Source organism: Topomyia yanbarensis, chromosome 3 (assembly GCF_030247195.1).
Source record: "Topomyia yanbarensis strain Yona2022 chromosome 3, ASM3024719v1, whole genome shotgun sequence".
Taxonomy (NCBI): domain Eukaryota; kingdom Metazoa; phylum Arthropoda; class Insecta; order Diptera; family Culicidae; genus Topomyia; species Topomyia yanbarensis.
Genome location: NC_080672.1, coordinates 311,746,520 through 311,802,642, shown reverse-complemented (window position 1 = coordinate 311,802,642; position 56,123 = coordinate 311,746,520). Strand labels below are relative to the sequence as shown.

Here is a 56,123-nt window from a genome sequence, read left to right as displayed (position 1 = left end):
AAATTACAAGGAAACGAGAAGAGGTAGGAATATTATGCTGAAGAACAAATTATGAATCGTCCTCAAACCCAACTTTTGGACAATAAATATTGCTATAATCATAATTCCTTATTTTGAGAAAATTAACAAAAACCTCATCAAAAACACTAACTTTTAACCAGTGCAGTAAAATTTCATTTCATTCAATCGAATCTGAATGAACGCAGTCAATCAGTCGTCTACGGTAGCATTCATATTCATTTAACGCATCAGTTGCTGTTGATCTGAAGCTCGGTTCATGGCTCTTCACTCACCGTCGCTTTCAAATGAGTCGCAATTCATAGTCAACTTCCTTCGTTTGATTCTCTCAAATGAATAGATCCGCTTTCAATTTACCCAGTGAGCACCAGTCCGGGTAAACCTAAGACAAAAAGAGACAACTGACTTCGTATTTTTGGTTATCTTGCCTTTCTTGTGCCTGATGACAGATGAGTGTATGCAGCTAGCGAGGTTGGCAGTGCAGCCAATTTCTTTGCCATATTTAGATGTTACTATAATACACATAATAATGGTCGTTAACACATTTCGCCAAAATTTAGATGGTACTAATCAATCCAACATTTTTATCACAGCCTATTCATCAGAATCAAATTTGCAACCAAATTATAATAGAGATGAACGTGCTACCAAATACGTTTTTCATTGCAACCAGTTCCAACAAGCTGTTATTACTAGATTCATTATTTTTCATCTGAAATCTGCGAATTTAAGAAATGTTGAAAAATAAATATGATAGCCGCAGTATGATATCATAGTTGTACGAATCTGCAAATTCATTGCTAAAATCAAATATGTAATTCAGCTATTTTCTTTGCCCCTCTACCAATATTTTCCTGTACACAATTCCAATGACATGGTAAAGGAGTAAACACTTCTACACTGGCTCTATAGCAACCCATTACGAGCACAATCTACAGACACGAGCATAGTCGATGTTTTCTTTCAGGAAGAATTCGAAAAGATTTTGCTCGATATGAATGCTATAAACAGGTCATATCGATGGTGTGGTGGGTTTGTTGATTTGAAGTAACCAAAAGTCGCCATATTGGATGGATTGCAAAATGTCCTCAATCATCAGTTTCCGTCATCTATTGACCAGCTTTGCAAAAGCGATATAGATATATTTTGATTATGGTTTTCGCTTTGGTGGTTAACGGAAAACGCCATCTTTGTTTTCAAAATTGCCTAAATTAATAAATTCCGGTATTTTATGACTACTTTAAATGATACCCAAATTGATAGTTGTCTTTACTGTTCACTGCTTGGTAACCAAAAACCGCCATCTTGGATTTCACAATAGCTCAATTCCTTTTAAATAGAATCCATGTTGCTCTCATATCTGATTTTAAAATGACTGTAACCATCGAGATTGAGCTTGCGCTTGACCTTGTGCGACCCCCCCAGGCTGCCACTCAGTCATCGATCTGGACTAGCTGAAGTTGCACAGGGAATCAGTAGATAATTATGCTTGGGGTTAGGGTAACATCTTTCAATGTGCAACTCCTGATAATCCTAAAGTGTTTATTGATCAAAACCGGCGCCGGCCAGGCCCGAACGTAGATCGCGGAAGGAACGTTAGTCCGATACTTGGTATTACTAGAGGCCGTATATACTGATACTGCGCACTCCACAAGTATCACGGGAGGAGGATATTTGTTAGTAACTAGATATCGACCCATCAACTCATGGACCGGGAAACAACGGCTTTACTTCCCTTCTGAAGGAAGAATTTCCACCTCAGAAAAATCTCGGGTGGCTGTCACGCGTACCACTCAAACAACTGCGCCTTCATTTAAAATGACTTTAACCATCGGTTTTTGTTATCTATCATGTTGAACCTTTAACGAGTTCAACCGTTTACTCCTAAGACAAGACAAAGCAACTACCCGACCAGAATGAAATAACAAGATTATAACAGAAAGCAATTTTCGTAGTAAGCTATGCTATAAATCTGTAATATAATGTAATATGTATTATGTGATAAAAAGTTGGATTGATTAGTTCCAGATACATTTTGAAGAAATGTAAGTTAATAAAACGGTCATTAGTATGTGTATTATAGAAACATATCTAAATATGACAAAGAAATTGGCTGCACTGCCAACCTCGCTAGCTGCATACAGTCATCTGTCAACTATTATTCAGCAGGGTACAAGAACGGTAAGAAAACTAAAAATACAGAGACAACTGTTCCAAAATGAAGAGAAAGAAAGGTTCGGAACATTTGTCATTTGTGAGTGTATTTATTTTATACTTGTAAAATTAAGCATGGCCGCCGGGCCACTTGTAGTAAACATAATCATCCGGACGAGCATCCCGATTTTTTGGCCCACGATGAAAAGAGAGAAAAGGCCGGGTTTCACCTCGAATCTTCCGTTTCGATTATTTAGGGACTCTTTTTATCTCGAAACTATTTGTAAAAATAGTTATTACCAAACCAAAACAAAACTTATATTAACAGAAAAGCCCTCTACGTCATTTGTTTATTCTTTTCTTTCCATATCCTCCTGATTTATCAGCTTCATCGAAAAAAATGACAATCTCACTCATACAGAGAAAAAAAAATCCTATCTGTATCTGTCTTGAGTTGTCTCGTCTTATCATAGCCTTTACCCTCTATGTATTTATTATCTTGGTCGGAGTTATTTTCATGTTAGTGAGTGTTCATTCATATTCATTTGTGAGTGGTTCATTGGAATGGTTCACTTCTATTAGCTGAGACCGTGCTAATGTGAGGTAGGTTTTCAATAGAAACTAAACAGGCAAAAACGTCAAATGACCAGAACCTGTTATTCAATTGACAGTGAACTCTGAGTGACTCAAACGAAGACGGCAGCAGAACTCAACTGATATAGTGGTGGTATGCTTACAGTGAAAGACTGGCAGTTTTATTTGAAACGAATATTTTCGTTAGATATTGATATTTTACCGCACTGCTTTTAACTACTTTACTACTAAAAGGTAACTTAAACTAATTATCTGAGAGATATGAGAACATTATTCAATGGAAAATTTTCTCACCTTTCCAAAGGCACTAAAAGATTTAAAATACGAGGTATACTTTTTGAGTTAGAGGTGTTTTAAGATAAACCAATTTGTTACACAAAAAGTTCAATAACTCTGTAACGGTTGAGATTTGATGGTATGTGTAGAACGATTTTTTGCTCCAATTATGACAGTAAATCACCCCTCGAGAGATTCTTACTCATGAACCAAACACCCTGTATGTTCAATCTTTGAAATTCCAGAATGATTTTTGTTGATTTTCTAAAAAATGTGAACACGTCCTCGTTTGACACCATCGGTCTTCCTTGACAGTGAATTTAGCCACATGGGTTAGCATTTTTGACAGTTATCACAGCAAAAGGATAGGGATCTAGGTATGTACACAGATAGCAGACGTTTAGGCTCGATTTGAATCGTGTGTAAATACTCGGTACTGAAATTCAGAATAAATCAGACGTCTGAAACACATTTGGCAAACGTTTGTAGATGGCGCAGTGATCGATACGATGCAGTTAGAGTACAGCTGTCAAACACGTGTAGCAAACAGTTGCGCAGATGACAATAGTGAAATACGGATTTCCAACGTTTATCAATTTGAAAGTTTACACAGGTTTTTGAAGAAATTTTGTTCTAGCCTAAACGTCTGTTATCTGTGGTATGTAGTTCAATGGAAGGTGTTGTCGTGATAATCCAATATTGTAAAGCAAATTATTTGTATCTTTACGTATCTTCAATGTTAGCCTAAGGGCAGATCACTTGTGAGGTATTTTTAAAAATCAGCGAAATTAAATGCATTTCCTTCCATCAAAATAGGCATTCATAATGCATTTTTCGTTGCTGGCAATTAGGTGGTTATTTTAAATGCAACATTTGGGCGATTTGCCGCCGTCATTTTTTGCCGCCCTACCCGCCTTTAAATCCCAGGGAACGCGCCATTCAATCTTCCTTAATTGCCTGGAAATTACGAATAATACTTATTTTCGGATTCATTATCTACTCACATAAACTTATCAGCATACTAGGTAATCAACACCAAACTATAAGAAGAATCAATGGTGAAATTGGTATTGCACACCAATACTTACCATAATCTGACGTTCATTAAGACTTTAGGCACAGAGAACAGACGTCCATCTTCAGCATTCAACTTGTGTAAAATCTCTAACGGTTTCGAAGGTAGTTTGGATATCTAAACCAGGTGCGCTACTGTCGTCATGTTTCTTGTGGCTGAGTGCGACAGAATTGACAGCGGTTATTCCTCTACCCAGTCAAACTAGTCCGGAACCGATTCGGACTTCCAGCATGAATTCCAGCTCAAATGCGTCAACCGATAGAGTCGGAATCGGTTGTTTTCTTTGAGCTAAATTTCATGCGGAATCCATCCAGGATTTCGAACTGGTCCCGGAATCGATTTGACGGATACTTGGGATAGGTTGGTGCGGCGGCGCTAGTGTTTTTCGTATATTAATTCAAATGTTTACACACGTTTTTTAAATATTTTTGTTCGATCATGGATGTCTGTTCTCTGTGCTTTAGGTCAGAGGTCATGTTCTACTATACTTACACACGATTCCATAATTTCCCACACTCGTTGGCTAAATGAAGGGCACTACCCGAATATAAAGTAATATAGAAATTGATCGTAGAAACGTTGAATTTACAACAGTTTTATGTGTTAACAACAACTTTTCTTGTAACATCAATGTACTTATGATGCAGTCCTTCATGCCTCCAAAATCTACAACGGAAAAACAATGTAAATCGATGTTTTTGATTTCAAAATGTATGGGAAAAGATCAATTTTTTTCATTGTTACATCCCTTAACGACCTCCCTTTTTCCATGTAAAAATCGGGTTTACAATGAAATTGGATGTAAAAAAACAAATGTGATAATATTTCCTATGTAAATTTTCCAGAATAACATTGTTTTTTGTTGTAATGTAACAATAAAAAATGCTGTAATACTGTTGTGCATTTCTATTTGGGTATAGATAAACAAAGTACAAGCGGGAATGCGGCATCTGTTTAAAAAAAAGTTAAGCTTAAGCCAAACATGAACCACCATGTTAGAAAAACGCGAAAAACAACAAGTCCATTTCAGCCACCAGAAAATTTGTCTGTGTATTGAAATTGCCTTTAAATCGAATTCGCAAATTTCATTTGTTCCTAGGGGCAATTAACACAGGCGAGTTGAGCCAAACGTCCAAGTGTTTAAATCGCCTGACCATGTTCGTCCGCATTTTGTTGACTGGGTTATATGAATATATCTATATAAATGTGAAAAAGAAATTGGCTGCACTGCCACGATCGCTAGCCACATATTAAGATTTCTGACAGCTGATATACAACCACAGATGCAATGTATCGCCAAAGGATTTTGGTTTGTTTGCCTCAGGAAATACCTAACCTCAACCGGTTTTTGCAGTGCAAAATATTTTATTTTCCTCACGAAATGATTCGGCACCGTTTCTTTTTTAACGGGAATAGAAAGGCTTATACAGTCAACTGTCATCAATTATTCAGCAGGGTACAAAAAAGCAAGAAAACCAAAAATAGGAAGCCAGTTGTCTCGTCTTGTCTTAGCAATTAAGTGCTTTTGTGTCATTTTATGCATTCAGCAAATTTAAAACTTCGAAATGGGATATTTTTAATTTTTAAACTGATTTCTCGACAAACATATGATTACGGCCTAAAATCCAACTGTCAAAATCCACTTGGAAATTCCGGACAAACCGTTACACGCCAATCACAGATGTTGGTAGTAAATGAAAGAGAAAAGTTTTCTCTTTCATAAACTGTTGTGAACTGAGTTCGACTAGTAACGGTTTGTCTGGAATTTCCATTCAAAGTGGATTTTGACAGTTGGCTTTTAGGCCGTAATCATATGTTTGTCGAGATTTCGTTTAATTTCTCCGTTGAAAGCATTTCATTTTGAAACTCAATGACGTCATCAGGGTTTGCTTTAGAGTTCATCTTTTTTGCTTTACTAACACAGTCAAATTCCCTTAACTGCCAGATCGTTCAATGTGTACGTCATTGGGCTAGTCTGTCAGTGATTGTCGTGATTGTATTCAGTGGAGTCGAGGTTATGTTGGTGTTTTGGTGAAATTTTCACATGTTCTCAAGAAACAAAAACATTGCTAATCACTGAGTGGCGGAACAAACGTGAGCATTTTGATTTTCTGTGGTTTTCTTCTCAAAGAGGCAACATGGATATCGTTAAACAAGTGCTAGAGAAACAGAAGAAGGATTTGGAAACATTCAAACCAACAACAGTGGAAAAGCATCTGGAAGTAGGAATTGATGTGGGTCATTTTATGCTAACCGATCCAAATTATTTCGATGATGACAAGTTCAGGTAGTTGTTTAAATCTTTTCTCGATCAATATGAAAGATTTCTTTTTTCAGAACCAACAAAGACCAGTATTTGCTGGATCTGACCCGCGATAACACACAGCTGCTCTTCAATAGCATTTGGGAGTTACCTACCGAGCGCGTGGAAGAATTCGTCGTGGCTAAAATCCCTCCACCACGATTTGTCTTGCCGCGCGCTCGGAAGCTTCCGGTTCCGAAACCCCTCACAAAATGGGAAGAGATAGCGAAGGCCAAGGGCATTAAGAAACAAACGCGCGACAAAAAGGTGTACGATGAAGTACTGGACAAATGGGTGCCAACGTATGGCTACCAGCGACACAAAGCCGAGAAGGAAAAAGATTGGGTTCTGGAGGTACCGCACAATGCCGATCCGAACAAGGATATGTTCCAAGAGAAGCGTGATTTAAGAATTGATAGGATAGCGAGAAATGAAATTTCACGAATGAGAAACATTGCTCGGGCAAAGAAGATTCAAACGCCGCGAACTGGTTTCCTTGGCCCGGAGTCTGCATCTGCCAAAGAGGTATGGAACTTATTCAAGTTTCGTTCGTAACACATAATTTTGTATCAATATGTTTTTCAGTTGGTGACTGCAGCCAATATCGCAAAGGTGTCCACTGCGTCGGTTGGTATTTTCCAGGAAAAATTGACAAACGACAAACAAGCACGTGGAATAGGTGTGAAGGAACTGATACCAGGTAGTAAACGAAAACGAGCTCCAATTACGATTCCTGGCGAGAAGAGGAGAAACATGAACATCGTTAACAATGTGCTTAATAAAAAACCCAAGATCGATGTGGAAAAGGCTATTTCTCTACAGAAATCAGAAGCACGTAAAGAGTATGACGTTCATTTGAATTATGTTAAATGCTGTTCTAATGTGTGATTTTTCTTGTAGACGTGAAGCATCGATGGCAGAGGATAGCGGATCCAAAAAGAAAACCAAAAAGGGGTCCAAAGGCAGTTTTGGCCGTAAGAAGCCAAAGGGTGGACAAGGAAAACGTAATCACAGCAAACGAGCGGTTGGTCGCAAGAGGCGTTAAGTTTGGTCTAGTTTCAAATATAAAAATTATAAATATTCTGAATATACCTACCTATATGGTGACGTTGATGTAATAATCTGCGATCGTATTTTTACTACATTGCTACAACAAAGCTTTTACTACATTGCACAGTGGAAGAAAAACCAAAAAGGACTTCAAAAATTTTTACTCTTCAAGCAAATTAACAAGATTTATGCTTGTAATAAGAATGTAAATAGTTCTGTTGCATTAATTGTAACAAGTAGAATTCAATGCCAGTTTTTCCACACCTGTAAATCGGCTGCCAGATAGGAATTTTTTTTGGGAAATTTTAAAATTTTATTCTTTTGAAATTACTCTGAAATACATGCTAAAATATTCTTGGGCACGAATAAAACTGATGTTCCCTGCCCTTTTGCTCAGTAAGGGGAATGGGCACGTTGTGTCAGGTTGGTCGAGGCACAATTCGATTGTGAGTCAGTAAATGCATGACGCACAAAAGAGCCTGAGCCGATTGCAATTACTGTCAGGGATCAATCGAAGACTCAGAAATGGAAACGTACGTCATTAAAATCGGTTCAGTTTACATAGTTACAATTCGCCAACAATTTGGGTCACTAAACTATAATATAGGGCCCTATTCTCACCGTCACCTCACCTAGTTGGGTGAGGTGAGAGCGAAAAAAGCGATCACCGCAGTCACCTAGGTGACTATAGTCACCCAAGGTGACAGAAGTCACCTGGCAGAGCGATTCCCAGAGTCATTTTGAGTGACGACGGTCACCGTGAAATGGAAAAAAGTGACTAAATTCTCACCTAAAAAATCTAGGTGACTAGAACCAAAAAGTGTTGCGTTTATTTTTAGATTCTTTTTAGAATTTTCGGGTAACGTTTTTCTTTGGCCAATGGCAGCTGGGAAGTTTTTGAATGGCGGAAATTGATTAGCGCCATTTTGAAATTCAAGATGGCGGCTTCTGGGTACCATAAACCACTCAAAACCACCATCAATATGGGTGTCATTTGAAAGGTATTGAATAGTGGAATGCAAAAATTTACGATTGGAGCCATTTTGAAATCCAAGATGGCGGCTTCCGGTTACCATAAAACCACCATCATTTGGGTGTCATTTGAAAGGTATTGAATAGTGAAATGCAAAAATTTACGATTGGAGCAATTTTGAAATCCAAGATGGCGGCTTCCGGGAACCATAAAACACTTAAAACCACCATCAATATGGGTGTCATTTGAAAGGTATTGATTAGTAGAATGCGAAAATTGACGATTGGCGCCATTTTGAAATCCAAGATGGCGGCTTCCGGGAACCATACAACGACTTAAAACCACCATCAATATGGGTGTCATTTGAAAGGTATTGAATAGTGGAATGCAAAAATTTACGATTGGAGCCATTTTGAAATCCAAGATGGCGGCTTCCGGTTACCATAAAACCACCATCATTTGGGTGTCATTTGAAAGGTATTGAATAGTGAAATGCAAAAATTTACGATTGGAGCAATTTTGAAATCCAAGATGGCGGCTTCCGGGAACCATAAAACACTTAAAACCACCATCAATATGGGTGTCATTTGAAAGGTATTGATTAGTAGAATGCGAAAATTGACGATAGGCGCCATTTTGAAATCCAAGATGGCGGCTTCCGGTTACCATGATTACCACTTAAAACCACCATCGATATGGGTGTCATTTGAAAGGTATTGAATAGTGGAATGCAAAAATTTACGATTGGAGCCATTTTGAAATCCAAGATGGCGGCTTCCGGGAACCATAAAACACTTAAAACCACCATCAATATGGGTGTCATTTGAAAGGTATTGATTAGTAGAATGCGAAAATTGACGATTGGCGCCATTTTGAAATCCAAGATGGCGGCTTCCGGGATGCAAACACACTTAAAACCACCATCAATATGGGTGTCATTTGAAAGGTATTGATTAGTAGTATGTGAAAATTGACGATTGGCGCCATTTTGAAATCCAAGATGGCGGCTTCCGGTTACCATAAAACCACCATCATTTGGGTGTCATTTGAAAGGTATTGAATAGTGGAATGCAAAAATTTACGATTGGAGCAATTTTGAAATCCAAGATGGCGGCTTCCGGGAACCATAAAATACTTAAAACCACCATCAATATGGGTGTCATTTGAAAGGTATTGATTAGTAGAATGCGAAAATTGACGATTGGCGCCATTTTGAAATCCAAGATGGCGGTTTCCGGTTACCATAAAACACTCAAAACCACCATCAATATGGGTGTCATTTGAAAGGTATTGATTAGTAGAATGCGAAAATTGACGATTGGCGCCATTTTGAAATCCAAGGTGGCGGCTTCCGGTTACCATAAAACACTCAAAACTACAAAGTTAACTTCTAATTGAAGCGTTCGGGTGAAGTCATTTGAAATTTAACTAAAAATAAAAGGTTGCCAAAATTTAAATAAGACCAATGATTGGTCCAATGTTGCCAATCCTCTTTACGCAACTCTACTATTAAAAACTCTGGTATAAAGGTACGCAAAGAGTGTGCAGAAAGTGAAGCCGAAAAAAGTCTACCTATCGAGCAAAATTAGAATCCAACTTTGCTGCAGAGGTATCAGAGATGGATTGCAATTGTGCTCGATAGGTAGACTTTTTTTGACTTCACTCTTTGCGCAACTGTTCTCTATAGACTGTGATCAATAGCTGTAATATGAATGGACATACATACATGCTAACCAAGACGGTTCGGGTGGGCTCATTTTTTCTATTGGGTTTTTCGATTGATGTGAACCGATGTAGTGGAGTGCACTGGTTTTGAACTTTCTAGCAGAAGTGAAGAAAACTGGGTATGTTCCATTGACACTTCTGATTGAAAGTACAAAACACTACACCGGTTCACAGCCATCGAAAACGGCATATATAAGAGGGCGGTTCATTTTTCGTTAAGAAGAAAACCATTACAAATTGTAGTGGGTTTTCCTGTTGCCATAAGTTTTGTTTCGGTTCGGTCACAAATATTTGTTTATAGTTTCGAGATAAAAAGTGTCCCTAAGTGTTCCAATTAGAGGAGAAGCTCAGCCTTTCTCTCTTCATCGTGCGCCAAAGAATCAGGATGCTCGTACGGATGTTTATGTTTACAAAAATAGGTCTTTGGACACACGGAAGTACTGTACAAAGCTGTGAATGAGAAGTTATATATTTTATATGTTAGGCATATACAATGATTGTGTGAAGTTGGAGTACTTACGTTTCATCTGGCAAATCCAATGGATTGGATGCATCGCGAATCCTTCTTCTTCGAACAGCTAAATCACTAGCCTTCTCGTCTTCGCAATCGCTAAACCAAGCTTCGATGGAACTCTTTTTTCAATCGTTTTGTTGATTCTGGAGCACTTTCCTTTTGTAAATACTGCTACGCAGATGATTAATACAAAACTGTCTGTCTTCAATAAGACGTAAAATTTGTACGGGCAGATTGAGCTGGAACGTTTGAAAGATCTTGACCTTCTTGAAACTAGCAAAATGGAAATTATTCAGCAATGATTAGGCGGACCATGAGACGTTTCTGATTATTTAATTTTTTGTGTACTCATGATGTTTCTCGGGTGCGTTTGACATCCGACAAAATCGTTGATTCGGTTCAACATCAAACGAGGTTGATCAGCAAAAGACGCTATTCGGAGGAGTTCTTCTGCTTGCGCGTAGAAGGATTCACCAGTACATTGTCAAATAACTTCTCATCGAATGCCTAATAGGGTGATGAGCCCATTATGGCTGTTTCTATTATCACGCTACCCATTTGAAGCCGTTGGTTAGAGCAGTGTCTGCCATCTTTGTTTAAAGCATTGGGTCAAATGGTAATGTATGTTATTATCTTGGTACTTAACAACGAAGCAAAGCTGTTGATGCCAATTTGTACGCATTCCATTGTTTGTAGGCCGTGTAATTAATGAATCAGTGAGGCTCCCTCCTTAGTATGGTGAAAATAGGCGCTTCACTCTACCTGGTATTGACTAGATAACAAATTTTCTGCTTTTTTAAATTAAAAAAAGTTAATTTTTTATTGATCTCTTCTGGCGTTTCACGGTCAAATCACAAGATCAACTCACGTGGAACACCATTTGTTTGCAATTGCAGTATAGAAGTTTGGGAATACCGTCGATTATGATGATTGGAGACATTTTGGATTCCTAGATGGTTACTCTGATTTTAAACGAAATAATCGTAATCTCCATTAAATGTCTGCAATAATGAAGAGAGATTACGATTCAAATCATTTTGAATCAAATATTGCGACATCCGATTAATACAATACGATTATAATGGGTATTTGTTTACTTTATGTACTTCTTTCTTTGTACACGGAAAACATGTTTTTCTTCTATGCTAGTTTAGTGTTGTAGTTTCATCAAATTTATCAAAGGGCTTAAAAATTAGTTGTACCTACTAACCTTACTCGTAGGGTTATTGTGCTACCTAAAACAAGCTTTTGGGCGAAGCTAGCTTAAACTAAGGATAGCCCCTATATTTGAGTATACCGGGCAAACGAGTGGATCACAGGTTTGCTTGCGTTTACGATGACAAGTACGCGGCCACCTCGTCGTGCGGATCCTCAGCAGCTTTGTGCCTCTTCGGATGCTTGGACTCGGCTATGCGGCGTTACATCAACTTCCTCCAAAACCTCACTTTCTGCAGCACAATATCACTGCAAGTTGGGTTAGTCGGTACAACTTATTTATGAAGTTCATGAATAAACTTTAGAAGTATTGTCCTTCCACCCTCTTTTTATGACTTTTGAATACAAATGTAGCATATTCACGAAAGAAAAATATGTTTTCCACTTACAGGGGAAAAAGTACCTAAAGTAAATAATTACCGGATAATGTACAATTAAATGTGTGTCACATAGACGGTTAAAAATGTCGTTCGAAGCCCTTTTGAAAATTTGTGCATTTTGATGGATAATACTTCGACAGGTAAAGCAGCCACGGGAGCATAACCTAGACAAACAAATTTTGGAAACTCACACTTGAGATCGATGTGACTTGATGAGCAGCAAATCGTGTAAGGGCGGGTCCCTTCAAGTCCTGCAACCGTCGATCAGCCAGTTAGCTTGTCCACCGAACCAAAACTGTTTGGTATAACGTTCCTGTTCTGACAAGTGTTAAATGAAAAATGAATAGATCATGAAAATCAAGGCCTACCTTGATCGTTAGGGATCAGGCAGATCACTTGTGATGCATTTTGAAAATCAGCGAAATTAAATGCATTTCTTTCCATCAAAACAGAAATTCAAAATGTATTTTGCGTTGCATGCAATGTATTTTGCATTGCGTATAAGCCGTCAAAACCCTACAAAAACTAGCCCACAAACTTTTGTGCGAGCGAGTGCAAAGTTGATGAAAAAATGGAAATTAAATGCATTTTTTTCTAATTTGATGCAAATTTATTATACATTCCTAGAGTGATCTGCCCCAAGGATTGAAACCATTTAACTAAAGCATGAAATTTAACGTATTTCTATTGTGAATGACATGTTTTCTTCTTCCTCCTCCACACTATTTACCTGAAATACGTATTTGACTTAGTCACTTGCCATAAAACACCATGTTTTATGGTAACCGGAAGCCGCCATTTTGGATTTCAAAATGGTGCCAAGCGTCAATTTTTCATTCCACTATTCAATACCTTTCAAATGACACCCATATTGATGGTGGTTTTAAGTGTTTTATGGTTCCCGGAAGCCGCCATCTTGGATTTCAAAATGGCGCCAATCGTCAATTTTCGCATTCTACTAATGACACCCATATTGATGGTGGTTTTAAGTGTTTTATGGTTCCCGGAAGCCGCCATCTTGGATTTCAAAATGACGCCAATCGTCAATTTTCGCATTCCACTATTCAATACCTTTCAAATGGCACCCATATTGATGGCGGTTTTAAGTGTTTTATGGTTCCCGGAAGCCGCCATATTGCATTTCAAAATGGCGCCAATCGTCAATTTTCGCATTCTACTAATCAATACCTTTCAAATGACACCCATATTGATGGTGGTTTTAAGTGTTTTATGGTTCCCGGAAGCCGCCATCTTGGATTTCAAAATGACGCCAATCGTCAATTTTCGCATTCCACTATTCAATACCTTTCAAATGGCACCCATATTGATGGCGGTTTTAAGTGTTTTATGGTTCCCGGAAGCCGCCATCTTGGATTTCAAAATGGCGCCAATCGTCAATTTTCGCATTCTACTAACCAATACCTTTCAAATGACACCCATATTGATGGTGGTTTTAAGTGTTTTATGGTTCTCGGAAGCCGCCATCTTGGATTTCAAAATGGCGCCAATCGTCAATTTTCGCATTCCACTATTCAATACCTTTCAAATGACACCCATATTGATGGCGGTTTTAGGTGTTGTATGGTTCCCGGAAGCCGCCATCTTGCATTTCAAAATGGCGCCAATCGTCAATTTTCGCATTCTACTAATCAATACCTTTCAAATGACACCCATATTGATGGTGGTTTTAAGTGTTATGGTTCCCGGAAGCCGCCATCTTGGATTTCAAAATGGCGCCAATCGTCGATTTTCGCATTCCACTAATCAATACCTTTCAAATGACACCCATATTGATGGTGGTTTTACGTGTTTTATGGTTCCCGGAAGCCGCCATCTTGGATTTCAAAATGCCTACCAATCAATCAATCGACACAATGAACTTTCGAAATATGCGGGGCAGTGATTGAGTGATGCTAGCAGTCACTTAACAATTTCCGTGAGGTGACTTAAAAAATTGCGATTCTGAGAGTCACCTGGGTGACGACGGTCACCCAACAGTCACCTCACCTAAAGTGAGTCTCGGAATACTTCCTCGTGGGTGAGGTGACTGGTAAGTGAGGTGACGGTGACTCAAGTGAGGGGAGGTGAGGTGACGGTGAGAATAGGGCCCATAATATATTTAAACGCAGTGTATTTATCACAAAATATGACTAACCATGTTCCTGTTTCATGTCCGTTGAACCATTCTGAGTGGCCAACATAAATTTATTTATTCGTAACACTCACCTTTTTCCTTTCTGTAGCGGACAAGATTTACTAAAACTTAATGATGTGCAAAAACTCATGCATAGGATTATCAAGAGTGAACAATAAGATGATAGCTCTCAGTATATCGCTGATCGAGAATCTACAACCATATGTACACATAATACTGGCACCTCAAGCAACATTCGATTACTCGATTCCACAATGCTGAGAAATAAGCTCTAAAAATATCTATTATTTACTGCTTGTTAATGTCGCACAATTCAACGCACCCACCGGAAGGCTAAGTAAGAAAGATCTGCTGATATCTCTTATCCTGGGAGATTCGGAAACATTTAATGAAGCTAAGAAACACATACATATGTGCACACATGAATATAAGCAAAAACAAAGGAAAAGAAATATACAAGTGCACTAACGCCGGAGACTCCTGAATGCACTGAAACAAACAAAAAAGGGTAGAGTACAAAGGATAAGAAAAAATAACCCATGAAATCTTGGACACAATGAGCTTACTAACAAAAAAGGACTAAGAAGAAAGAACGAAGGGAAAGTACCAACTGACCCATGACAGGCAGAGAACGCCGACATAACCGGTGATTAAGGTAATGGGCCCTATTCTCGCAGTCACGTCACCTAGTGACTAGAGTAAATTTTGTTCTAGTCACTAGGTGACGTGACTGTGAGAATAGGGCCCAATATCAAATGTGCTAATCCATTCGTACCTTACAGAGAAAGAAGGTGAAATCTAAAATCTAAAATAGCATCCACACTCTCAAAAGAACAAGGAATGATGATAAAAAATAGGCGGTAAATATTAGCGTAAAGGTAAATTAAGGAAACGGAAAGGTAAGAATGAAAGAACCAATGATAATAATGATACCAAATAATACCAAATGACATTCTTTATATTGAAAAAGGTGTTTAAATGGCGCCCATGCGCTAATTCGTCCTAGTTTAAAATTTGGGTTGAGGGGGCACGCATTTTTGGCTTAGGGCAGAAATGCCGATCAGACCGGATCTACACCAAAAATGTACTATAAGGAACTATAAGGAAAATATACTTGTTCACGAATAAAACTGAAGTTAATTTTTGCACAAATCGATCGCGATGTACATCGAATTGGAGAGAACACGAACTTTTGTAATGACAATTCGATTTGTTGTCTCCTGTGCCTCATTTTAGTTTGCAGCTTGTTCGGTCATCTCTAATCGTAATCATTTTAAAAATTGCGTACTTTTAGCCCCTCTTGAAACAAAATCCTGGCTACGGGCCTGTATGTGACTTGCATTGTTTGTTTGTAGGCAAAGACTTTATTAAAACCGTGCTTATCATTTGTCAAATAGTACACATAAACAATCACAATAAACTTTTATTATAAGAGTATAAATATAAAGCTTCTGTTTGTATACATATTTGCTCTGCCGAATTTAAATGCATTAATCGTATGGTGTCGAGCATCTAATGAAGATTTCAAATAAACCATTTGACTGCTTGGGACAATTTCAATCGAAAATCTTTAGGTTTCGCTTCAATGGTTTCAAGCGGCGTGCAATTTTCACAGTAGCACCTTTCATGTTATCGAGCATCACCGAGGATGATTTTTCTATAGGTGGTGTAGTGTGCTTAGTTTAAACACGTGCTGGGAGATCGGCCATATTTACTATTACAGTATGTTAAGTGCTCTAGCATGAACACTCGTAGAATCATGTTGATGTTACCGATAGTCTTCAAACTCAAGTTTTCCTCATTATCCTCTGGTTTGTGCCAATGCTTTGGGAATGGAACTGGAATTAGGTGTAGAATTGGAATGCCTAGAAAAGAAACAAATGTGTTGGAGATATGAGTTATAATTATAGGTTCAACTTAGCAATATAAAGCATTCAAATTTCTCATAAATCTTATTGTTATTTATCAGTGTGCAATCGGGCTGTCTCAACAACCTATTTCTGCAACCTATGTGCATTAACTGTACACCTACCGTCTCACCGTTGCACTTGACAGTGTGTGCAGTGCTTTATGGTCACACCTACGACCGCCAGGCACGTAGCCAGAGGGGGGGCTAGGGGGCTAAAGCCCCCCCCGAAATTTTTCAAAAATAAATTTAAGAAGCAACATGTTTTTCGGTAACTCGTAAAAAAATTGTATCTTGTTTGGTTTCAACAAATTAATGGGAGAATGGTGAGGAAGATTACTATTTCGAGCCACCGAAGACATCGGTCACGATATCTACTCAGTATGCCGAGTCTGATAACACACTTCCTTTCATATTGTGTGACTCGTCGGAAGAACAAAAGAAACTGTTACTTTAATTCTTGCTGGGGTGATCCGTCGGATGATTGAATCGCAGAAGCAAGAAGTGGTGCTCCAGCCAAACGTGGAGGCTATTGACTTCCGGAATTTTTGTATAACCGAATTTCATGATGGGAAATATTTGCTGAAGGTGAAAATAGAGGTTATGCTTACGAACTTCGCCTTTAACGAGTTCTACCTTGTCAGGCATTCAGTACTTATGTTATTGAACAAATAAACCCAGGCGAAACCAGTCATTTTGCAACTTGTAACACGTGGTTGATTCTCATATATATGGATGATGAGAAAATCAATGTTCGGCTACAAGATCTGATACCACTTACTTGAACCGCGGGCGAACGACCAGGAGGTTAAAGCCCCAATAAACAAACTTAACTTATTTGAACCGTGGCCATTAAAAGATTCCTGTCACATTTGGAAAAAATGGAATTTATTATAAAGGACACATCTAGGAATTAGACGGGCAGGGTCAGCTAGGATTTCGTCCTAGCTGACCCTGCATGTACAAAACGCAATGCGATAGTATCATTATACACGTTACATCTTTGCACATCCATAGTCTCCAATACGATTACCTGAAAAACAAACAATTGCCAAATTTGTGGCTGCTGTTCATATAATATTGACGGCAAAAACTGCGTCTAGTATCTCAAAATTAACAGTGGACATGGCAGTTACCACGATAATAATACGGAAGTGTACATGATAGATATGAACGACCACCAAGACGCGGTTGGTTATGAAAAATATTTCTCAGTCAGTAAACAGGTCAATCGCACGAGATCTGTTGGACAACCATTAGCGTTTTATCATTTTCATTGTTTACATCGTGGAAATATGTTAAAGGCTCAAGGCTTCATTTAGCTAACGCATTGCACCGACTCAAATAAACGAATTATATAATAAAAAATTGGGAGTTTCATAGAAAACTGAGTATAAAAACTGTCCCAAAATTTACATTTATCGCTAGTAATGGCATCTAACAAAACTCATTTTATGCTAGATATTGGCCTGAATAAAGAAAGTTAGTTAAATCATACGCAAATTGGATTTTTGTAATAGATTAGAGCACTGTACGCTTAATATAAACGTCAGGCATCTCACTCAAGCGTGCTAAACAAAAACATTTCAATTAGCTGATAACATAGTTGTAGCCGAGACGACAGTTTTTTTTATTTTCGCATCATTTTAATGCAATAGTATTTCTATTGACACTCAATTTCATTTTATGTGAGGAATGCTGGCCGTATTGAAACACTGTTAGTCTGGAAAATCTAACAATAAGCAAGAAAAACGTGAAAAAGTAAACAAGCCAAAAAGTGGTAAACCAGCGGTTTTCCTGAGGTGTTCATCAACCCACGAATCGTATATTACTAATTTTGTTTATATGAACGTACACAGTAGCGGTAGGACTAACTGACGTGACTTACTTTCCTTCGGATGTCAATTGATCAATTGATGCTAAACCACATATTAGTCAATCAACCATAATAAACTAAATGTTGCAACCACCACCAGCATTTTAGTCGCTTTCGATGGTTTATAATTAATGCCTATGTAAGTTTGAAAACGACGTGTCGATAGATTGATCAGACATCAGTAGGTTATCACGGAGAGCGACTAAAATGTTGTAACTAGTTGAGTCTATAAGTCAATAAGGTGGGATTATTGTTTCGATTTCATGTTTTCATTATATTACAGTCTTTCGTTTTATTTTTGGTCTTTATGGAATAAGATGATAAGACATCACGGAGAAAAAAAGCAAAAAGGAATCAATAAATTGAAATCGAGGGGAAGTAAGTGCGATGTATTCCCTTCTATGTATCGAAATTAAAAGATGCTGAAATTATTGAGCTTGTTCACATTTATAGTTTCTAGTTATGTTGTCAGCAATGAAGCATTTAGTAAAATTTTACGTAAATTAGATGATAGTAGTAACTGTGTTAAGTGATTTTCATTCGATTTGTGGACAATTTTCTTGAATAGATTAAATTCCGGGCAGTTACCTTTAGTTGATTAAATCATTGAAATACATAAGTCATTCCACGTAAGTTTTACAACCAAAATTTCTATTTCTTCCAAAATGTTTTCTTACATTCTTTAGCTAAAAATAATTGACGCGTATTTTTTGGTTTGGCTTAATATTATATTTTTTTCAAGTTATTCGCTTTTGAACTTTTGAAGTCTATAAAATTGAAGATTTTTCAATCTCTAACTCGGAAACGACTCGATATATGAAAAAAATATTAAATAAAAAAAATTGCGTTTTCAAATAAGCTTACCAAATTAAATCACAATTTTTTTGTTATATAACTTATGAAATTTGCAATTACTTGAAACAAATTGAATTTTTTTAAGGTTGGACCAAATTTTTTATTTATTATTTTCTTTAAGTATTAAAATTATGTTAAAAAGATTGTGTAAAAATTTGGCAGTGGAATTCTTTGCGAGATATTACAATTATAAACATAAAACAAGGCAATTTTACACTAAACGCCCAGTGAAAGGCCTGTTATAACTGAAATATCTCGTAAAACACTTCGAGTTCCATTCTGAAATTTTCACATAATCTTCTTAATATAGTTATGTAATCAAAATAAATTTGATTTCGGGGGACTTTAAAAAAATATATGCTTTTAACATTAGAATACCCCCAAAAAAAGTCTTCAATTTGCAGAATGCGAGTCATTCCACGATTTACAACTATAATTTTAGTTCCCTCCAGTCTTTTTGCATTCTTTAGCTGAAAATTATAGACACGATTTTTTTACTTAGGCTGAATTTGATTTTTTTTTTTGATGCGACTTTCAACGAAATAGGAGGAAAACACAATTTGTTCCGAAGCGCCATCTTGTAGGCAGATAATCCCCACCAATAGCACACAAACACGCTCCATAACAAATTCCTACTATGCATAAATTTTTACGGCAATTGGTTAAGCCGTTTGGGAGTCCATAAATCATATACATACAAATATCGACTTTTAATAATATAGTGATTTTTTAAAGTTTTATAAATTTAATAGAATTGGACATTTTTCATTCCCTGATAACTGAGAAACTATAAGATTTCTGGAAAAAAGCATTAAATAATAAAAGCTGCGTTTTCGAAAGATTTCGGCGGATTTTTTTTTGTAATATTTGTTTTTGTTAAAAAATTTATGTATTATGCAAATATTAGTAACAAATAATAATTTTTTTCAGGGTAGAGCCAAAAAAATCTTTTTAGCTTTTTCAAATAGTTTATAATTATATCGAGAAGATTGTGTACAAATTTCAGAAAGAAATTCGAAGTATTTTACGAGATATTTCAATTACAATAGGCCTATCACTAGGCGTTTGGTGTAAAATTGCCTTGTTTTAAGTTTATAATTGTAATATCTCGCAAAGTATTTTGATATCCACTCCCAAATTTTTGCACAATTATTTTAACATGATTCTTAATATTTAAAGAAAATAATAAGTAAAAAAATTGGTCCAACTTAAAAAAAATTAAATTTGTTTCAAACAATTACAAATTTCATAAAGAAATTGCATTTTTTTTTTCAGTAAGCTCATTGAGTACACAACTTTTTATTTAATTTTTTTCATATATCGAATCGTTTCCGAGTTATAAGTGATTGAAAAATGATCAATGTTATAAACTTCAAAAGTTCAAAAACTAATAACTTGAAAAAAAAAAATCATATTCAGCCAAAATAAAAGATACGTGTCAATTATTTTAGGTAATGAATGTAAGAAAAAAAAAATTGGAAGGAATTCAAATTTTGATTGTAAATCAGACGCGGAATGACCCATATATTTTGATCCTATTGATCACCAAAGATCCTCCTTCCTAACTGGGGTATGTCAAAAAATTATGTTAGCATCTAATGCATATGCATTAGAACTGGTAATAGTTACAGGACGCCAGATCAAGAAAATAGAAGTTGAACCATCTACAATTCGTTTGCTAAATCAGAAGATTTTGTGCAAATTTCGACATTCTCTTCGATCGAACATTTTATGGATATTTTTCTACTCATTTCGATTTAGCGTCTTCTACACCTTTTAAACGTGTAGCTTAGAACACCTTGCGTTTTCCAGCACCGTCAAGGATTGTCATATTCGGTTAGCGCATAAATACTGAGAACTCTAGAATATCCATTGTTGCAACGAGAGTAAATTGTAATTTGTAAATAAAAATAAATAATAAAAATCAAATTTAACATCAATAATGTACTACAGTCTTTCTTGTGACAAAGAACATGGATTGTCTTAGATTTGGCTTTTCGTTTTTGTTTCTAGTGACAATATGAAGTAATTAGAACTAAAAGCTTTATGCAGGGGCGGGTAAAGCGTAGTTGGTAAATCAATTGCCTTGTACGCAGCTCATCACGGTTCGTTCATCAATCCCGCACATATGGGGTTAGAAATTTTTCTAAAGAAATTTTTTTAACCCAAAAAGAGGCGAATAACCACAAGGTTAAAACCTCTATAATCGAAATTAAAAAAAAGCTTTATACAATAATTTTTTAAGCCCCTCCCGAAATAAACTCCTGGCTACGGGCCTGACGACCGCGCACCTAGCTTCCCATGAGCGTATTGGCGGCTCAGAGGTTGTCCTTCCATGTTGCTCAGGGATACATTGTTCCCACACACATCCATGCATACAGGCATACATACGGCCTTACATTCATATATAACTACAAACTATTTGGCACAAGTTTAGAGCGTGTAACGTCATGTCATCTAGTCTGTCATCCTATGGAAAATCATCCTACCATCGCCTTGGGGTTAATTCTTGGGGTTCTTCCTAATCTCCATTTTGTCTCCTAGGTCCGAAGCGGACAATCGACTATTAATTGAAACGTTAAACATACATAATTCGATTACCCCTGCTCTAGTCAATATACGTATTCATTACGTTATGGATCAGGCAAACCCTCAATTTTAGGTATTTTAGGATTTCGTAAAAATAATCTCTGCCCATAAAGACATAAGAAATATTTATCCACTATTCCCCATAAAGTTTGCACGAACCGAATGTCCGCCTGGTTCGACTCGAATAGACCACACCGACTCGAAAGGGTTGCTCATCATTTCTGAGAGCCGGTGTGTTTGATCGAAAGTTTAATAATCATAATAACAAGTCCTGAATAATTAACTATCTCTTAGGTGCCAGTCCTGTATTCCTTTCCTGAACTAGCCTCATACCCTTGATCAAAAGAGTCGACAACTAGTAGGATCCACATGTTCCTCACCCAAGCGAATTGATCAACTTGCAAGTAGGAGCACATATCTACCAACCAGCCAAGAAGACATCCGAATCAATGAGAATGGACCATGCCAGTCGAAGGCCACAGGCCCAGCGCCATCTCGTACATTTCCTGAGATTAATAATTTTGTTAGTTCTACTTACAGATTTCATTTCAATGGTAGTTTCATTCTCTCATGTTAAACTCGCTTGCCGCTGCTAATCTCTTCCGGCATATCGAAGCCGTCGTTCGACCGTCTCATAGATGGGATCTCTATCGGATCCTCAATTTCCGTCGGAACTCGTATGTCAGACGTTCAAGGAGTTCTACAGGCTCGAATATCTGATGCGAAAAAAACATTATTTACCACATTAAATATAAGTCCCTAATTTTATAATCAACTAAGGCTGTCTGTCAATTCTAGTGCAGAAACGCTAATGATGTGACCATCAAGAATACGTCAGACAACCTCAATTGACCACCTTCGACACCAGTTTGGCCTTACCAAGCCTAACGCGGGTGGCGGCGTGAAAACTGCCGAATAGGAGTTGAGAACGGCTTAAAGCAACATCTGATGCTGCTCCAAATGTATGTGATATCCAAGACTGATTTGGGTAGTTCCATCCAGCCTAGTTCGCATACCTTACATAACTTCGAATGCTTGACTGCAGAGGAAATATAAATTCATTCACCAACCAAAGCATTCATTTGTTATTATGTGGACAATTTAATGGTAGAAGTTAGCATCTTCTACATTTTCAAGCATAAGTGAACTGCGTAACCTATATCTGAGGCACTTTTGCTCAATAATTCCCCTCAGAGCTACCATAGAAACAAAATTCAGTTTACTATGCTATATTTCACCCTAAGGAGGAAAATTGGGTAAACACCAAAATTTCTCACAAGGGCGAAATTTTTTTTTTTGTGGAACCAGTCTTTGCACTTGAAGGGCACAAATCCTCCACGGGTGCGTTTCGGCTTCGCCTCATCAGAAACCGACACTAACTAAGCCAAGACAAGTTTCGGCTTCACTGTGTCTCATCGGCATAAAAAGAACTTCTGCTCGGACGGGACATCACGTTTGATCAGTCGTTCGATTGAAACACAAAGTGTGTTTTAAGGACCGATTCAGACGATACATCAGCTTCCGTCGACGTCAAAGGAACGGTGGTCAGGATAAGTTAAATGCAGTTAAATGGAGGCATTCACACACAACATCAACGGCACGGAATGTTTTGACGTTCGGCACGTGTGAACGGGCACAAGAGAAAAGTATTAAACTTATCCTGACAGAACGGTGACGTTCCGTTGACGGAAGCTGATGTATCGTCTGAATCGCCCTTTAGTTTTAAGGGATTTGCGTCAAGCCGGCGCCAATCTATTCCGACATAATGTTAGTGTCGGTTTCTGATGAGGCGAAGCCGCAACGCACCAGTGTAACAAAATTCAGTTTGTTTCTTAAACCGAACATGTCCGTACCTGAATGCGGTGCGTCGGGAGAACGAATGACGAGGGAAACGAACCAAAAATCAATATTAATTCGTCGAAAGGGCGAAATTGTTTTTACATTTCTTACAAAAGAAATGTATAGGATTCGCTCAAACTTTGAAAACTTTTTCCGAGGCCCGGAGGGCCGAGTCTCATATACCAATCGACTCAGCTCGACAAATTGAGACAATGTCTGTATGTGTGTGTGTGTGTGTGTATGTGTGTATGTATGTATGTACAAAATGTCATGTAATTATCTCAGCAATGGCTGAACCGATCTTAATGAAATTAGTTTCAAATGAAAGGCCTAACGTTGCCATTTGACACTATTATTTTTGATTTTCGATATGTTGTTTACTTTCTGAGATATGGGCGATTTTATCAAAACACGGCAGTTTTTTTGCAAATAACTTTCAAACCATACAATTTCGTCCCACAAACTGCATATAAATAGAAAGCTTGTAAAAATACCTTTCTAACAAGCTATAGATTGTCTAAATCCGTGCACGAGCAGCGGAGATATTGAACATTTTGTAGTTTTAGTCCACGCTTACCAATTTCCCCTAACTAAAAATGAGATTGTTTCATACAGAGTATTGCTTTACTGGTGTTTTAGGGGCAAAATTAAACCGATTTTGAATATCGGGGTATGAAAACACATCTACGTGATTCAAGGAATTCGATGTTGAGAACATTTTGTGAATTACCTTCATAATAAATTAACTATTTCTCAAAAATCAATATATAAGTTCACTTCAAAGACAAAATAATGTGTTGATAAAGAAACAGTGAGTTCTAATATTTATTCCTTGGATTAGGCATTGCGTTCAATCATGAGGTAATTGTTGGATGATATATCAATACACAGATCAACAATCAATTCACCTAGTAGTGAGATAAAAGATTTCTAATATAATTATACTTGTGGCGTCACCGAAAGCAACTGTATGTTTGAAGCCCAAAACTCTAGCGAAAATTTATCTCTTTTGCATGATTTAGGTTATACTGGTTATGGCGCAAAAATTACTACTTACATTATTTATGATAAGAATGTAAGAATCAATATATCAAAATAATATACCTATAAAAATAATGTCACTGCATTAACCATCATTAGCCATTCTTCACACGCCCCCCCCCCCCTCCTCAATCTCTCTCTCTCTCTCTCTCTCTCTCTCTCTCTCTCTCTCTCTCTCTTCTCTCTCTCTCTCTCTCTCTCTCTCTCTCTCTCTCTCTCTCTTGCTCTCTGTCTCTCTTCTATCGCATCTATCTAACTATTTCTGTATCCATTTCTAAGTTGTGTGATAAGATCTTCTGCCAATCTGAAATATTTATTAATTGTAATTGCGAAGGTTTGAGAAAACAAAACTATGTCTTGTCTGCTGCTACATCAACTCAACTTTAATTCAATTCTATTCAAAGCCGGTATCTACACTATAATTAAGGAAATTCATGGCTATATCAGAAAAATATTTGGCTTAACTGGGTAATATGAAAGTTTGACGATGAAAATTTTCAAAAGAGACATTCCACGTGAAATATTTAAACTATTCGTATCTCTATTGAATTTTGAATGAAATATATGTTCAAAGACTGAAAGCTGAAGCCAGAAGGATTGGACTTGCCACCAACGTTTCGAAGACAAAATACATGGGAGGTTCTAAAGACGACAATGTGAACCTCCCACCCGAGTTCGAATTGACGGTGAGGAAATCGAGATGGTCGACGAATTCATGTATTCACTGGTAACCGACGACAATGATAACAGCAGAGAAATTCAGAGACGGATCTTGGCGGGAAATCGTGCCTACTTTGGACTCCGGAGGACGCTCCGGTCGAACAAAATTCGCCGGCGCACGAAGTTGATTATCTACAAGACGCTGATTAGATCGGTAGTCCTCTACGGCCACGAGACCTGGACTATGCTCGTGGAGGACCAACGCGCCCTTGGAGTTTTCGAACGAAAGGTTTTGCGTACCATCTATGGTGGCGTGCAGATGGAAGATGGAACGTGGCGCAGGCGAATGAACCATGAGTTGTATCAGCTGCACATTCGTTGTATTGGTACGAACTTTCATGAAAAATAACGGAACGGACCAAAAATATCCACAAATTAGATCCAGGAAAAGAAGTCTCCCAAAGTACCCACTCTCGATGGGGATGCAACTACAATGTGTCTTCTAACTTACTGAGTAGTTTGAACCATTTCTTTTTCACAGTATTGGTCTGCATAGGACTTTTTGATCCATATTTCCTGCACGTGAATTTTGAACGAAACAATATGAAAGCTATAAGGATGAATGGAAAGCAGTCTGCAATCAACTGAATGCACGGCTTTTGTACTATCGACATAACCTAGACATTTCACAATATTTACTTCAATGCAAATAAAAACTTTGAAATATCTACCTGTCTCATTTACGAATCGCATTCTCCCGGTCGTTCTCTGTTCAAGGGACTTGAAAGCACATGTGACCTTGTCTCACTTTACTATATTTAATTGCGCGTTAAAATACTGGATCTGTAAATTCTATTCTGTACATAAATATTTTTTTCGGGAATATGTGACCAAAAAGTAAACTTCGAATTCCAAAGCAAATTGAACGTTCCAGGTTCCTGAAAACTAATTAAGGTCCAACAATAAAGTAGAAAAACCAGATATTCTTAAAACGAAGTCGTCAAGTAAAAAAGCATGAAAACATAAGAATAAAACCAGAAAAAGATGGAAGCTCTAGAAAGTCCATTGCATATTTATTAGCCTTTTTTCAGAAGATGAGATTTTCAAAAACATTTCAAAACTTTCTGATGCAATGGTTCTCAAATTCGTACAACCCGGTTTATTCATTTTTTTATTCAAAAATATTTTTAGCTTCAAATATATGACCATTTCTTTTCAATTAATTATTTCATTCCGCATCTTTTTATTCGTTTTGTTCATCTGCGTTCATTTTACTTATTTTATTCGTTTCATTCTTTGGATTCACTCTGATCAGTTTACTCTTTTTGTGCATTTTACTCATATCATTCATTTAACTTATTTTATTCATTGTTTTCATTGTATGCATTTTATTCATTTTTTCCAGTTTATTCATTTTGTTCAGTTTCTTCATTTTAATAATCTGACTACTTTTTCAGTTTTAATCATTCCATCCAAATAATTTATTTGATTCAATTTATTTCTTTATATTAATTTATAACCTTTTACCATTGTTCAATTTTTCATCTTAATCAATGCATTAAATTCTGCTCATTTTCTTCTTTTTATTCATTTTATCACTTCAGCTCATTTTGTTTATTTGATTCGTTTGTTTTATTTATGCATTTCATTTATTTTTTACTTTATTCATTTTGCTCATCCATTCTTTTTATTCATTTGATCCATTTCATTAATTTGATTCATTGTTTTCACTGGATGAATTAAATCAATTTGATTCACTTAATTCATTTGATTTATTTGATTTATTTGATTTATTTGATTCATGTGATTCATTTAATTCATTTGATTCATTTGATTCATTTGATTCATTTGATTCATTTGATTCATTTGATTCATTTGATTCATTTGATTCATTTGATTCATTTGATTCATTTGATTCATTGGATTCATTTGATTCATTTGATTCGTTTGATTCATTAGATTTATTTGATTCATTTGATTCATTTGATTCATTTGATTCATTTGATTCATTTGATTCATTTGATTCATTTGATTCATTTGATTCATTTGATTCATTTGATTCATTTGATTCATTTGATTCATTTGATTCATTTGATTCATTTGATTCATTTGATTCATTTGATTCATTTGATTCATTTGATTCATTTGATTCATTTGATTCATTTGATTCATTTGATTCATTTGATTCATTTGATTCATTTGATTCATTTGATTCATTTGATTCATTTGATTCATTTGATTCATTTGATTCATTTGAATCATTTGAATCATTTGAATCATTTGATTCATTTGATTCATTTAAATCATTTGATTCATTTGATTCATTTGTTTCATTTGTTTCATTTGATTCATTTGATTCATTTGATTCATTTGATTCATTCGATTCATTTGATTCATTTGATTCATTTGATTCATTTGATTCATTTGATTCATTTGATTCATTTAATTCATTTGATTCATTTGATTCATATGATTCATTTGATTCATTTGATTCATTTTATTCATTCGATTCATTTAATTCATTTGATTCATTTGAATCATTTGATTCATTTAAATCATTTGATTCATTTGATTAATTTGTTTCATTTGATTCATTTGATTCATTTGATTCATTTGATTCATTTGATTCATTTGATTCAATTGATTCATTTGATTCATTTGATTCATTCGATTCATTTGATTCATTTGATTCATTTGATTCATTTGATTCATTTAATTCATTTGATTCAATTGATTCATTAGATACATTTTATTCATATCTTTAATTTTATGCATTTAATGTTCAGTCATTCGTTTTATTTTATTCAATTTGTTAGTATGAGTCAATTTATTCTATTAATCTTATAACTATTTCTAAATATAATCTTAATTTTTATTTAGAAACCTAATCTAATTTGATTATAATAAATTTATATAATGTATATTATAATTTTGATTTACATTAATTTTTCTACTCATTTTATGAATTTAAAAACCTATTGTTTCATTTTTTGCTTTACTTTTTTATTTCGGTCGTTTTGTTGATTTCTAAAATTTATTCAGTTTATTCGAGATAGTATTCGTGCATGACTAGAAACTGTTTTCATCCCACCTCTAGTTGGGTGCTTACTTCTCGTGAGTTCTGCAAACTAATCCAATAGTGTGTGAATGTGTAAGAAATGTCTCATCTCACTGCTAGGTGGATTAAATCGGTTTTTGTAAACAAACTTGATTCGCTCACTAGTCTGCTGCAGAGTGGAATTTCATGAAAAATATGCGTTAATGTAAATTTTTACCCTTCGTAGAAGTAATTTCAATTGTTTTCTGCTTTGAAATTATAGTAAATTAAGAGAAACCAGCAAAATAAAAGTTTGTTTACAAATCTTATTCGCCCTTTTGCAAATTTAGTATGGAAATTCGATTCATCGCAGCGGGAAGGGCCGGCGGAACATCTTTTTCCCGAGTGGGTAGTAAGATTCAAGGTGATTTTTCCTCGTACTGACGATAGTTCAGATTTGGCGTGTGTAAGTGAAAATGAAAATTCCCTGATAATATCTGGTTGCTATTTGGAAACATTCTTTGTTAAGTAGGCCAGCTCTTTTCTGGAGTAGAACGCTTTTTTCGCTATCAGTTTTCTACTGTGCATTTTAATTGGAAAAACAGTTTGTTTTTCACCCACGGTGCCGCAATTTTGATAGTGAATCATCAGTGAACCATTTGCTGCAGCGTTCTCGGGAGGACAGTTTTCTACGTGATGCCATCAAGAGAATATTAGGTGCTGTGTTTGATCTGCCGGCATTTGGACTACTTCTGTGTGCTGGTGTGAAGCCCAGACGGCAGTTCGGAAGTACGTCGCCGACCACGTGTACCAGCATTCCGCCGGAATTTGTGAAGGCACCACGGAGTTCCCGGTGAGATCTTTCCATGTTATTTTGATTATATTGTTTTTAGGCGAGCTGCGTTGGTAATTTTAGTAGTATTGATACAACTTCCAATATAGGTTTATATGCATTCGATTCGCCTTTTCATATCTCCGTCATCTATGAAATCTGTTTCGGTTCCGAGGATTTTCAATAAATAGATGATCGGACTATTATCAAAATAAAAACGCTTGTAAGGACGTAGCCAGGTGTGTGGAATTAAGCGGGTCTACGTCATTGCAGATCGTGGCGAAAACTGATATGACAATAGATATGCTCAATTCTGCAACTCCACCCTACGATTTGTGCAGGTGTTCATGCTATGCTATGCTATTTGGAAACATTCTTTGTTAACAGGGCTGTTTGTCCGACGGCTCAGCGAAAATGTGTTTGTTGAATACTACACCCAAAATCCAACGGGAAGGTTTCTATAACTTTTGGGTAAGATTCTATTGCCTTTTTGGTAACAGACCACGCAATTGCGCATTGCGGCATTAAACTCATATTACCGCAAAGGTAGTAAACGGTGGAAGGATAATTCGGTCGATTTCTATAATAGTATTAGTATCGAGTCAAACCAGCCTGAGTTCTGGCGGATTTCTACCCGAATTCAGGCCGGAATCTGCACCAATTTGGGCAGAAATAGGCGGAATTACTAGGGTAACTTGGACAGTGAAAAAAAAAATTTAGGCAGTTTTCGGATCCGGCCTAGGTTCCACAACTCCCGATCTGGACCAGTTCCCAAATTTGGACCTCCCGGATCTGGATCAGTTTCCGGATTTGGACTAGTTCCCGATTCGGACCAGTTTACGGATCCGGACAAGTTCCCGAATCTGGACCAATACTCGGTAATGGACCAGTCCCTGGATCCAGCCCATCCCCTTTTCCCCTTACCAGGTCAGGACTTGAACCAGGCCCAGATTTAGTGCTTAGATCCAGACAAGAGTCTAGATCCGGACTCTCGGATCGGATACGTGGATCTAAACTATATGTCTTGCTATCCGTACATGACGGGAAGGACTGTTAATGTTTTGTGCAGTCGCTACCTTGCTTTTGACGTTCGTGATAGAAAAAAAATCAATTTAACTACGACCGAAATACCCCACCACTATTCCGAGTCAGCTTTTTTCTGGCGACCGACATCCATTCAGGCTTAGTGGAGGTCGATTTGAATATTTCTCCGATGGGAAAAATAATGCCAATAAGTCTCATTTTCGATACAAATTATATCTAATACAACTGCCCCCGGATGGTCTACTTCCGGACCAAAGGCAAGCCATTTAACGTCATCGAAAAATCGCGTGATCTAACTAAACAACACTCGACCGTGTACGAAAAAGTATTTTGTATGCGTACCTGCCCGGGAAGTAGAGAATGATGGTGTAATCTCCGAGAAAAGTCTTGATTGCGAAATAGGGGTGGCTCCTTCCAGATCCCTGTGCTTCAGTCAGTGTAAATTCTGGTATGCAAGCAGTTGTGTTCAGTAAAAATCGAGGAGTATTAGAAAACTTATTTTCCATCAGCCTCATTTCGAGCCTTTCGCCAGATTTGTTCTTCCAAAATTTGTTCTTCCAAAATTTGTTCTTTTGAACGGGGCTCGTCTACTTGTTCGCCTTTTTGTAACCCGGGGTATGAACTGAAGAACCCCTTGTAGAAATAAGGCACGATGTGTAAAATGCGGAGATGATCAAGACATTGGCTCCTGGTCTCGGAAAGTCCATATGGGACATCCAAAACTTCAAGTGTCTCTATATTTCAGTTATATTATTTTTCTAGGTTTACTTCAGACGTAGATCTTCCTTAATGTTAGCCATGGCCGAAAACAATATTCAGGAGCGTTTTGGAGATCAAAACGTGCTACTATTTCAATCGGATTAGCCTTTGCTCGGTACCAGGTATTGAAGTTGTCGCTTGTTAAATCCGAATCACAGGCAAAGATTTATTGATATTCTTTCCATATACATCGCACCTCAACTGGTTCGAGAAGATTTCAACTCCCACGGCATGCTTCATGCTGATAACCGATCTATCTTACTCCATGATATTCGCAACAATTTCAGTATGAACATCTTGAATATAGTGGAAATGATACGAATGCCTACCAGCGCGGCCAAGTGCGTTATATTTATCGTTGTATTCTACCTTATTAGTGTGCCCATTGATTCAAAGAGCTACGTGTCCACTATATCCGAAACAATTGAATCAAAATGAAAAATTCCTCCGGTGGCAGTGTGCAATGTTTTAACTGGCTTGTTTTTCTATGCTGAGATTAAAGGTCAGACAAAACGAATACCTGGCGCGAACAATCGTGGACGGTTTCCCACACAGTTGTGGGCAGAGAGTGCTCAGAATTATATGCGAAAAGGTCCTATGAGGACTTTTTGAACTTCAGATCGCCCAAATTTTTCCGAATATACGCGACGTTAGAAACGCAAATAAAAACATGATGCAAACTGAAAAACGCGGTTATTGGCACCGGCTCGTCAACGGATTAACGAGAGAAACAATATTTCGTCTAGCAGCTGGACCCTACGTCGTGTACTCGATTCGACCTTTGATCCGAATACACAGAACTAAGAATTCTTTATCGGCGACAACAGCATTCCACGTAAATTCACATTCAAATGATAGACGTTTTGCGATGAAATTATTATAATGTATATAAACGTAATAATTGTTCTTCAAACACACAAATGTATCTGACAGAAAAGGTACTCGCACTAAGCATTTTCCCCACAAAACTTATGGTTTTATATTTACCTACGACCATGTCTACATCGTTACAGTTCCAAGTAGGCGCTTCGATCGATGGATCATGGAAAGCACTCCTAATTTTTCCGGAGAGAATATGGGCGATCCTAGATTCTTTATATTGGAATCGTTCTAAATTGCCTGATACAAATATTAGTTTGAGTTCATTCGCATTGATCTATTCCGGGTAATAAGAAAAGTGACATTAGATTAGAATGGCAATGAGAAGGCGGACACTTAGGCATTAGATTAATATTAATATTTGTAGAATATCGCACAGCTTTAACAATTTTTTCAGTTAGATTTAGAGTTAGAGAACGCTCGAAAATTGGCAAATTTTATGGGACAATGGAAGTTTAGGAATCCCAAAGGCATCAACCAACCTTGGTTATAAAGAATGGATGAACGTCGTGACTTCCTTCGGGTGGCATCTCGGATCATACGTTGAATGCGCATCTCCGGCGTAAAGAGTGTTCTCTGCGTGACGACTATCGCGACATTAAACATGTTGTCTGATCGTGCGCCACACAAAAAAAAAACTAAATTTTACCGTTGAGGTATTTCGACACATACCACAATCTAACAAACCGTAATTGACGAAATATAATCGTGCTCTGTTTAATTTTACATAAAAGATGTACTTTCCAAGCGCAGTGCCATAAAATTACACATTTTAAACAGACGCCATATGTGGAGTAAAATTACGTGACTCGCAAAATTCAACGACATGTTAAATTAAAATCAAATGTAAAACTATTGCATTTTTGATGCTCGTATAGTCATGGTCAAGAGACGTAAATTTACACGATTTTTTTAGTTGTGTGGTGCCAGATCTGCGTTAAACGAATCCCTTCGGCCTGGTTCTAGTCCGAGATATTCTGGCTATCCTCCAAATTTATTTATATCTAATCTTTTGGTTGACTTACTAACAATTATCTGCAAATGTGATCCCAAGAATTCCAAGCGGATCCAAGGAGGCCAGTTGGCGATCCGGTTCATGATGTCCTGATAGTGATCTTCCGTTTGCCACAAAGCTACAAGTTTAATTTCTTTTTTTCCTTGTCATTTTTCTCTGATTGTTCTCTGATACGGTCGCTGCTACTGATGTTGGGATCAACAATCTTTTGCCTTCCCTATACAAAGTCTACTGATTGTCTAGTAATTGTTTCTCCTTGCTTCAATTTTCAATCTAATGATTATTCATGTTAAAAAATTTCAAATTGTTTATATTATACTTAGAAATATTTCCAGCTGCATCCCACAGTCTGAATAAAATTGTATATTAATATTTTTTGTCTATCGATCTGAACTCATTGTTTTAAGATGTAGATGTGTCAAAATGTATTTCCATGAGTATAAATATAATAAATAATTTCAAACAAATCCTAATTATTCTCAATAAATTTAAATTGTAAAGCAAAGAAATTTGTATCTGAATAAAAATATGCAATTGTTTTACATCGAGGATTTCCAACGCAAGAATTTTGTGCGAATTGTTCCAAATTTTCGAGTGGGTAATTCGCCCCTCGGTAATTTTTGAGTGGGTAGTACTACCCATACTACCCACGCATTCCGCCGGCCCTGGCAGCGGGCATGAATTGAATTTCATTTTCTTTCAAGTTCATGCAGGGATAACAATTTTTTTAAGCTCTGCTCCTGGTGGGACTAGGAATCGATTCATGGGTTGGTCGATAGGGGTCATTTTTTCTTGTCACGCTACCCTACATATCAAGTTTATATCCCACACCAATAAACTAGAATTTTAGACGAATTTGATTAATTGGAAACAAGTTGTCTTAGGTTCACGAATTGTGAAGCTTTTTGATTTACTTTCATTGGCCAAAATGTTAATTTATTTTTCTGGAGAGCACCAATTACACCTACTACACACTTTGCACAACAAGAAAATTAAAATATTTTAGGATGGAAGTGTCGGTTTTGAAAAACAACGACTTCCAACTAAATTTATAATAAGATGTATGTATCTGTCAAGTTGGCCCGGGTTGCTCAAAACACTACAGGTCAGTCTTTTGAAAGCATTTCTATAAAAACACACACACATACATACAAACATCAATAGCTAAATCTTAATCTTTGCGACATTGCACAGCAACTTTTGTTGTATTGTTGAAAACAGAAACAAAGTGCGACGTTGCAATTATTGTAGAGCCGTATGTCGTATCGTGTTCGACCAACGGATTGAAGCTTGCGTTGCCGCGACTCCGAATGGGCGAACATGTATGTTGCAGCTTTTGTCACAATATCAAACGATAATGAAAGCCTATAATTTTGAAATCAAAGTGATGACCTATAAATATTTATCCATCGGTTGCAAACAATGCAGGCTACAATTTATGGAAGAATGTTTTTTGAAAGTTTAAACAAATTTATTCTTATTCAGCCAATGTATTTGAATTCAACGCAATGGCATATTACCAACAAACGCAAACTGTATGTCTTCAATTCGTGGTTCGTGCGCGGCGATGTTAGGCATGGACTAACCTAGTTACAAATAGCGAGTGGTTTTTATTCTCGGCGGCATGTTGTTAGGTACTAAAAGTAGTATCTGTAATTTTTCCAACCAAAAACGAGGTCTAGAACACTTTTTTATTTCATTTTGTTATAAACCTGGAAAATAGGAACTTTTTGGATCACGAACAATCTGTGTCTTACGACAATTTCATTTCTGTTAGTTCGTTAAAATTGGTCAATTAGGTCGCCTGTTGTGATTATTTAAAAATAAAAAAACTTCGAATGTCAATATTATGGCAAAAAAAAGTTTGATTTTGCAATGCTAAGCTCTACAAAAATCTCCCATCGAAATTGTAATTTAACCTAATTTGGGTTGCCCGTTTTTGAAATTTTGACTCAATAATAAAATGTGCAGTGGCATGCCATATAAATGATTTCAGGATGCAGGGATCCTGTTTTTACGACCACGCTACCCTACATGAACGAATTATCTACCGTGTTGTAACTGCAATCTTGTGAACTTTTTCCATTCTTTAATATGAAAAACTTACTCCGTTTCAGGAATGGCAAGTGATCATCCTCTATCCTGCTATACGTGCTTTTATCAACGAACATCCCATTACTTTTGGGATCCTTCAGCAAAAGTTTGTTCTTACGAAGCGATGACTCTATATTGCTCAATCTTCGATGGTGGTTTCTGGTGCTATCAAAAAAGCTATAAAACTTTGGGTTCTCTTCGCCGATCAGGTCCAGCAGTATCATCAACTGAATCCTATCTATTTCCCGCATCGATTTTCCTAGAGTTTTCGATACGAAGGGCATTGTAGTCCACTTGTTAGCCAAGTGACGAGATCCGTATAACGAATCGGTTGCGGACCACTTTCTAAAAGCTTCCTCTCCGTCGAAAAACAGCAACATCAAGCTTAGATCAGTGTTGTTTCGCAGCAGTTTGAGTGCTGACTCAGTGGTCTTTGCCAAATTAAGCATCATTGCACACGGAACTGCAGAATCTGCGGCACCGACGAAAGCATGCTCCCTGAAATATTTGCTGTCGTAGTGGCATGCCAGAGTGAGATACTTATCCGCTGCTGGATTAAGCTTGCCTATAATGTTGGAAAATTTCAATCTTCCAAAGTGTGGTGTTTTATCATTGAACTCGTCGAGCTCTACTATGAAATGGAGCTGCTTCAACTGGTCGACGATGTAACGTTTAACCTCATCGTGGGTGGCAGTTCCAACGATGCGTGGTTTCAGTATTTTCTTCAGTGTCTGCCGTAGGTGGGTGTCGTTGTTGGACTTACACACCACTCGCATCTGGTCCACCGAGAATTGGGCATCGACCTGAAGTGAGAGGAAATTTGCATTGGTAATGTGTTAAAATTCGAAGAATTTTGGTCAAATGTAGTTTGAATTGTCGATTAAACAATCAGTTGAATTCCACATGATATCAAAGAAATTAAACATTTATTTTTTAAAGGGGCGGGCATAGTGTAACTGGTAAATCGATTACTTTGTACGAAGCTCACCTGGGTACGATTCCCAACCCCGCACATAGAGGTTAGAGATTTTTCTAAAGAGATTCTCTAACCCAAAATAGAGGCGAATGGCTCTAGGGTTAAAACCTCTATAATCGAAATAAAACAAATAAATTGAACATTTATTATTTTGACGTAAATTTAAAGTTGAAATCAAATTTGAAGTATTTTAACATCTATTTCGTGAGTTATCAGTAATGAGCGTTCCATAAGCGGCACCGGTGGTTGAGTGCCGTTGGTCCCGGTCTATGTGTTGATGGGCCGATATCTTGGGATGGGTTGGGATCAGGGTTGTTAATGCGGTAAATTCAACGTTATCGTTCCAACGCGATATCGTTGAATAGATAATTTTTTCGTTGAAATCAATAGCGATGATTTTGGCGTTAATTTCATCGTTCATCGTCAACACACTTCGATGAATGTAACGTTAACGTTATCCAAAATTTTACGTTGATTTGTTTTGAACGCTTATTGATCGGTGCCAATGATTAATAGATGTATATTTACGGTATTTTTGCACATGGAGGAAAAATTATTTAACATGATAAGCAGAGCAAACCTAATTTGGTAGCCAAAACCTTAACTTCAGTGAAAACCAGATTTAATTCCGAATACACAGGTAAAATGAATTTCTAAATTCGTGAGACTTTTGTTCATATCCATCTGAATTACTTTCGCTATGCAGACTTTTTAGTAAAGATCCGAAAAAGTTCCTCTTTACAATTGCTATTGCTGGACATCTCAAGATATAACCATACTGAAGAAAATATAGCTAGATTACCCAACATCTGGTATATTCGCTTGATATTTTTAGAATGAAAGGAACATTACGGTTGATATTTTGAAATTCAGCCTCCTCATTGAAACTTTAGAAGATTCCCAATTATATATGTTTATGAGAATATTTGAGTTATGATAAATTTACCATGAACAACATTCCACTGTAATGCTAGTTGAATATTTAAAATTTTCTATTTCATCTTTTGTACACGATTGACCTTGAATTTAAATGTACCGTTGATATTTATAGATTTGCGAAATATCTGAAAGCAATTTCAAATCAACTTTACCAAACAAATGCATTAGATATTCCTCTTGCGATTTATGATATATAGAATAGTTATGCAAGAATATTATTTTTTGAGGTAACCCTCTGGTGCCCAAGTTTTTGTTTTGCTTAAAAAAGCTATCGTAGATCGTTTTTGTAATGAGAAAACCGAAAAATATGTTGCCAGCTCACGAAAGCTACGAATTTTTCATTAAACTCTAAAAAGTGTCCAACATGGCCATTTTACGAGTCAAGATTTTATTGCTAATAGCTTTTATTTCCGCAACATAATTTCACAGCCACAGAGGAGTATTACTAAGTTAGTAACTTAATAATATTTTTTATTCTCCAAAAATTTAAAAACAAAAAACTTTTTTGACTAAATTACACTGCCATTCACAAAATAATTTTTTTTCTCGTTTTCCTCTAATTTTCAACTTTCAACGTTGAATGTATTCAACATAGTCATTTCAAAATGCAAACAATGTATTTTTATGATTAATGTGAATGTTGTGAAGAGGTTTTCATAGTGGTGACAATTTACAATCGTGTTTTAAATATTCTATTTTCCCGTATTACACTAAAATGCGGGGTTGGGCAGCAGAGGGTTAATGTTAATTACATTATGCAGATACAGATAAGAGTAATTCACACAGATATTTCCACCCTTCAAATATTTTGTTAGCTTCTCAATTCCCATTATAATATGTTTCATGTTTGAAATCTTGCGTCAAGTATGTTATGCTAAAATAATCGTCTCTGTGAAATGAGCTCTTTCACACCTGTTCAATGATGAGGGCCGTCTCAGTTTAATAGTGCCCAGAGGCCCCCGGCAGTTTTAAGATAGCTCCGGCCGATGTACGAAGGTTCCATGATCAATTTCCCTCGCATGTGGACTTGAAAGGAGAAGACTACTGAATGCTCCAGCAACTAACCTCAGAATCTGTACTTTAAATACAATTTAAAATATACCTTCTTACAGAAATATTACTAAATATAAAGTTAAACTTCATTAAACATGTGATTATACAATTTCTCGCACTTCAAACAGATTTAACTCAAAAATTTCCGATAACGCTAACGTTAAATTTAATGTAGTGTGTTGACGATGACGATGATATTAACGTGAAATTCAACGCCGGTAATGGCGCAAAATTCATCGTTATCGACGGTAAAGTTGAATTCAACGTTAACAACCCTGGTTGGGATGGTGGAGTAATCTCTCTGGCGTCGGAGATTAGGCAATCTATTAGACGTTTGTTTGACAATTCAGCGGTGGGTTCTGTCAACAAGTATACTCCTGCGAACAGAAAAACTCGTCCGACAAACAACTTTGTTAGTCCGATTCGTTTGATGTTGGATCGAATCAACGATATTGTCGGACGTCGCACCCCTCGGAGTAACGTCAGAATAAGTAAACAAGAAATAATCAGCTGATCAGAAACGTCTCATGGATTGCCTAATTGGCACTCAGATGTCGACGGAAAATAAACAAAAAGAGAATGAGCGTTGCACATTTGAAATCAGTTTTAACAGTCAAACGGTCTAATAGATAGATGGATAGTTTTATATGTGGGGTCTAATACTATGTTCACACTACAGAATTAAAACACGTTCTAATAATTGGCAAACAAGAAAAATGTCATCAAGATAGCGTCAAAGCACGTTTTACTATGTTCACACCACAATGTTAAAACATGTTTTAATAATAGGGAACAAGAAAATCGTCACGATAGCGTTAAAACACGTTTTAACTCGAACTGTGAACGTAGTATAATAGATGAAAGATCTTATGGTTTAAAACATATGTAGTACTATACGTTCACAGTTAAGACCTGTTTTAGCAAAATCTTGATGACATTTTTCTTGTTGTAATTACACTAGTTTACAAAAAAGAAAAATAAAATCTTAACTTCAATATATGACCATATTTTTCGATGTAAAATTATGTACTGAATCCAAAAATGAAGTCCAAAAAAATTATAGTAGAACAGTTTTTGAGTTATAGTAAAAAGAAGAGTTTCGCAATTAAAATAAAAAAATACGTTCAGTATAAACCAAATATTTTCGGCTCTGGAGCACCGATATGAAATATTATTATATTAAATTAAACGTAAATGGATGTACTTTTGGCCTCTTGAACATATTGTTTTAGTGCGACTAATGGTTTATTTAGATTAAAACTTACCGTAAATAACACAAATTTTACAAAATAAAGGAAATTCACTTACAGTCGTGATTCGCTGGTTGGGCTACACCTATGTCCAACTAACGAATTTGATTCGTTAGTTGGACCGATTGACAGATGTCAAAAACTCTCCAAAGGAGACGTTAGGAGTGTAATTGCATCTATTCACATCTCTAATAATTGTCAGATTGATTGTCAAAGTAAATTTGACATAAGATTTTGATATTCAGATGCTTTTTAGTTGGACAATGGTCCAACTAGCGGAGGTCCAACTAAAAAGCGGTCCAATTGAAAAGTGTCCAACCAGCGAATGACGACTGTATTACATTCGAAAACTGTCACCCATGAATTCTACAAAACCAAAATGAAATGCAACTTATGGAAACATATTTTACGTAATTTGAGGTAGAAAATGAGATACAGCACCATATACCTAATACAAACGAGGAAAAACGAAGTCCGCCAACTTATGCCTTCCGCGAACTAGGCCCTGGCTTTCCTATTACAATAAAGACCCGATTTTATCAGCCTCTGAGTTTGTCAGCTTTTTGGCCCGATTTTGGCAGCCTCATATAAATATTGATAGTTGGTTGTTTGATGGGCTCTAGCAGACGAACCCAGTTGAATTCGAGCATATTTTTCTTATCTTAGAGATCAAAAAATGTGCTAACATAAAAATATTTTTTTTTAATTTTGCACTGTTTGACCCCTTTAAGAGAAATTTAAACTAAATAATCAAAAAGGGTTATGAGGCTATATCTAGAGGCTGAAGAAGAATACTTTAAGAGCTGCGGTTTATTAAAAAAAAGATAAATATATGTCCCGATTTCGACAATGTCCCCGTTTTATCAACCTAAAATTCACCAAGGGGCTGATAAAAACGGGTCTTCACTGTATTAGTTTATTTTTCGGCATAAATCATTAGATGTGAACGAAACCAGAAACATCAAAGTTCCAGATATCTCTCGGCGACAACGCCTGTCATGGAAACTGTCACTAATCACGATGTAGTTAATGAGATGCGAGGTTATTTTTTGCGAAACTATTTTACTGTAAAATCGGATTTCACTTATATGACACTTCTTTTAGTAAACTTTCTATAACATCAATTCATGCAAAAATTATCTAAACAAACATCAATTTTATGCTAAACATGCTCAACTTCTGTGACGGACATTTTGTAATGTATTATATGATATTATGATTATGATCTTGCAATTGAAAAAGGTACATTTTATCTGCATATTTTTGGTTACTTGCAACAAACTTGTGTACAGGTATACATGTAAACATTCCTCGTTAATTATACTTATCAATAAATTTTGTAGTCACGCCAAACATTTTGGTCAACAAAGCCACAAAAAATGTTTCCTTGAACAGATCGATAGAAGTCATACAATACATATCTTGCACTTATTTTTATTTTTGCATGTCCGAAAGATGAAGGAAATTTACAACATTATTATTTCAAAAATGCTCGAGAATCTTCACAAAAAGCGATAAACGTTTCCCAGTTTTATAGTACAGCAAAATTTTTCACAATAAAATATTCTAGATGATGAACTTTCAGTTCAAAATCTATGGATAGCCCCATTCACTCCATATACGCTCGCCTATAGGACGAGTGTATGTCAAAATGGGAAAATTATGCTTCTTTTAATATTTTTCTTCGAGGATAAGTTATCACTTTTTGACATAGGTGGAAAAATACAATTTATTTACGTAATTATAAGGTCTAGAAGTATCTAATTAGCAAGGGACTGGAAGACATGAAGTATTTTAATATTAAAAGCCGTAGTAACGATAGCTCTCAATAATAAAATACTACATGTCTTCCAGTTCCTTGCTAATTGAATGTCGTTAAAAATAAAAACAAAAAAAAGTTTGAATTACTTATAGTCGTTAAAAAAAGATAAATCGTCTAGAAGTGAAATTATATTGGATTCACATAGAGTTTTACGACGTACTGATTTTACTGTACTTGTCAACAAAACTTCAATGTACTACAATACATAGTAGACATCTCAGTGTAATTACAAAATATTCTATGTCCTTCACATTATTCTATAGTTCAGATTTTAAACCTAAATCTTTTAGGCACAGATCTCCGATCAACATGGGAAACGTGCCATTTGAGCCGCTACTGATTCCTTAAATCAAGTCTTTTTCGATGTCCTACATAATTTCAAAAAATGAGCGGCTAGATTTTCAATGAAGAAAAAGAAATTATTAGTTTTACAAGTTTTACTTGACGTATGTAGTGGTATGTAGTATGTGGGTGAACAGTGAGTCTAGTTTTGTACGGTATGCAAACGCGGCTCGATGGCGGATCCAAGACATAGTGTCTCGATCATGTACATTTGGAACAACATCAGATGTTGTTTCAAACTGTTCTCAACTCCTATTCGACAGCTCTCACAACGCACAACGGCTTGGTAAGGCCAAACTGGTGTCGAGGGGGGTCAATTAAGGTTGTCTGGCGTATTGTTGATGGTCTCATCATTAGCTTCTGCATTAAAATCGTCAGATAGCCTTAGTTGATTATAGAATTAGGGATTTTTTATAAAATTATTTATATCATATAGTATTTTTGCTTTAGGTACTTGATGTTCGAGCTTGTAGAATCCCTTGAGCGTCTCATATACAAGTTCCAACAGAAATTAAGGATTCGATGAAAGAAATCTTTTGTATGAGACGGTCGACCGAGGGCGTCGAAATGCCGAAAGAGATGAGCAGCGGTAGGCCAGTTTTACACAATATTCGATTCAACAAAGCGGAAAAATAAGTTTCCAAATGTGTACTACTAATGTCATACAACTCAGCGCATTCGCCGGAAGTATGGAAGATCTTTTGAGAAAGTGAATTTTATCATTCATGATCATTAAATTCAATATATACATATTTAAATAAACTAAACACGCGTCGATTTCTTCCATTCGGGAAGGAATCAAAAGTTTTACTGTAATGTTAAAATCCAATTGATATAAACATTACGTCAAGGCGGGGTTGGTTGATGGAACGATGACTTCGGAACATGTCTGGCGCTGTACACGAAATGGGTCATCGGAAAGTCAATTGAGCTAACACCTACCTAAATCCATGAACCAAGTTATTTGCATGAATATATTTAAAAACATGCAAACATCTTTTTTCTGTAAATCACTACCAGCTAGTGGGAGATAGGATGGTTAACACACACACGTACAAAATCTTGACCAAACGCTCATTTTTGTTTTGAAATGAGAAAATCAGCCAAACTTCAACTTCATTTTTTTACTATAACTCAAGAGCTGTTCTACGGTAATTTTTTGAACTGCATTTTCGGATTCAGCACCAGGGACGCCACATTGAAATCTGCCATAAAAATTGTTTCGGCCATAAAAAATCTTTTTACCATCTGTGATCACTAAAACAGGGAAAAAATCTGTGAAAGCTGTGATAAATTTCCAAAAAATCTGTGAAAAAGCACAATATATACAAAAATCTGTGAAAATCTATTTTTATCAAAATGCCAAAAATCTGTCATTTGTGAAAAAGAATCTGTGACCAAAAATTGTAAAAAATCTGTGACATTGCAGAAAAATCTATAAATAAGGTAACCCTCAGCACACAATTTTACATGGAAAATGGAGTTCAAATATTGAAGTTACGATATTTATTTTTATTTTACAAACCAGTGTAATTAACCGCTTGTTTTTGACAGAAACGCACTGTGAGCTGACGGCATTAGGTTTAAGGGAATGATATACATCTACCCAGTAGGGGTGAGTGAGGACACTTGATCCTTGGGGATATTTGATTCCCTGGCCATATCTCATAATCTATACATCAGAAGTTACCATAATATAAAAAGAAAATGAAATATTTGATCGTTTATAATGTTTTAAAAACAAATCTTATGTATAACATTTGGTTTGGAAAAAGTGTACAATATTTTAGAAAATATGTATTGATATTCATCTCGAAGACCTTTTAACAATTTTTTTAATCGGTTGTATGAGATCGGCGAACTAATTACATATGAATATTTTCAAGTAAGATTACTTTCTAAGGGTTTTTGTCTAGAAAAAAAAGTTTTTCGAATAAAAAGTTTCACACCATATACAAAAAAATTGTTCACCTCATACAATCCCTGTAACACTGGATACACTTGATCCTTATCATTAGCTCTCTCAAACACTTTGGAAATGAATAGAAATAGAAAAAATCATTTTCATAATGTGCCTGGCAATAACTACTGTTCTAAAATGTTTTTTCCGTGAACAAATTATGGTATATGTTACTGAACGTTGGAAAAACCAGTTAAACAGCACTGATTTACCGCAATTACTTGTCTTGACTTTCTACTGTGATTAAAGCACAGACTAACAAACATAACACTCAAAACAAAGCTTCGCCCGCTTTAACGGTCATTTTAAATATATTTGTAGTTGGGACTGTGGCCACATTTGAAATTATGGCGCCACTGACATATGAACAAGCATATGGGGGATAGACAACTAGTGAAAAATTGTTCCCAAACCTGAGGGGTAACCCACCAGTAAATTAGTGTTTGGGACTGTGAATAAAAGGTGGAGCTAGTGTTCTGGTAAAATTGTCGGATCGATGTTTTTTGAGGGAATTCCCTTATAGTGTTATGTCTGTTAGTCTGTGATTAAAGTTTGTCGTGCATCTAAAAAGGTAGTCTAATTAATTAATTTGTCAGGACAGGTGATTAGTTACTTTGTTTTTTTAGCCCTAGTAGGCAGGGGATCAAGTTACCCCAAATTTTTACGAAAACATCGTTTTGACATGATTTTCAAAATTGTTTATATTACTGATAAGGCATAATATTCGGAATTAAATATAATTCATAGCTCTTATAGTTCAAATTGACTAAAAAATGGCGAATTCCGCAATTTAAATTTTTTTTCATTGAGAAGTTTTGAGAAAAAAAAAAAACAAAAGTGGGATAAAGTGTATCCACTCTCCCCTAAAGTTTAGCGGGAAGTGAGTCGAAATTTCGGCTGGTTCAAATTCATATACGGAACACGAATTAGAAGCAGCCAAAAGTCCGGCTGATTTTTCGGCTGAGCTTACTTAAGGTTGGACAGAGAATGGGCAAAAATCGAAAACGAAAAAAGCAGTTTTTTCCACACCGTGTGCTAGATCTTCACAAAAATCAATCAGCTTATGTAGAATATTGTTACTGTACTGCTGATTGATTTTTTTGAAGATCCAACACACGGTGTGGAAAAAAAACTGCTTTTTTCGTTTTCGATTTTAGCGCTTTCTCTGTTCAACCTTAACTGGATATCGTCCGAATATGTTGTTAAATATTTCGCTGCCAATGATTAAATTTTTACATTCTATAGCACTTTACTGCCGTTCTACGCATAATTGTCCCATGTACATAGGTATTCAATTTTCAATTTCTGTATTTTTTTAATTTGAATAGACCTTTCTCGTCAAAAAATTTTATATGATTGGATGCTTCCTTTTTTATTCCCAATTCGTTACTTCCTATTGCCGCGATGATTTGGTACCTCTAACTATTGAAAAAATCAAAAATAGTGCAAGCTGCTCATTTAACCCCATATTCTGAATACCTATCTTGCCTTGTTTCCCGTATTTTTACGCCATTTGGATGAATTTCCTGTGGGGAATACTAAAAGGATGCCAGATCTGCATATATATTAGTAAATCTGTAGATTTTGCATTTTCACTGCAGATTTTTTGCAGATTACAAATACTTTGCAGAACAAAGCCTATGCCAGCCTATTTATACACCAGCCTTCAACGTTTTAAATCATTTAAATTATATACATACTACATTTCTACGTCGCATTTATTGAAGATTTTTGTAGCAATCTGCAGACTTTTATATTATTACTACAGGCTATTGTTTAAATAGACCTGGCATCACTGATGCTGAAATGATTCATTCATATACCTGTCAAAAATATAGAGCATTGTATGAAAATGTATAACCTCACTCTTCTGACAGTTCGGAGTGCTTGTTTACCTAAGACTTGTTTACACGGACTTTACAATTTACATTACATGAATACTTTCGATGCTCTTTGAAAGAATATCAACTCAAGAGGGATGAGGATTGGGACAATAGTAACCTGGTTCATTCATTGACCAATCGGCGCTGGATGTAAAACCCGGTGGCTTATGCTGAATCGAAAGATCAAGCATTGGGCTATAAAACGATTGCTTTCTGGATGATGGATAAGGATTTGTACACATTTGTTTGTTTGCTCGTGGGTTAATTCCTAACAAGATGATCCGATTGATTATTCATTTTTAGGTGGTGAAGTTTACCTGAACTATATAGGTAACGGATGATAAGTTGTTGAAATGATTTTGATCGTTCAATGCCCATATCGAAGAACGTTTCCATTGGTCAGAATGCCTACCAGCGTATGATAGTTGCAAACATGAGGACAAAAAGGTTATCGCTTTCGAATGGAACAATCATTTATTATTCGTGTTCAAATTCCATTACAGTAAAAGTTTCGTCGATTATCGCATTGTCGTTGATTTAGCCGGAAAATGCAAAATAGCGCTCGGCACTGACGATAAGGAGTAAGAAGGATTTGATTGGAGTGATAATAATGCAGAGCATTATATATTCTGGAAGAATATCAGGGAGGAGAAATTATATGTAAATTTATATTATATCCCGAGTTGCCATCATTTTGGCACCGCAATAAAGCTATCTGCAACTGCTGTCTTGTTCAAATTAGCAGGAAGTAACTAGTCAGCGAATGATAGATTTCATAGTCAATTTATTTACTTTTTCTGAAGGATAAGTAATTAGTATATTGTGAATATATATGTCGCCGGTGCCGTGTGTTATGGAACCATTGGTCAGCAGACCGTCCTTGTCGTACTGGTCATAGATGCGACGTTTTTTCTCATCTGATAGCACTTGACATGCTTCGGAGATCTGTCTTAACGTTCTCTACTTAGCGCAGGATACGCGAAACCACTGCTAGCTTTCGAAAGACAATTCCTAGCTGCTGCTACTCTATCAGTCTCTCTCTCGACTGAGGACTACAATTTCGGTCGATTAAATTATGCTATGAAAATTGTACTTCCTGGAATTTCTTCTAACGAGATCAATTCATTGTGAGGAATTTCGCTGCGTTCCAATATTGCTTGCCTCTGTAGGTGATGATGTGTATGGATTCACTTCGGCAGCCAGCTCTTATGTTTTGGGTAATTTTGCTATCTTATTCTGCTGAATAAATCATCTGCCTAAAGCCTCTACGTTATACTACGGTCACTTTAAAAACGCCCTGCTATTTAATCTTGTAGCTCTAGGTAAGTCAGTCCTGGCACTCTTCTCGACTATTCCTGGCACTATATCGCTGACGTCGCACTTATCACGGTGATCAAACTTGGCGAGAGCGGCAGTGGTTTCGTCGGAATTGTTCACTCGACAAGCAGGAAGTGCAAGGACTCTGCTACTTATGCCTGAGCCCCTCGTTGAAACCTTCGTCCTGTCGGAGTGTTAGCTTCGTCCGATACCGGAGCGTATTGCTGAAGCGAAGCAGTCTGCTACTGGCGCTGCTTCCTTCGAATCGGAATCGCTGAATATTCCCGTTAGCCGAATGTCCAACGTGGCCGAAGGCAAACCGATTGCAGCAACACCACCAGCCGTAGCTGACATTTTAGCCTTCAATCCAAGTCCTTGCCATTGGCATAGCGACAGACGAGTGCGGTGCAGGCTGGACATCGGTTGACTCGGTGCCGGACGGGGCGAAACAGCTGCTACAGGAGCGGACCTAGTATGGTGTGTAAAGGTCATCAATTGCCATAGATCACCAAAATGCTCTGCGATTAACATTGTGAACAAAACAAACCAAATGAAATTGATCGCAACAACGATAAAATAATATAAATTCTGCCCAAACATTTGAAACATTTGAAAAGGGTCCAACTGCCAAACGTAAACCTTGAGAAAAAGGCAAAAGAAGTTTTGGTCGAATTCATTATAATTCTATTAAAAAATGGAATACTGTTTTATTTAGTTTGATTGCACATATTGTTTACATCAGACACACCCCTTAATTCATTGAGTACGTATTTCACTGCCTTTATAATCCTTTTGGAATCAGTTACAATAATCCTTTATAATCATTTTATAATAAGCGTATTGCTAGTTAGGACTTTTATATCAGCCGAGCCCTTTTATAAATTGTTATAAAATCATTATCAAAATTCTTCATAATCCATTGTTGCGTTATATTTATGCACATGGCCAGATAGATAGTTTTTAACTGGGACGTGACGTGTGGATACGAAAAAACTCAATGTCAATTGCAGCCAGGGGGAGCTGTCAAATGCAGCCAAAGGTAACCGCAAATGCAGTCAGGGGGAACTGTCAAATGTAGCCAGTCCATTTAAAATATGTGAGGAAGAAAGAGTGGCTATGCAAGACAAGAGATCAAATGAATAGAAAAAATTAAAAAGAAAACATCTATCCACAGGTTTTGTCCCAGGATTTTAATAGAGAACATGAAAATTCGATTTGTTTGCATTTGGCAGTAGGCCTTTTTCAAATGTTTGGCTAGAAATTCCTTACTTCTTCAATGAATCATGTACAAGAAAAGTAAAAATGTTAAATTTAACGGAATAATGTATGATGCCGACATCAAATAAAAAATTACAGCTGAGCGACCTTGTTTGGAAAGTGTTAACTTTTGGCAGCGAACCAAACCAAGTTTCTCATACTATGATCGAATCAACAAAAATTCCAAGACCATGTAAACAATCTCTCTGAACTGTCAAAAAAGTGAGGTTAAACATTATCATGCAATGTTCTCCACCGAGAGGTTCACTTCAGTTTGTTTACATAATCAATGAACTTTGTACCGCGACTCACCACTTCATTTGCCGCGTTGCCAGGAACTCAAGCAAAAATATACAAAACAGTGTTGCCCAAACACACATTTTGAGTCCCACCATTCTTGTAAACGTGAAAAAAATACTCAACATTCTTGCATTTTTCAAATTTAAAAAAATCAATTAAAAATCACGATAGCTCCAAACAGTCTCATTTCAACGGCAATATTCTTAAAAATGTGTAGTCTTTTGAATAAAAATAAGAAAAAAGGGGGTTAGGTCGGACGAGAAAGGTCTATTCCATAGAACATGGACCAATTAAGCTTATAACGGCAGTTTAGCTGTGTAGCTAAATTATTTTAACATAAAAAATAAAATTTTGGAATCTAAAAATTAGATTCAAAACACATATAACAGCGTTCTGCAAGGATGTTGGGCCTTTCATTTGGAACCAATTTGGTTAAGAGCGATTCAGTCATTCCTGACACACGTATGAGGAAGGGACACACACATGCATACACGTCGACTAGATTCGTCAAGCATAATCGGCACTTGGCCCGCGGAAAAAATCCTCAAAATTTGAGCGTTTTATATACTTTTCTTTTATAAGAAAAGACATTCAACAACTGGAAAACGTATTGGTCCATGGTTCACTTTTCTTGACAAAAGATTCGTGGCTTCGCTATATTACACCTACATTTTTTTTCACCCAGATTGGTATATGAGTACAATTTCACGCTGGCAAACTTTTGGGACGGTGCAAGCATGGTTTTGCATAACTTATCACATCACTGCTTTTCTTGGAACCTGAGCTCGTGTGGAAAACAAGTTGATATTTTTTCCGGAAAAAGGAATGAGGAGAATGTTCCTATGGCACGTCGCTCCCGACGGTTTGTCGTCTTCACCACTTTATCGTTTTTTGGTGCGTTATCGCCCACACCAGAAGAAGCCTACAACTGATGATCTCGGATAGCTCGAATGACAACATTTATGGATTTGATTATCTCATTATGACTTGTTCACCCAGATTAATCCGACTGTTTAAGTGCGGATCGATTTCGAGACACTCAATCTCATTAATTATAATAGGAAACTAAATATAGGAAATGAGAACGCAAACTTCCCGCAATTAGCATTCAATGGAACGATTTCATCGAATGAACCGTTAGGCAATTGTTTCACGGAGTGATCGGTTCAAGAGGAACAAACTTGTACCGGTAAAGCGACTATTTTCACATGTTATTACAAGTGTAGCAACACGTAGTCTGTAAACATGAATGAATTAGTTTTTGTACAAAGCGCTTATACAAAAACTAGAAGAATAGTTTGGTATCACTTTCACCGTAAATAATAGTATGCGTAGCCTGGTGAATAATATTGGCGTAGGTATGCGATATTTTATTAGCTACTATGCGTGAAATCTGCTAGCAACAATTAGCATAATCGTATGTTACATACCTATGCGATTTTGCTCTCTTGCTACAGAGCCATTCGATCTCTGAGGAAAATGTATTGATTTCATTTTATTTGTTTTAAAGTCAATAGAATTAAGTAAAGCGTCACACAGTAATATATGGTATGTGATTTTTCTTCGACAATTGAAATTGCACGAACAATGCAGATATGGATATTTCAATTGTCGATATGGATGATACTGAAAATAGGTTGCCTTTACACGATTAGGATTTTTGCTAACATATGAAATTATGTTTATATGGTTAAAATGTGGTTAGCCTCCACAATTCTTCTTCTTCTTAGCTTCTGTTTGGCTTGTTTGTGAAACAAAGCCCAAAATGGCACAGCATATAAAGCTATATTGCCAGCTAATTTTCGTTTATAGTCCGATGGACTTTACTTTTTGTGACTAACCGACGATAAACTCGCAGCGCCACAAAATTGGTCCACCACAGCACGAGTAATTCGCCCAATCAAGGTGAAAATAGCGAATTATCTAGCACTCGGTGAGAACCAACATGTCGACACGTTGAAATGTTCACCGGAAGTGAGCCTCCACAATTGAGTTATTAAGCCATATGCTGTTTATGCTTCTTTCCGATACAGCTGACATTAAAGATATGTAAACAAACATTTTTGTTCGCTTTTTACATTTATTATAAAAGAAAAGCATAGAAATATTATAGAATTCGCTCAGGCTTCTAAGGATGACCTGATGACTGCAAAGTTTCTAAGTCACAAACATCGGATTGATCTGAAACATATCTAAGAAAATGAAAAGCTATATAAATAACTCCAAGCAGCACCCAAAAAAAAATTGGATTGATGGATCTTGACCTGTAACTGATCTATTGGTCATGATCTAACAGTTGTTTAATCACATCAATATCAAATACCTGCCTGAAAACATTCCAATAGACACTCATTCCAGAGCTCTGAAATCAATCATAATCCTCAGATTTCCTATCATATTGAGCTCACTTTTGAATGGGTGTACTGTGATATGGATTAGGGTCTTTGTAATAGGAAGCGAAGTTGGAAACACAGAAACATGAAACATAGAACTGTTCACCGAAAAACTGCACAGTATTCAACATTTGCTGAACGTGTCTTTATTTTGGGAATGCGTAGAGTTGAGACGAAAACGTAATATGATTAATAACGAGGATAACACTTTCCGAAAGTAGAGTAAAACTTATGAAAAATGGCGTTTTCCGTGCGACTCTAGCAGGTCCTGATCAATTTTGGTGAGCTTTTGTTTCTGTTGTGTTACCAATTATATGAATAGGTAACATAAATGTTCGCAAAGAGTAATTTAAGGTCAAGATTACATCACTTTGCAACCGCCAATTGCGGAGGTTTAGTATCTACTATTTTACAAACTCTAAACAGCACATCATCTGATAAAATAACTTTGGCGTTATGTCTTCTATGAAGTATTTATGGAGAATTTGCTCTTCAAACAAATCTAGTTCGAGACTTAATGTCTTAAGCAAAATTTTGGGGAGTGCTATTACAAACCACTTTATTGAAGACATGAAGGCTCCGGGTATCAACATATTTTAGGCTATTTATACCTTTACAATAAATTATTATGATTTAACTGTTTATGATCTTCTATTATTTATAAACAATAAATTTTACATTTTATCCAAAGCTTGAGTTTGTAAAGCTCGTAATAAAAGTTGTTTAAGATCAAAAAATTTATTAAGGAATGTTTCGTAAATATCATTTTAAAACTCGATATGCTCCCTACACGTAATATTCATTCCTGCAAATAAAGTTGTTTTAAATGATAGTCTCAACAAATTCGCTAAAGAAACGAACTCTGTTACTATTTTTTGAAAAATTAATTCTCCATAATTTTAAAACTTCAAATATGACGGTTTCGGAATTATGTCATTTGGAGATTAGGTTCGATTTTCATCAAACCCCCACAAAACCGAATTTCTAGCTACGCCGCTGACCCTAAGTAAATAGAAACAAAGTCGTTCTACACTCGTTCACAAGAAAAATATGCAAAAAAAAAATTATTTTGCTTTAAATTTGCGCTAGAAGGCCCCTTTAAGAGAAATTTATATTATATAATCAGAAATAGCTATCAGACTAGATCAAGGGAAGGGAAGAATATTTTAACAGCTTCAGTTCTTTATAAAGAAGAAAAGAAATATGTCCCGATTGGTCAATGTCAGCTTAAACACACACCATGAGGCTGATAAAAAAACGGGTCTTTACTGTATTTATTACACTAGTTTACAAGAAAAATGAAGCTTCAAGAAAAAGTATTTTTAGACTAATTTTGGGTCTCTAAACACGAAAACAATATTCATTTTTTTGTTCAAAGAAGCGATTTTGTAATTTTCTCAAAAAAATTGTTTTTGGGCACTTTTAGTAGTTTTTAGTCAATATTTCGTGTCAAAATCATTCAATTAATTTAGTCAATATGCAGGTTGAAAGGTGCCGAGATGCCCTTTTCCATAAACATATAATATGTGTCGATCATATGTAAAATGTTTAGTGCTGCAAGCGACCAAAGTTTAAAAAAAGTGCATTTTTGACCATTTTTAAAAGTTACTCATTTTTAAACGATTTTTTTACCAAAAAATTTCGGACGTTTAAGAATCTCAGATGACAAATAATATGTTTACGTTAATTTTAAGCCTAATATCACTAACATCGGATGGAAAAGGTAACAGTTTGTCTGAAATTTCCTTTCAAAGAGAATTTTGACAGTTGGCTTTTAAGCCGTAATCCTATGTTTGTTGAGATTTGATCTACGCATATTATACATTTTCGGAAAGGGCACATCAATACCTTTCGAACTGTTTCGATCGGATCCTATTTGAACTAAATATTGACAAATAACTAAAATAGTGCCCAAAAACATCATTTTCAAAGAAATCTTGAAAATGCTTCTTTGAAAAAAAAATGGACTTGGTTTTCGTATTCAGCGATCCAAAATTAACTGAGGGAGCACCTTTCTTCTTAGCTTATCGCGATTACCTTAAAATTGTTAAAATCTGTCACATTAGATTCTGAAAATATGAAAAATTATTTTCCTGTAATAAAAAATAGAGCAAAAACAAAAAAGCGGAAGCAAAAGAAAAACTTTTTTTTAAACTCAAACTTCTTTGAAAGAGAAATAGAGTATTATTTTCGTATTCAGCGACCCAAAATTAATCTAGAAAACACTTTTTCTCGTAACTTCATTTTTCTTGTAAAATAGTATAATCTTATTTAAGACCAAAAGAGGTATGTGAAAAATAGAGCAATTTTTACTCGGTGCCTAATAACATCACCAGTTTTTGTCGGATTTTCGGATCTTAGGCTTAAAATTCACGTGAGAAGTTTGCCTGTCACATAAGTTTTTAAAAGATTTTTTTTGCTGATTCATTTTTTTTATGAAAAATCAACCAAAAATTTGTAATTTTACCAAACACTACTTTTTTTTACTTTGGTTGCTCTTAACTCTAAATTATTGATATTTTATCCTAACATGTTATACGTTTTTGGAATGGGCACATCAATACCTTTCGAATGGTTTGTGTTAATCGGAAGATTTCTCTAAAATGTCTCTCAAACAACTTAAATTTGCTGTTCTAGGTCACCGACGGCCAACCAAACTTTCGTTGACTACATTGACCACCATAGATGGTTCCGGAAGTGCCCGGGAAAAGCGGCCATCTTTCAAAATTTACGAACTCACATCAGTTTCCCAGAAATGGTTTGGCCGATTTTCACAAACTTAGTCCCATATGATAGCTATAATATCCCCATAGATGTCTATAAAATTTCGTACGGATCGCTTATATGGGCCCGGAAATATAGATTAAATCGTCCGGTCACATATGAAATTCCCATATAAGTCGGAACTCTATTTTTTTTCAAAGGGGGGACCCCATGAAATTTCAGAAATCGAATTCGTATTTTTGATGCCAAACATCTTTAAAATGCATGAAACGTCGAGATTTTATGTTATCTCGAAAATTTTTTTTTATAAAAATCGACTTTTTGGGACTTTTCCGATTTCGCACCTTTTTTCAGTTCAATATTACCATAGCTGTTTTTTCTTTTTCAAAATTTTAGAACTCGAATAATGATTTATTTTCCTGTATATAGTTGTCACGTGATGTATAATAATAAAATGTAATATATGCATTTAAAAGTTTTTAATGAATATAAACAACGCACACATTCTCGTGATTCATGATTGAGAAAGGCACAATTGCACCGCTAGGTGGATTAAAATAGGTTTTTACTGATAAGTTCGCCATGATGCAATCACATTCAAAATGTTTCTTTCCTCTTAAGGTTTTCTGTTAATAAAATATAAAACAATTAAAAATTGGGGTTTTCTTCAATTTAAATTTTTATCATAAATTTTTGTTTTTGTAAAATATGACTCAACATTTTTTCAGTGTATATTTTTTCATGCAGAAGTACTCATTCCCTGTAACTCGTTATCAGATAGTTTGCTGTATAAAATATGGTAATCGAACAACTTTTTTCGAAAATGCTACATGTACAAACTTCCACGATTTTTTTTAAATTGCTCTTGAGTCAAAATATTCTCATTTACTGGGAATAATGTTTAGTCTTTCGTGCCGGTGAAACGTGTAAAGTTTCATCAGAATCGATTTTCAGGAACTTATGGGTCTCTGGTCCAACACACCTTATGCCGCCTCTGAGGAGAGATCACATACAATAGCTCCTCCTCCCGCCACCAATAACCAGCAGATTTCCGATTTGCACTTTCCATTGGACATTACAAAATACTTTAAATACGGTATTGGCACTTACGACAAAATATAAAAAAAATAATATAAAATTGCATGCTAACTTAGTTTGTAATAATCAGCACAAGTCAAAAAAACATTTTGAGTTTTTTTGGGTTCAAATTTTTGTTTTTGTAAAATTTTGTAAAAAAGTGTAGAATGGTCGAAATCCAAAAGTCGAGATCCAAACTATGCTTATTGAGAAATATGTGCTAATAAAAGCTAATAACTATCTGTTTTTTGCGCCCCTAAATTTTTCGCTTGTTGCCAAAATCGGATCCCTACTGCATTACAATATATATTGCGAAGGCTGTACTGTACATTAATAATTAAATTGTATTTCAATTTTGTTTTGAGATTAATACATACTCATCGAGGCACTGTTATGCGATTACAGCCTCTAAACTGGTTCCACTCAAACTATAACTATCACTTTCAACTCACGCGTCTTTGAGGTATATTACAAACATCATATATCAGCATGCTGTTGCTCTCACCTGTTGAATCGGCCACCGCGTGAAGGTCACCAGCGCTAGCAGTAGCGGCAAATGCAAGGAAGCAATCTTAAAGCATTTACGATGCCACATCGTGCGAAAATGCTGTTTGGAGTTTGAACTAGTCGTCGGTGTTTTTATCTACCTTACATAAGCGTGTCTGTTTTGAATTTAATAAATATGGGCAAACTGTGTAGCTCTCAAAATGAGCATTGAACACTATCAAGTGAATGATGGAACACCCTTAGACGAGGTTTTAGCTACCAGCAACCGGAGCACGCGTTGGTAAATTATTAACTTGTTTTTCTCGTTAAGATACACCGTAATTTCAATAGTCTTTGAAAGCTACAGCACTTGTTATCAGTTAGGTCGCCAGGCCTTTTCCGGTAACACTGCTGAAGTCACAAGAGGCACCCGCGAACACACGTTCGAACGTAGCGGGGGGATTCCGAAACCGTCGCGACTAGTCGTGATGACGAGCAACAGGCGAATGAATGGCAAAGCTCTCTGGGTGCGCTTGCGAACTTTATGTACCTACACTAAATGTGTAGTGAATGAAGCCGTGTCGAATCAAGCTCTAAAGCTGCACATTCTAGAGTAACCGATCCCGGATTCATCTCAGCCCCTCTATTCATCTTTCCCATTTGAACGCATTAGCTAGGATAGTGTCAGTTATTTTTGTTCAATGCTTTATCTCATATGGTAGAAGGAAAAGAAAGGCACTTGATTTGAATTTTCACTTAGTTCATACATAAATCTTTTACATGTTTCCTACCATTTTTATTATCATACTGCTGCTTACTAAATAAGCATAGACATTCATTTCTATTAATGTGCAATTGTTTAATAGCAGGCCGGGGAATCAATAAAGAACATCTACCCTACATGTTTGAGTTGAAGCTAGCTATGGCGTCAGACTATCTGGAAGTGACACGATGAGTAGATTGGCCTGGTGGGCTCCTGGTGAGAGCAAAGATTGGAGGACTCACGTGATTATCAATTATCTTTTCGTTATTTAAAGTTTGAAATTTCAGTATCTAACAAATATTCTCAAGTATGGTTGTTTTATTAGTTCAAAATGACAGTTTTTTATGTTTTAGTATTATTCTTCAATATTTTTAAATGGAATATTGAAAAATAGATTACTGCACTGATAGATGAATTAAACTGAAACCTCTCGCTAAACGCTCCAAATATTAGGGTGGATCAAAAGTTATTGTTCCAGCATCGCACCATTTGGAGTCCGCTCAAAGCATTTAATAGAAAAACGTATAGTTTATACGTCTGTTTTATTAAGTCTATTATTCTATTTTTAATGGAAATTAAACAACAAGACAGGTTAAAGTTTTCAGGATGTGAATTTATTTATCGATGATTGTCACATCCCGAAATAGTTAAATTCCCGATGTCAGGTAACAGTTTTAGATCGGTGAACCTTCATTTCACCTTTAGAGAAATTGTTGAAGCAGAA

General features: G+C 36.1%; 2 protein-coding genes across 2 annotated transcripts; one reads left to right on the top strand and one right to left on the bottom strand.

The window, feature by feature from the left end:
- The first annotated feature begins 6,113 nt into the window (after positions 1 to 6,113).
- LOC131692320 (ribosome biogenesis regulatory protein homolog) lies at positions 6,114 to 7,540 on the top strand. Its single transcript, XM_058979302.1, has 4 exons — positions 6,114 to 6,404; positions 6,455 to 6,944; positions 7,005 to 7,261; positions 7,320 to 7,540. Exons 1-4 carry the CDS (start codon positions 6,256 to 6,258, stop codon positions 7,462 to 7,464), a joined length of 1,041 nt encoding a protein of 346 aa, XP_058835285.1. The 5' UTR covers positions 6,114 to 6,255; the 3' UTR covers positions 7,465 to 7,540.
- Positions 7,541 to 15,834: 8,294 nt separating this feature from the next.
- LOC131690584 (glutaminyl-peptide cyclotransferase-like) lies at positions 15,835 to 55,151 on the bottom strand. The gene is made up of 3 exons (XM_058976479.1): positions 54,656 to 55,151; positions 34,871 to 35,660; positions 15,835 to 16,296 (listed from the first exon to the last, which is right to left on the bottom strand). Exons 1-3 carry the CDS (start codon positions 54,743 to 54,745, stop codon positions 16,109 to 16,111), a joined length of 1,068 nt encoding a protein of 355 aa, XP_058832462.1. The 5' UTR covers positions 54,746 to 55,151; the 3' UTR covers positions 15,835 to 16,108.
- Positions 55,152 to 56,123: the final 972 nt, after the last annotated feature.

Coding starts and splice junctions, on each gene's coding strand:
- LOC131692320 (XM_058979302.1), top strand. CDS start 6,256: ATGGATATCGTTAAACAAGTGCTAGAGAAACAGAAGAAGGATTTGGAA. Junction 6,405..6,454: donor TTCGATGATGACAAGTTCAG/GTAGTTGTTTAA, acceptor TTCTTTTTTCAG/AACCAACAAAGACCAGTATT. Junction 6,945..7,004: donor AGTCTGCATCTGCCAAAGAG/GTATGGAACTTA, acceptor TATGTTTTTCAG/TTGGTGACTGCAGCCAATAT.
- LOC131690584 (XM_058976479.1), bottom strand. CDS start 54,745: ATGTGGCATCGTAAATGCTTTAAGATTGCTTCCTTGCATTTGCCGCTA. Junction 35,661..54,655: donor CGCGGTGGCCGATTCAACAG/GTGAGAGCAACA, acceptor CTCTCACTTCAG/GTCGATGCCCAATTCTCGGT. Junction 16,297..34,870: donor CTTGCCATTCCTGAAACGGA/GTAAGTTTTTCA, acceptor TTTCTTTTCTAG/GCATTCCAATTCTACACCTA.